The sequence below is a fragment of the Saccoglossus kowalevskii genome, chromosome 17 (assembly GCF_978046115.1).
Source record: "Saccoglossus kowalevskii chromosome 17, keSacKowa6.1, whole genome shotgun sequence".
Taxonomy (NCBI): domain Eukaryota; kingdom Metazoa; phylum Hemichordata; class Enteropneusta; family Harrimaniidae; genus Saccoglossus; species Saccoglossus kowalevskii.
In genome coordinates this window covers 26634996-26693378 of record NC_140657.1, presented here as the reverse complement: position 1 = coordinate 26693378, position 58383 = coordinate 26634996, and the positions used below count along the sequence as shown (strand labels likewise).

At 34.4% G+C, this 58383-nt stretch overlaps 1 protein-coding gene and 3 long non-coding RNA genes across 5 annotated transcripts; 2 read left to right on the top strand and 2 right to left on the bottom strand.

Moving 5' to 3' along the window:
* Positions 1-10448: 10448 nt before the first annotated feature.
* On the bottom strand, positions 10449-13156 carry LOC146732792 (uncharacterized). Of its 2 annotated transcripts, none has more exons than XR_014926825.1 (3): positions 12770-13156; positions 10970-11005; positions 10449-10531 (listed from the first exon to the last, which is right to left on the bottom strand). It is a non-coding gene; the product is annotated as an uncharacterized LOC146732792 (long non-coding RNA). The 2 variants fall into 2 exon arrangements; XR_014926826.1 differs by having other exon boundaries at positions 10449-10526.
* Positions 13157-13204: 48 nt separating this feature from the next.
* Positions 13205-14442, bottom strand: LOC146732791 (uncharacterized). The gene is made up of 2 exons (XR_014926824.1): positions 14386-14442; positions 13205-13516 (listed from the first exon to the last, which is right to left on the bottom strand). It is a non-coding gene; the product is annotated as an uncharacterized LOC146732791 (long non-coding RNA).
* Positions 14443-16616: 2174 nt separating this feature from the next.
* Positions 16617-22614, top strand: LOC144345212 (uncharacterized). The gene is made up of 5 exons (XM_085492130.1): positions 16617-17721; positions 20250-20537; positions 20696-20828; positions 21114-21250; positions 22437-22614. Exons 1-5 carry the CDS (start codon positions 16741-16743, stop codon positions 22500-22502), a joined length of 1605 nt encoding a protein of 534 aa, XP_085348256.1. The 5' UTR covers positions 16617-16740; the 3' UTR covers positions 22503-22614.
* A 15481-nt stretch (positions 22615-38095) lies between these two features.
* LOC146732790 (uncharacterized) lies at positions 38096-57340 on the top strand. Its single transcript, XR_014926871.1, has 4 exons — positions 38096-38235; positions 52854-52907; positions 56042-56101; positions 56571-57340. It is a non-coding gene; the product is annotated as an uncharacterized LOC146732790 (long non-coding RNA).
* Positions 57341-58383: the final 1043 nt, after the last annotated feature.

Sequence of the window (58383 nt, the reverse complement as noted above, 5' to 3'; positions counted from 1 at the left end):
GTTAATAAATATAATTTGACATTTTTAATAAATTCTTACCTCATATTTTTGGCTACTCTAAAAATAATTTTGTTTGTGCCCAATATATTTGAGAATGTTTATAATCATGTCCCAAATGTGTGTAATGTGAATCTAGCAATCTAGTATGTCACCGAGAGTCAATATCCTTTGACATTAAAATTAAAATACATCAAAACCTAACTTTTTTGTAAATTTATAATATATCAGCAATTTAGTGATGTGTAACTGCTGCTCTCTCTCCATTCCATTATTTTAATCTCTAAAATTCTATAGAATTCCGTAGAGTTCCACAGAAATTCAATATAAATTGAGTGTTACATATGTTTTCAATATTTTTTTCATAAGGGTGAATTTTTATCAATTCCATGCAGTTTTTTTTAGTATGTACATCATTACAGAAATATACAGGAATTATTATTTAAAGTGAATGTCACCAGTTGTATAAACTAATGAGGGAAAAAAGTACATAGTCATGTGCTTGATATGATGATTCTACACAATTCTATAACATTCAACATTACACATACAATTCTATAACATTGTACAGATTTTCTATGGAATTTAAATGGAATTGAAAAAAAACTCTATAGAATTTTATAGAAGTTTTTCGTAAAATATAATATATCTTGCGTGTTTCTGCATAGTGTAATAAAGTATTGGATTTCTATAGAAGAATACCATTCTATAGAACTCTATTGAATTCTATAGAATAATATTCTATAGATTTCTATTGAATTCTATAGAATAATATTCTATAGATTTCTATAGAATAATATTCTATAGAATTATATTCTATTGAATTTCTATAGAATGCTATACAGTTCTATACAGTTCTATAGAATTCTATAGAACTTTTTCGTAAGGGTAGGTTGGTTATGTTTACGCAAAAAAGTTGTGCCTGTCTGTAATTCAGGATGAAGTGGGCAATTGTCCCTAAATGTGGAACTTGGTAAACAATATACTCACAATCAACTGTTATTAACATTCCCAACAATGTTCTTTCATTCAATCTTGATATCTTCTCTCTTGCCTTCATGCGTAGCTTAAAAATGCTTGTGGGTCCTGTTAGTCCATTGTAACGACAAGAATTGAACTCTCCATCTGTAACACTTCCTGTAATATCAAATTCTATAATACATAAAAAGTCTACAAAATATAGCATCAAGTTATGTGCAAGAATGATAGCATATAAAGAGCTTTAGAATATGCTTACCAACAGGATAAAGTCCTGCATTCAGAACCTTCAGCTTTACCTCATTAACTAATTCTCTGAATTTATTATCTGTGAGACTATGATACAAAAGATATCTGACAGGTATTGAGTATGGCTTTGCTTTTCTCTCTTCATCAGATATCATGAAAACCAATACATGTGTTGCTGCTGTTGGTTTCTTTTTGAACAGATTTCTGAGGTATTTCATGATGTCAGGGATTATATCAGAAACTGCTTCTGTAACTGGTTGCAGATGAGTATATCCCTCTCCAAGTTGCTGTTTAAACGATGCCAGGAGATCAATGTAGTCTCCAGCAATAGAGAGAAGCATTTGGTATTTATGAACGTCCCAACACAACTGCATCAGTTGATCTTCAGAGGATTTTGGGTCATTCTGTTTTTTGTTAAATTTATTAACTTTAAGATCAGTGCCGTCAGCCTTAATCCACACTCTTTTACATCCTGGATTATGAATGATAATCTGTTTCAATGCTTCAGTCTGAAATGATTTGCAAATATCAGTGAATTTAAGATTTAAAAATGTACATAAAATATCAAAAGTACAAACAAAAAAGATATTTAAATTAAAAAAATTACAAATGATAATATATAAAAAAAAAAAAAAAATAAGAACTGCTGAGCCTCTTCCCGTGGGGGATTCGATCCCCAGCATCACGCTGCTCAGTTAAAAAAGTTTGTAAAATTACAACCAGGAATCAGTTCTTATTTTTCCTACCTGTAGCCATGTGTCTTTATAATTAATACCCCCCCCCCCCCAGATGATTTTGGTATTCATTCTGCGTGCATGTGTGTGTATCTATTATAAAATAAATTGGATATCAATTATAATAACATAATCAAGCGGAATGAAGAGGATATCCAATGAGTGAAACTAAAATGATGTACCGTTTGTGATTTTCATATGTTCCCCATAAAGGCTCAAACAAATTCTGATATCACATGGTCACTCACTGGATATCATTTTTTGTGACTAATTACAAGCTAACCTACAGTACTTTATATTCAGTGCTAACAATAAAAGTAAACATAACACAAATAGTTTTCATTGATTGCCACTGTTAATGTTCACAATTTTGTACAACTTACTTGAATATCAGTTGAACCACTAAATTGGCTATTTCTACTTTCATTCCTCAAGACTTGTGCTCCAATTGCAGGAATGTTTACATGTGCCTATTAGTATTTATTAATGTGATACCATATCAACAAAAAAGTAAGTCATTATGTAAGTGGTATCTAGACCACCCATCAATGCTGTTCAATAGTGACATAAAAATAACACTTCTATTCTTAGCTTACATATTGTAATTAATATGCAATACCATTAATACATTGTATGAATAAACTATGGATTGACAATACAAATCAACTCCACTTCACTCCACTCCACTCCAATATGGCCCTCTAAACAGTTGGATAAATCTTTCACCAAAAATGACATACCGGTACATAGTTTCCAGCCATGTTTTGTATACAATAGGACACTTCAACTGTAATTAAATATAAACATCATGATGATATACATTTCTTATCGTTATTATTATAATTGTAAGACATTTTCTGTAGTTTAATTTGTTGTGTTTACCTCAATAGATGATGATGCATTGTAGAACTGTATAGCATAAGCTAGCATTGGAAATGGCATCCTATTAAGTGGCATCCTTGGTGAATCATCATTTCTTTTCAATGCCAAAGCTTTTACTAGGCTATATACTGAATTGTCCAACTTTGAATTTTGCAAAGTGGACATAGCAATGACAGAAAGCTCGATCTAGTCTTTGGGTGTGTTTAAAATCCTCTTTCTCCCACAAGGCAATACCCAATATGTACCAAGTCTAAGTTAATCAGTTGCAAAGATTAAATCTGCTGTAACGTGATACATATGCTGTGCATAGTAAGTTGTACTTGGGTATAAGGCTGACTACAAATGAATTGAACTTGGGTGTTGGTCACTACAAATAAATTGAACTTGGGTGTTGGTCACTACAAATAAATTGAACTTGGGTGTTGGTCACTACAAATAAATTGAACTTGGGTGTTGGTCACTACAAATAAATTGAACTTGGGTGTTGGTCACTACAAATAAATTCAACTTGGGAGTTGGTCACTACAAATAAATTCAACTTGAGAGTTGGTCACTACAAATAATTTCAACTTGGGAGTTGGTCACTACAAATAAATTCAACTTGGGAGTTGGTCACTACAAATAAATTCAACTTAGGGTTCTGATAACTACAAATAAATTACACTTGGCTGACAGTGACTACAACTAAATTATACATGTACTTGGCTCCACATTATTTCCAGCAATCAGACTATGGAAAGTCTGGTTACCTGGAGTGCAAAGAAGAACTTCAGTTGACAACAAAGCTTATTATAAATCTTTTATCTTCTTTGGACTAATCCTGTGAAATACAGTATATATGTCACTTACATGCATCTATGCATTGAACAGTTATATACTTATACTATACTATACCACTACATAAACCACCAAACCCTGGGGCCCACACTATATAACAACTAGTCTTTATTTTCCACGATTTCCTCTTCCTCTTTGTCCACCTCTTTGTCTTCCTCTTGATCCACCTCTCCCAATTGCAGGGGTTCTTCTGCTTTGTTGTCCTCCTGCATCTCTTCTGTGTTCCCACAGCCACCTTGCTTCTGCTTGATCAGTTGCTTCTGTTTGTGTCATCTTCTGCCCTTTGCCTGCATTACATGTTATTTCATGGTGATATGGAAGGAAGCAATCACGACACAAGGAAATTCCACATTCATTGCATTTGTAGACGCTGTATACATAGTGGCCCTTCTGAGTTTTCCTTCCTATCTTAATGCACATTCTACAACTAGCACCTCTGCCCTCTCCTTTAACCAGGTGGTGATTTTGGTATGTATTGAGAACTGGTTCAGCAGTTGTCACTCTCTGTTTTCTTGAGCAAAAGCCACCGATCATAGCACAACCAACTTCTACTTGGAATGCTTTATGCGTTTTCTTGTCATAAACTACTTCTTTGTAGATAATGTAGCTGTTGCAAATGGCAGTATCTAATAAGTAGAAGAAGACATACTTCCACCATTTGTGGGCCTGACATTGGGAAGTGAAATAAGATCGTATTTGATTAGCACGATCCACTCCACCCATGTATTTATTGTAATCACCTACAATATCAGGAGCTGGAAGGCTGTAGACAGACTTTCGATGGGTTGTGGGTGACTTGATGAATCTGTTGATCCTTCCATCATTGACTCTAAATCCTTCTCGGCATGTAGAAAGCAGATTTAATAATTTTGAATCTTTATAAGGGACAGCAACAAGATCGTCTTTCTGTCTTGCAGCAAACTGCCCTCTGCATAGGTTTATGATTATGTCACTTGCTGGGTTTCTTCTGGGATTTGTGCGAAGGGCATTTGGGAATCCCCTTCTATCTTGGCGCATACTTCCAACAACATAGGTATGGTGATAGTCCAGGAGCCTACTGGCCATCTCAATGCTGGTATAATAACTGTCTGTGTAGAGAACATGATGTAATCCAGTGAATGGCTGGATTAAATTCTTGCATAAGGCAGCAGTTTTGGAAACGTTTCGCATATCCTCTTCATGACTTCCAGTACTAGTCATAAATTTGAGATTAGCCACGTAATTTGAATGACTATCTGCCAAAACATATACTTTGAACCCTTTGGCTCTGGGTTTTCCCTGGATGAACACAGTTGGAATTCCATTATATCTCCCTTTATACCCAATGATGGCTTCGTCTATTGCCACCTCACAATGAAGATTATACATCTGTTGTGATTGATGTATTACAGTTTTCAGTATTGGTGCAACTTTATACATTGGTCTATGTCTTCTCTCTGTAGCTCTCTCAGCAGGATTACTTATATTAGCTGGATCATTTCTTGCATCATTGACATGAAAATATTGCAATATTTTTTGAAACCTATTACGGCTCATTACACCTGAAATTTTTTCATTTCTTAAAGCAGTATTTGTTGACCAATAGTCATTTAGTTCCCCTTTTGGATCAACTCCCATAATTATCATGATGCCTAGAAATGCTGCCATCTCATCATCATCTTTGATTTTAGCCCAGTACTTGTCCGCTCCTTTGTTTCTTTTTATATATTTTGCATAAGCATTAGTCTCTCTTCTGAGTTTTGTCACAAGCGATTTAGGAAATATTTTTTCAAAAGCACTTATTGGTGTAGGTATGTCTGCTTTGTTCACATTGGGACCAGGATGTTCACCTGTGAACTCTTCAACAACATGTCTTCGGAGTGTCGGAGTCCAACCATCACTATCAGCAACATTGTCATCATCTTCATCATTAGAAACACATGTAGGTTCAATATACTCTGAGTCACTTGGCCAGGTTGTTTCTATTTGTGTGTGAGCATGAATGCGATGATGTGTGCTGTTCCTGTCATCATCATCAGAGTCCATCTCTTCATCTGATGTAGTGTCCATGCCACTGTCAAGATTAGGAGGTACTACCCCATTTTCACCATCATCATCACTACTATAAAGGTCACTTTCATCACCACCCTGATTCTCTCTGCCATCATTATTTCCATCATCCTGATCGTCATTGCCATCACCTTGATCATTGCCATCACCATCCTCATTTTCATTACCATCACCATCCTGGTTTTCATTACCATCACCATCCTGGTTTTCATTACCATCACCATCCTGGTTTTCATTGCCATCATCCTGATCTTCATTGCCATCACCCTGATCTTCATTGCCATCACCATCCTGGTTTTCATTGCCATTACCATCCTGGTTTTCATTGCCATCATCCTGATCTTCATTGCCATCACTCTGATCATTGCCATCACCATCCTGATCTTCATTGCCATCACTCTGATCATTGCCATCACCATCCTGGTTTTCATTGCCATCATCCTGATCTTCATTGTCATCACCCTGGTCCTCATTGCCATTACCATCCTGGTTTTCATTGCCATCACCCTGATCCTTATTGCCATCACCCTGGTCCTTATTGTGATCACCAACTAGGTTCTCAATACCATTACCACCCTGGTTCTCCTCAGTCTCAATTGTCTCATTGTTCCTTTCATCAGTCATGTTACTAGTACTCCCATGACCCTGTCTCTTTTTATGATGTCTTGGCCGTTTTCTGCGTTTAGTGGTTTGTGCAGAATGGGGATCACATGTATCACTATCACTGTCTGCATAACTGATCTTATGATGTTTTGAGCGATGTCTGCGCTTACGAGAATGAGAACCTACATGACTGGGGACACTAGTATCACTAGTAGTGTCCATAGGAATAACTTGGTTATCTCCTACCTGATCATTTTGTACCCTCTCCTTCGATTCAGTTGGCAAATGATGCTTCTTCACCCTCACTTTGCCAGATCTATTCTTAGACGATTCTGTAATGAGATCATGTTCTTGTTCAGTTATATTCAATGAAGCTATATCTCGGAGAGTCATGTTTCATGCAAGAGTAACAATCTGTAGGACCATGCACTGCAATGACAGTAACAAATGAAGACTATTAGCCCATAATTCCAAAGTATGATATCAATTCATTTACTCATTGATTTTATCAAATGTAGTATGATAATCTGATTTACAGGAAATGTTGTGGAGGCAAGTCATATACAGTATTCATATGTAAATTATGAATAGCCTAGTACATGTAGTTAGCTTTCATGGTCACTCAAGTTATATAATATGGTTGTTTATTTGCAAAGCAAACAACCAAGCTCAACTGCCTTCTTTCATGAAAACAAAGGTTGCTTCATTTCTATTTGCACAAGCCCAAGTGTAACTTGCTAAGTTTCTTGATTGTCTACGTTCAATTTACTTGTAGTATAGAATCACCCAAGTCTAACTCAATCAGTTTTTTGACCATCCAAGTTGAATTTATTTGTAGTGGAGACAACCCAAGTTCAACTTATTTGTAGTGGAGACAACCCAAGTTCAACTTATTTGTAGTGCAGACAACCCAAGTTCAACTTATTTGTAGTGCAGACAACCCAAGTTCAACTTATTTGTAGTGCAGACAACCCAAGTTCAACTTATTTGTACTGAAGACAACTCAAGTAGTACTTACTATGTTTGCCCATGGTCCAAGTACAATTTACTCAGTCTGCACAGTGCTGGAAAAATCTCTAGTAGGAGCAGCAAAAAGCTGTGTATATCCGTCAGTTGCAATAGGCTAATAATGCTGTACACTGCAAAAGTATGCTAAGTATGTTTACTTTCTGGACTCCCTGGTAAAATTAGCCTAGATATTGAGTCACCCCTTAGGGAGGGGCAGATGACCTTTACATACTAATTTGAACTTGGTAGAAAACACAATAGGTTCTTGGTAAACATAGCAACTTGTACTTGGTGCAGAAAGAGTGTCAGCCTGCAGGCACCCAGAAGCACCATAACAAGTTAGACTTGGGAGGTAGAGGAATATATTATAGTGTAACTGAATTGGGACAATTGACTTTTTTTGTGTGCAAAATTTATTTATAAACAACATTATGAAAAAAAATCAAGTGAAAAGGGTATATAAATTGGGTAAACAGTCAATGATATTCCGAAATCGCGCCACGCCCCCCTCTCCCATCACCTTCGAGTTTTTTCGGCATTACGAGTGTAACCGAAATGGCGCCACCAACGGGAGCATAAAGCATGAGCTAGCTAGCAGACAGGATTGTTTATCATTTTCCATACGCACTCGTTTCGTAAACATATACAACGAGTTACCAAGATCGAGAATTCTTACGAGTTACCATCATATACAACGAGTTACCACGATCGTTTTCATGGGGAAACGCTGTGTTGTTGGCGGGTGTAGTAACACACACGGCGATCACGTAAGTCTTTATGGGTTCCCAAAAGATTCGAATTTATGACATCAGTGGACCAAAGCCGTCAAGAACACCAGGAAACATTGGGATGGACCTTCTCCATATACCGTTATTTGCAGTGTCCATTTTACGCCCGAATCATTTGTTGATCCACCATCTGGATTCGTTATGAATTATTTGGGTTTCGGGAATAACTGTGTAAATAACCAGAAGAATAATATTTTCCATGTAGAATATGAATATTAATTTGCTTGAAAAGTTTAGAATGTATTCATGTTATTATGCCGGAGTCGAAATAACTAGATCGATCGTGGAACAACAACAACAAAACACAAAATGGCGATTGGAAAATGTAAGCACTGGATGCATTCACCGTTCACGTACTTTGTGTCTTTACATGATTTCTTCAGAAGATCAAGAAACTGAAAATTGCACACTGATATGTGTTTAGAATTTGGATGAACAAAAGACAGAAACTGGAAACCAAGCCGGTCACGATGTTCAAACTCTGTGTCACGGTCATTTTGGGAAGGTACACGATCACCAACATCGCGTACTTTTCTTGCAGGTTCAAACCTGTATGGGCCAATTTGTCCCTGGCACTCTAAAACAAAATCGTGACATCTCTCATTGTCATCATACTCTTCGATTTCATAACTCTCGTCAGACGATAACATAGATTCCGTGTCGCTTTCCGAGCACTGCATACGTATAGCGGCCATTGTGAGACGATGACAAGTTCCCCCCCGTGACGTCACAAAGTACCCTTGTATGCTAATTAGGTACTCTAGTTGGAGCCTCGCTCTGAGTCGACCAAGAAACTGAACGTGGGCGTGTCCTTATCCAGAACATTATTATTAATCGTTTACTTAATTTATGTACATTTTTCACTTGATTTTTTTTCATGTTTTTATAAATAAATTTTGCACACAAAAAAAGTCAATTGTCCCAATTCAGTTACACTTTAATATACCTTCTTTACTGGCAATATTTTTGAAAAGATACTCAGAAGGTGTTAGTTGGTTGGTGTCTTAATAATTTCAAGCTGTTCAGTAATATTGGGAGATGAAAATAATTGTAATATGGTATTAAATGAGCTAGGAGGATCTGTTGATATTGATGTGGCTGGATGGTTTTGTGTGGTAAAAGAAGATGCATGTAAATGTGATGGCTGTGAAATATTATGACATTTGGAATTTGGAGGTGTAAGTGTGAAGATTTGCAACTGCTCCTCTGCATTGTTAAGGGTTTTATATTTTGATTTCAAACTATTTTCATGTCCACCAATTGTCTTTTGACGACATGCATTTCCTATGAAAAAACAAAACAAAAACATAATTGTTAATTATGTGTTTATCATTGTTTTAATTTCAATTTTGTACTGGTAAATAAGATCTGCATGACCATGTTGTGCAATGGCAAATGAAACCAATCTGCCATTTCAAATCATAATTTGACATGATGTATAATTTATGGGTCAAGTTTTTTTTATCCAGTTCCAGAATAGACACTATTTGTCTATCTTCAAAGAATTTAAGAATTGGATTGTGAAATAATAATTTTTAATCTGATCTGCAAAAAGAAAGTAATGGGTATACTTTCAATCAGTCTTTGAATGAAATCTGTCCATATACAACCAAGATCTGGATTTGTTTAAAATTATGGAATACTCTAACCAGAAAACAAATTATGACACTATAAATCAATCAAGCATATAATCAATAATCAAAATCAATACTTTTGCTTACCTGTTCTTGACACGCCACTGAATTTAGAAACTTCAACAGAAGCCTGTTGCCAGAAGGGACTATTTCCCTTCATTCCTGGCCATTCAATAAAGTTAAATTTGGCATCCAGTTTAGCTAAACTGATATACTCTACCAGTGACTGCTCCTCATTTTTTGTCTAGGGAATTGGTTTATTTTTGGGGGGCTGCAAGGAACAAACAGAGTGAAATTATCATGCCTACATTTGTATGCCTAATTTACATTTACAAGTCGTACAAACCATTGAGAATGTCAAATTAGAATTGTCTTTATTTACAGGTGGGCTTTATATCAGTTGTGGTTTTGGTTTTTTAAATATGGATAGCCAACTTGTAAACTTGGCCATAGAGATTTAGTTGAGAGCAAGAGAACAACACAACTTCTTTATTTAATTGCATCCACTGCTCCCTGTTTTATATAAGCAGATTTAAACATTTATGGCTGCTAGTCAACCATCTTAGATTGGATGACACATTTCATTTCAGCTAGACAGTGTGAATTAGATAACTGGTTACAAAAACTACCAGAAAAAGTGTGTTAACTGAACAACGCTTGCATAATATAACATGATTCATCAAGAGACATTGTACGGAACATCATTAATTTTATTTGATGTTTGCTGCATATGCCTGTTCCTGTAATCTCAGTTTTCTTTGGTAGAACTGTTCTAAAAAAAAAAAAGACATACATTGGCCTAGGCAGTCAGCATCTTGGATTGTGACACAAATCAACATTCTTTGATGTGATGTGCTACAAGTTTGGACCTAAATGGGCAGTATTGATTCAAGACATTAGAAAAAACATTTTCATCAAAAAACCATCATCAGTCAAACATTTTGGATAGAACTGCAACACAAATCAACTTGCACTGTACCAATATTCAAATTATAATAGAATTTGGCAACAAAGATTGGAGAATACACCTACATATGGATATAGCTATGGATAGATATGGACACCAGTCATTTTAAATCTGAGCAAAGGAAAAACATTGAAAGCATCAATTATTAATTGGTCCATGAACACTCAAAACAAATTTAAATGGACCATGCCCCTCAGACAGTGTCCAGTCAGGAACTATTAAAATTTAAAAACATATACATACATTTGATTTTCCTGCCTCTCTCACTGCCATCATTAGCTATGGAATAAGAAATAAAATACATCAGTATATAAACAAAATGTATTACAAAGAAATATTGTTTGTAGGTATTGTCTGATCTCAATAAGATCTTCATTGCATTTCAACATAATGTCATTTAACACCAATTATATTATAGCATTATCAATACCAGTGGATTTTACAACCTTATTGCAGCAGACTATTTGCGATAATGTATCCCATTATTGCTCATCAAGGCCCTGTGCCATGGATATGAATACAATGTTGTTTTCTAAAATGAATATAGCAGAAAATATTGAAAAAAAGGGCAATTAACAAGCATTTAATACTAAAATCAGCATCAAATAAAACGACCCATTGCCAATAACAGCGAATTTCAATGTCACAATCAGACAAATTCTAGATTCCACGACTGATGCCGCTGTCCTGGTGGCCTCTTGACTTGGTCGCCCTATCGTGTCGATGAAGTGAAGTTAACAGAGAGTGATTTATCCAATAAAATGCGTAAAACGAAGTGAGAGTATGTCTATGAGTACAGAGAAATGCATTTTTTCTGTTTTTGTAGTGAGTAGTACTACACAATTTGCGAAACGAGACTTCTATTTCCTCAGGGGTAAATGTCACAGTCCGAGACACTGTCACAGTTAGCATAAACAAATGAAAGTATCAGTGTTTTTTTATTTATACAGTCAGATAAAATCACTGTTTGTTCTCTTTCTAGGATGGCTAACACCCACTTGCTCATTCACTTGCTACGCCTGTAAGTTTTTTTTGGCTCCAAAGTGTCAAATCACCAGCCTCTCATAGAATCTGAAAATAACTATTACATGTACACATACAGGACATCTACCTTGATGATTTGAAAATACTTGTGGGATGGGGTAATGATACGACTATGTACAATGTACATGTACCCTGGGTATGCACCCCTAGGCACAGTCGATCCAGCCGGTCCATGGTGGTGATATAGCAGACACTGATACGGCTACTAGTCACAGAATGCCTTCGCTAGGGCGATCACTGCAATGCTGCTTCACACCACACTCAAGCCATTCATAATGTAAATCATTTAAATAAATGTACAATAATATTTGATTGATTAAAACTAGTTTCTTTCTCAGTTTGCCATATGAGATTGTGAAAACAATTTCCAGAACGACATTTTAATTATTCAGATTCACGGGTCAGTGACTGTGAAACTATTTCGTTCACTGTGGATTTTTCTACAAATTTTCTGCTTTTAGTAGCAGCAAATCCACTGGTGTTGACAACGCTACAAAATAACAATAATAATGAAAACTTTGATAATATATATTCAGAATGTTGTATTTTTTAATCACACATACATGGGATTAAAGATGACTTTTATTTTTTCAGTAGACCATTACCAAATTTAGCATAAATGTAAACAATTGCAGTCATCACAAAAAAACGCATTTTAATAAATTAAATTTTCAGTTTGTTATTGTGGGGTCCATAGAAGTTTTATTTCTTCTTGTTAATAATTTTATGATAAACAACAATTAAATATAAGTTTTTAGGCAAAACATTGTACACATTACTCTCAGAAACAAATTTAGTTTTGAGAGATTTCAGTCAAATATTAATCACTTGCCAAACGATAAAAAGTCATACAAAGCAATATTCTGCACATTTTCATAAAACATGAAATTAATTAACACCAAACCACTCAAAGGGCGAGACATAACTATAGATTAACTATCAACTCAAAAAAATGGATGAAGACACAATATGATGTGAGTAAACAGTTCTCAAACTTACCGCGTTTATCTACACGTACTTGACAGTTGCGGCAGTCCGTTGGCGCTGCAGGTCGGCGCCCTTTCTACACCGATACAGGTCTGCACGATACGAGGTTTTACCCAGAATTCAACACGTTCTGTACCAACGCACATTGCTATGCGCAGAACTGAAAATTCTGGCATCGTTCTGCGCAAACACAGTTTTTAGCTCGTGAGTTGTTTCCGGGTCCGCCTTTCCATGTGCTTATCGTGCAATTTATTGTACCAATATCACATTTTCTGGACGTATTCCTACACAATCATGCCAAGAGCATCCAAAAGAGTCAAGCAGGCAAGTTTAGCCGCAAAATCACGTGGGAAATCGGCTCAGTCGATGTTGTCGTCGACACACAAGGTCGTCGGGTTCGCTTTCTGATCTTCAAGTTCTTCCGAGATTTTGACTCGAATATTCGGGTTTTGTTGCTCTTTTAATGACAGTGATGACGATAGTTCACAGTTTGAGAAAGTTAAAACGATGTGCTCACTTCGAATGGTTTGTAGGCGATTTTATGCTATCGCGTCGAATGATTTGTTCGTTACTTATGGGAATGAACACACTGAAGTGAATTTGTTGGATTCTGCTGAATCACATTTTGAAATTTTATTTGGCACACACAAGGAATACAAATGCACACTGTGTGCATCACATCTCCATGTTGTATATAAAACCAAGCCAGGTATCACTCGTCGCATGCAAACTGTCCATGGTAAGTTCAGCACAAAAGATCTGGAACAAAAAAAAAGATGCATTACTTATCTCAACATTTAATATAAAAAATCTGTCATAATAATAAATTATTATTTACACTTGGTAAAACTATTCCAAAGTCAGCCTAAATTGTCAAATTTGTAATGACACTATTTTCTATGAAGTCTTTGACTGGAAAAAATGGGGCATGTGGAGGGGCATGGCACATTTTCTTTGAAAATCATTTGTTATTAAACTAATCTCAATATTTAATATCAAAAATCTGTCATAATAATAAATTATTATTTACACTTGGTAAAACTATTCTAAAGTCAGCCTAAATTGTCAAATTTGTAATGACACTATTTTCTAGGAATTAATTCTTCAACTTCAAACACATCAATGTGTGTCACGTTTACTGGAGAAATGGGGCAAGTGGAGGGGGCGTGGCACATTTTTTTTGAAAATCATTTGTTATTAACTATATTCAGTATATTCTCACTTTAATATTACATAATTTATTATGAATAATATGTCAGAAAATAATATTGAGAGAAACGAATGAAATGCATTGGTATCAAAAACAGATACATGGAAAATGTTTATTTTATCCCTATACCTATAGTATCTCAATAGTGTATATATTATCTCAATAGTGAATATATGGTACGCAAATTAATGACAAAATACATTATGACACTTTATTCACTACTCCTATGAGGGACATAACGTGTATATGGTCGATCTACATATCGTTGTAAAGCTCTCGAAATCCCCAACAAAATTACGTTTTTCATTTTCACGACCAGCATTTTTGCAACAAAAAAGGCGCCAACAATTGAAGAAATCGAACGTTATTTTTTAAAAATTGCTTTTTTTCGTGTAAAACGTAATAAAAAAGGACTTACCGAACGTAACATTGTGAGCAGCCATGTTGACAATCTAGAGGAGGCACTTTCGCGGTAATTCTAACATAACAGTGAGAGGAGTAGGCCAAAAACCACCAAAAATGCAGTAATTTTGCATAATCAATTATAGTCTATAACTATTTATTGAAATGGTTAAAACGATCCGGGTAAAAAACTTCAAATACATCAAAAAAATGAGAATTCCAGTATCAAGTTGGGAATGAGGCTGGTGGGTCAATTGAGGTCATAGCATGCTGATAGCGTGCGTGCTAGTTTTTCTTTCAATTTGAAATTGCGCCCTCGTGCGGCGATAAAGTGTATATTGGATGGTACAAAATTGGCTGGTCCCCGCCTTCGCTGGTTCCCGGCGTCCTTTGCGAATGGTAGGTAGGCCATATTGTTCTGGGCCATTCCAGTTTATATCTGCACCCCGCTGTTGATGAGGTCGGATTTCCAGCACTGTATGATGGGGAAAATACCCCGGAATTCCAACTGTATATGGAGAAACAGAATCTGGAAATCTAGACAAGTATGGAAAAAAAAATTCTGGAAATCCAGGCAGTTATGGCTACTAAATAAAATATGGCCTAGTTTATTTCACCACATACCGGTTGATGAGGTTGGATTTCCAACACTGTATGACTAAAAAAACTTGGAATTCTGACTGTATTGGGCCAGTATGAAATAGATAATGATGGTGGGACGAATGAGCTCATCGACACCGTGAATCACATCGTCCGCCTGCACGGTGTTGCTCCGTTCGGACATTCCTCCCTCTACAACACCGTGCGGTAATTCTATTCATAACCGTGTATGTCACGTGGTTGCGCGATAGAAAGTTTACCGACCAATAGAAAGCTTTGTTACAATGACTGCCAGTAAGCGCTTGGAGCTTTGCGTTTCCGATGTCTTTGGCGTCATTTCTGCCAATATATGTTGCAGTGACATCATGAGCTTTGAAATATAACACCTAGTCTTCTATAATACTCAGCAGTGGCATAGCTTTGGTCTGAATATCTGTGAGTTGCATGATGTATGGACGTCGTCGCTGTATTGCCTCGACATCCAAGCCAAAAAAGCTTCCACTGTGCGCAGCGACATTCATTCTCAGGTCAGGCATTTTCACCGCCTGGCAGAAAACGGTATTTTGGGACGGTTGTTGACACCCCCTGAACAGTGTAACAAGATTATCCCTACATATGCAACATATTTAAGTTTGGTTGTTTAGGATTTTTTCAAATTTATGTTTGTGCTGTTTCCTCGATTTTAGCTCTTTTCACCGGCTCGCACAGAGCCCATAGAAATACATGGTAGAGTTATGGAACGCCGTCACTGTCTTATGTGGTTGTCACTAAGTATATGGCGACATTGCTGCATTATATAACGAGTTGCTTTTAATATATGATGAAAATACGTTTATATATGGTGTCGTTTGACCAATATATGGCGACATTGCTTCTATATATGATGGTGTGTTTTTAATATATGATGACAAAACGTTTATATATGGTGACGTTTGACCAATATATGGCGACATTGTTTCAATATATGATGGTGTGTTTTCAATATACGATGACAAAACGTTTATATATGGTGTCGTTTGACCAATATATGGTGACATTGCTTCTATATATGATGGTGTGTGTTCAATATATGATGACAAAACGTTTATATATGGTGTCGTTTGACCAATATATGGTGACATTGCTTCTATATATATGATGGTGTGTTTTCAATATATGATGACAACACGTTTATATATGGTGTCGTTTGACCAATATATGGTGACATTGCTTCTATATATGATGGTGTGTTTTCAATATATGATGACAAAACGTTTATATATGGTGTCGTTTGACCAATATATGGTGACATTGCTTCTATATATGATGGTGTGTTTTCAATATATGATGACAAAACGTTTATATATGGTGTCGTTTGACCAATATATGGTGACATTGCTTCTATATATGATGGTGTGTTTTCAATATATGATGACATTACGTTTATATATGGTGTCGTTTGACCAATATATGGTGACATTGCTTCTATATATGATAGTGTGTTTTCAATATACGATGACAAAACGTTTATATATGGTGTTGTTTGACCAATATATGGTGACATTGCTTCTATATATGATGGTGTGTTTTTAATATATGGTGGCGCTCTTTTCTTATACAGTGACGTTAGTTTTATATACAGTGCGCATGCTTCAACATATGTTCACGAGACGTCAATATACGAAGGTGAAATGTCAATATATGATGGGGTGCTCACTTCAATATATGAAGGATATCCCAGAATGCAGCGCCCCTGCTTCGCGCATGCGTGTGCTATTATTAACAGCGGACCATGATGGAGGGAATACTCGAGAAACTTGGTTTAGGAAATTTATCTCAACGGTTTTCCGACGAAAGAATAGAACCTTCTACTGTATTAGCCATAACGGATGGTGAACTTGTTCGTCTAGGCATAACTACGATTGGGGATAGGATACGTATTCGAGAGATGTGCAAGCCGAATCATGAAAGTGGAAATGACAGTGCCGATACCGGTGAGTCAAGTACGCCGCACACGAGTTTGGCAAGACGTGTTTCACATGAAAGAAACATGTTGTTTAGGCCTGGTACCAGTAGCAGGACATCGAATTCAGGTCGTAGGACATCTCGAAAAAGAAATCATCCAGCTGAAACTACCCGTCCGAGAACATGGACGGCTAACTTGTTTTGCTTAGCGAATAGAAATACAACGACTGTTCCTTCACAAAGTGAACGAGCCGAACTTCATAAAGCAGGTCTTGGCGCCAAGAAAATTCAGTTTTTTGCCGCTGACGACGAAGAAACTGTAATGCAGAGATTGACAGACGACGATAAAGGTTTTCCTCAGTTACGTTGTTGCGGTGGATTTGAGTTATTACATTGTGTGTCTGGTTCTAGATTACTGACACTCATTTCCTGTCCATGGACCGTGAGTGACTTGAAGGCCAGTTTGGGACCCCAATCTAAGATCTACCTGCGTCCAATACAGACAAATCTGGACACTAAATCCGCTGCACCAGTAACAATATCCACTCTTCAAGAAATATGCAAAGGATGCAAAAAAAGTTTCTTGGTTCGAGAATTACGATCACACCTGTGGGAGTGCACTGCTGTTTTTGATGTAAGTGAAGATGACATGCCTTCTGAAAAAAATACACCCAATATTGAAACCACTGAGTCAAGCCACAACATGGATATATCTACAGCCAACATCGCTTTGGAACAAAGAAGTAGCTCTGAAAGTAGTAATGTTTCTTTGGAAGTTTCTGGTGAAATTGAAAATAATCCACCTTTGGTGAGTATTTTTTGAACATAGTTTTTTTTTTAAAAATATTTCTGTGTCAGGTGCAGCATAGAAAATAGAAAATTATCCAAAATTAAATAAGCTAAACAGGTGTGAAAGACCAACGACCAATTATACCAATCGCTATGTTAACAAACATCATTCCACAATAAAACAAACACAACCAATTAACAAAGTAACAAACTACATTGGGGTACTTCTGTGACATATTAGGCTAGGTTCATTCAAAGTCAATCCATTGCTTATAAATTGTACATTCTCTGCTGTTCTTGTATTGTTTTTTACGTTCACTTGTATCATTATGGATAATTTGGAACTGGGATTGGTTCCTGTCTTTTGAGCCAGAATATTCCAACAGTGAAGTCTCACTACCAGCAGCTTCAAACTAATGAAATATTTATGACCAGAGCTGCTTGTATACTAATTAACTCATTAACCTAACAGTACATGGCATATTGCTTGTTCGACACCTAGCATACAAATCAACACTCACTGTTTTTAAACAACTGAAAATTTATTTCATTCTGGGCTAATCGTTGTTGGTTAACACATAGAAGAGTTCAAGTTTTCCTGCAGGGGATTCCCCCTTGTCTCGTTGTCATATACATGTACATTACACACGACACAGCCCAACTGCAAATTTGTTTATGACTTTCAACAACAAAATATGGATATTTATCACAGTAAACAATAACAAATCATAAGATGCATAACAGCTATAATTTTGAAAATCCATCAAAGCTCATTTCTATTTCTGGAATTTACACAATATATATTTTACTATCATGCATTTTGTACAAAGCATCTGATCTTGTGTGAAATTATTTTCACAAACTATGTAATTTTGGCTGTAAGATTTTGGTTTGTAACAATATTAGAAATTCAATTCTTATGCAGACTTTGTTTTTTTTACTTCAGACAAGGTAACATTAAAAAAAAAAACATTCCCAAATTCAGATCACAATTATTTTTGCAACCGTAATAATTACAGACAGTATAATTCCAAAAGTTTCGCATGAATTGTGACTCTGATTACTTTTATATCTGCGCATGTGTGTGTCCGGACCTGTATCTTACACATGGCTAGACCGATTATGTTCAAACTTCACACATACATCATACATAATATTATGCATATGCACATCAATTTGTTTCACGATCTGATTCAAGATGGCCAAATGGCGTCCATTTTTGTGCTGAAAAATCATCAAAATCAAGAATTCAAACTTGGTACATATGTTGATCATTATGGGACCTCGATGTATATCATTTTATTTTTGAATTTGGATTCAAAATGGCTGGCTGAATGCAGTTCTGGAGCTGTATTTCTGACATGATTTGACGAATTACGTTAAAATTTTATATATTTACTATACATCATGTTATAGATATATAGATGTATTCAAAATGGCAGACCAGTGGCTATTTTGTGTTAATTAATGCTGTTTATGTTTATGTTCCAACTATATTACTATAAACAAAACTATATATCTTAAGTTGATAACTGACGGGGACTGTGTCATGGCTTGTTAATTATGACCCCATATTAAAGTTGAGTGTAAATTAACCTAATGTTGTCACAAAGTACCGATGCCCAAAATGCTTTGTTTCTATTCTATGTTTAACCAGTAGTGGCCACTTGAACATAGCCAACATGCGCGTGACCATGAATATTTATTGAAATTATCATAACTATAAATTTTAATTCTTTTTAATTGAATAATAAGAGTACATTAATGTTGCTATGTAACCCGCAATTTAGCCATGTTTACCTACACTCTAACTTACTGGATGTCAGAATTGTTGATCACTAGTTTTTTTTTTTCTGTATTAGTATTTGCTATAGGCCTGAGGCTTTTTTTTGACTCCTGAATGCAAAGAACACAATGGGAGTCTTTTGTGTTTACCCTGTCTGTGTGCATCTTTTCTACCGATGTCTCAAGAACCGCTGGTTTGATTTCAATGAAACTTGCTACATAGCTGCTCTGGGACAATGCACCTGATTAATTTTGGGTAAAAATCATGTGCATATTAATTTCCCTTTTTCCATAATAATTAGTAAATTTTTGACTTTGTCACTCATACATTGTATCTCAAGTACTAATCATCACATTTTAATGAAACTTGGTACATAGATGCTCTGTGACATTACACAGACCTTATTAGTTTCACATTAGAATCTGTGCATAGTAATTGCCTCATTTGCAGTCAATCTATATTGTTTGGGGTTTATATGTATATGTATTCATAATAATTATCTAATTTGCATAATTACTTTCCACATATTTTTTTTAAGAATTAATCATCACATTATAATGAAATTTGGTACATTTGTGCCTCTGAACAATACACAGACCTAATAAGTTTTGGCTTGAAATCTATGCACAATAATTGCTTAATTTGCATAATAATTACCCAATTTTTCTACCTACATCTCAAAATCAATTGTTGTATTTTAATAAGACTTGGTTTTCAATGACTTTACTCATTCATTACTCACTAGTTATGATTATTTTCAGTCTGATGAAGAAAATAAACCTCCATCCAACTCTGTGGATATAGCAGTAAATGTAACCTTTGACTACTGCGAAAAAAACAATATTTCAGACCCAGTAGAAATATTGAAATATTTTCAAAGTCAAATGGTGACTGGAAGGAAATTGGACATTGATGATTCAAGTGAAGTCTTAGAAGGCCAAACCAATTTCATAATGGTTGACAGATTTGAAATTTTAAGTACTGGAATGGATGAAATTGCCTTACTCAACAACCTGAGATTGACATTAGAAGTAGAATTCTATGGTGAGGTAGGTTCTGGTGACAACAGCATCTCATCTCAAGTGTATAAAAAGCCTTTGCTGAGTTGTATATAACTATATATAACTGAACTGGTTTATTGCTTCTTAAAATTCACTATTGTAACCTATAGCTAGAATGTTATCAGTTACTATATCTACAATTACAGGAAGCCCATGATTTTGGTGGTCCAAGGAAAGAATTCTTTACAGAAGTATTGAGGGAAATAAATGATAAATATTTTGAAAATGGTTTAAAGCTTCACCTTGCAAATGACTATGAGGTTGTTGGTATCATAATGGGTAAGTTCATTGGATTTACATTAACTTGTGAATGAAAATACATGGCATGATTCAGTTATACTAGCCATCTCTGAGTAGATGCATATTAAAAATGTACAACTCATTGTCTTACATTTTCCTCAAAAAATAGGTTGATGGTGTCAGAAATAAAATATTAAACTTTTATGGTTCTTTATATTGATACCAATTTTTATACTTATTCAAAAAAACAATTTTAATAAAATAATTACCATATATCATTCTTCGTTTGTGCAATTGACCAATATTTTGCCTTTCTTTTTACAGGACTTAGTACATTGCAAAATGGTAGAATACCACAGTTCATGAAAGAAGAGGTTCGACAAGAACTTTTTGAAAGTACCATGCCATCACTTTGTATTAAAAAGCTCAGAATTGGTTTTGATAAACTTGGCATATGCAAGGTATGTATGGGCATCGTTGTAAGAATGCAGATTTTAAATCTCAAATCACTAAAAACAACGTTTTAGCTTAAACTTTTTCATGGGTTACGCCCAGTTACAGCATTTTACCAGCGAACAACTTCCTTGTTTTTGAGAAGTTACAAGTATTGATTATTATTACTCAGTTATGAAATGCAAGTAAAACTCAACTTAGTTTCATCGTAAGCGAATGTTGTAGATTGAATGCTGAGAACTGATATCCGATCGACCTGAAACTGTCTTTTGACTTCAAAGGCCTAGCCATTTATCAACTAGTGACCTGACGACCAAAATAGGTCCACTGTGTTTGTATGGTGTCTTCAGCAAAACAAGGTATCAGTGCTGTTAATTTAAAGAAGTCAAAAATAGCATTTTTTCACCAAAAATCACAAAGATATTCACTAAAAATAGAGAAGTGATCATATTGTCACAAAATGAACAATTCAAATAGAGGTCAACATACCACTGGTCAAAGCATTTAAGCTGGTAGTTTAAATAAAATAGCCATTTAAAAAAAATAGTTGATGGATACAGAACGACAGAATTAGTTACATGATTTATTTTTCCCACTCAAAGCGTGGTTTAATTCTGCTTTCTAAACATTTCTTTCATGTATTCCTGTATTGATTATTAACGACTGATTATGCAAACATGTGATACGCTTTGTCTCATCAATGTCAATGATGTCGGCCATTAATTTAAAAGTGATGGTGAATTTATTGAATTTTTTCTCAATTTTATTCAAGCAGTCTCTTTTGAACGGTCAATTTTGACTTCAACAATTTCAGAAAAAATCTAGGTTTTGTGCATTGTCATGTTTTTTGCTTTCAACTTTTAAATGCAACACAAACAAAGTTCTCTCAATAAGCTAGCCAGTGTTAGCACGTTTGTTTAGTTTAATGCGTTAACATCAGAAATAATAAATGTCTTTAACAGGTTGACAATAAAAGTCAAGTTTAAATCAGTTGAGATGGAATATCTATATACACCGGTAGTTACAGACAACCTGTCAGTTGTCAGAGTTGTACCTTCTACTCAGAAACGCTTTGTGGAGAACACTGGGTGTTCAGCAAATTGTACATATTTACATATTACATGTTGAATAACTTTTTTTCAGAAATGTCAGTTATTTTATTTTTTAAATATTCCTTCTTTGATTTTATTGTAGCTTTGTAAGATTAGAAGCTGCCACAGTTTATGTATATGTTTGTACCAAATGAAAATAGCATTTTGACCTTTCGGAAACTTAAGTTTCTCTTAAAGCCTGACTTCAGTCCTGACGGATCAAACAGCCGCAAGTATGAAAATGAAGTTTATGCAGTCTTCATTGCATACCTGAGAGAAGTAGCAGGCAAGTAGATTGAATTTTTATAAATCTTTGCATACATGTTCTAGTATGTCAAATGATGATTGCATATTAAAATAGACTGATAGCTTTGATGTTTTAACAAACAAATGCAGTTCCAGGTAACTGACGTGGGCCTGAACTTAATGGATTGGTTTGGCTTTTGCTTGCCAAAAACTGTTTCAATTGTTTTTTGACTCCCGTGTGCGAAGCACAAAAAGGGAGTCTTTGCAGTTAGTGTGTGTGTGTGTGTGTCCATCTGTTCCACTGATATCTCAAGAACCATACATCAGTTTTTGATGAAACTTGATGCATAGATGCTCTGGGCCAATGCGCAGATTTGATTAGGTTTTGGTGAACATCCATGCATATTAATTACCTAATTTGCATGATAATTACTGTAAAATGACTTATTTTCACTGGGTTAAAATTTCGCTGATTTACCATATCAGGCATATTCAGTGGGTTTTAAATTCACGGTTTCGTCATTTAGATAAAGTGTTCTATGCTAAATTTTACATATTCACTGGGTTTTAATTTAGCGCAATTTCCAGTCAGCGAAATAAGCAAAACTAAAACCCAGTGAAAAATTAATCCTTTTACAGTAGCTGATTTTTAGCTGTTCCATGACTGTTCCACTGATATCTAAAGAACCACTCATTGGATTTTGATAAAACTTGGCACACAGATGCTCCAAACTAATGCTCAGATTTTATTAGTTTTGAGTAAAAATCTGTGCAATATTAATTACCTAATTTGCATAATTAATTAATTTTCAGCTTTTGATATATCAAGTAGTAATCATCATATTTCAATGAGACTTGCTACATAGATCTTCTTGGATTATGCAGACACCTGATTAGTTTTAATTGGATATTAATTACCTAATTTGCATCATGTTCCACTGATATATAAAGAACCACAAATTGGATTTTAATGAAACTTTTAAAGAGAACTATGCAGAAACCCAATTAATATTTGGTAAATATTTATGCTTTAATCACCTAATTAACATAATTAATAATAATAATTAATTAACACTGATATCTCAATTACTGATCATCACATTTGAATAAAATTTTCTACATAAATGCTCTAGGACAATAGACAGGCCTGATTAATTTTGATTAATATTAATTCTCTAATTAGCATGATAATTCATAATTTTTTTGTTCTGTTCTGTTCATATTAGTTACCTGATTTACATAATTAGTTTTCAGCTTTTCCATCAATATCTCATGTACAAGTAATTTTGAATTAATTTTTAATGTGTCTTCAATACTCTCAGCACACGGGAGTTCTTTCTAAGTTTTCTTTGATTTAATTTTGTGACAATACTCTAATTTTGATGATATTTTTGTGCTTTTATGTAAAAAATACTATTTCTGACTCAATTGCTGTAGTATTTTATATGTAGGCACCGAAAAGGAGCATTTCTGATTTTATTAGTCTCTGTTCGGACGAAGTCTGAAAAGGGGGACTTATAATTCGGTCTCTGTCCGTCCGTCCGTAGTCATATTTCAGAATCCTTTGGACCGATTCCGTTCATTCTTAGCATGTGTCTAGTACTTTATGTGGGACATGCAGTGGTTTAGCGAATTGATTCGAAATGGCCGACTGGCAGCCATCTTGTTTTTTGAAAATGTTGTATTTTGGACATGCTTTGTCAGTTTTCATTCAAATTTGGTACATAGATTATACATGTTAGGATACACGTCCATGACAATTTCTTTTGCAATTGGATCAAAAATGGCCGACTGGCAGGCATCTTGTTTTGTTTTTTAAATGTGGTATCTTGGACATGCTATGTCAGTTTTCATTCAAATTCGTTTCAAAATCGGATCAAGGATGGCCAATTGACAGCCATCTGACTTTTTGGCCTTACTACTATATTTCCAAGATTTATGTGCCATTTTCATTCGTATTTGGCACATACATCATACACATGTCACTTTATTTCATAATCAGATCAAAGATTTATTTGAATCCATGTTACTGTATCTCTGTCACCCATGTATCATTTTCATTGATATTTAGCATGTCATAAATGGATACGTGTACATGTCAATTCAATTTGCAATTTGATCAAATTTGGTCGACCGGCGGCCATCTTGTTTGATTAAAATGTCACTTTTTCTTTGCTATGTCTTAAACCGGAGGGGTCTTCACGCAACACATGTTCGAATTTGATGTAAATACACAATCTGTTGTAAACGTCAAGTTTCAAGGACAAGCTTGCGAAAACCCCTCCACTTTAATATGACTAGCACAAAGAGAACTTTAAAATTTTCAATTATTTAATTTTGATACTTTCAACAATTTCTCAAAAAAACTGTTGCTGATTGCTTTGATTCGTATATGTACATTCCTTGAATTGACCAGCATCAGATGTGTTCATTTTGTGACAATATCTTTAATTACATACAGGCTGCTTGTTTATTTGCTACTTCGCTGCAGGACCAATAATATTTAGAACTCTACTTCATCAATTCTGTAGTGTAGGGTGGTGTGGTGTGGTGTGGTGTGGTGTGGTGTGGTATGGTGTGGTGTAGGGTGGTCTGGTCTGGTCTGGTGTGGTCTGGTGTGGTGTAGTGTGGTGTAGGGTGGTGTGGTGTGGTGTAGGGTGGTGTGGTGTTCCGGTTGTGTGGTGTAGTGTGGTGTATGGTATGGTGTGGTGTAGTGTGGTGTAGGGTGGTGTGGTGTGCGGTGCAGATACATAATTCTTGACAATGTAAAATTGACCCCAATACATCATTCTATTTCTTAATTTATTGTAGGTGGTAGAAGATCGGGGATTACATTGAACCACATTCTGAAGTTTGTTACATGTGACTACCATGAGCCAATTTTAGGATATAGAGAAGGTCCTTCATTATCGTTCTATGAAAAGCCAAAAGATGCATTATTCTTTCCTACTGCAAACATGCTGAAGCTCCCAAGAGCATGTCTTGATCAACAACTTCCAGAAAAAAAAATACTGTTGGGGCTGTATGATGAAGCCTTTTTAAACCATTTTTTTGGAAATATATAAAATGTTGCTTCTTTTAATTTACTTTTTCCCAGCATGATATACTATGATTACATTAATCACTTTTTAGCTCCGCTGTCGACTTTGTCGAGCGGGGCTTATCATATGAGTAATTTTTCGTCGTCCGCGTCAACTTTTAGCTCCGCTATCGACAAAGTTGACACAGCTGTTCATATTACTGATTGTCCGTCGTCATCAACTTTACAACCTCAACTTCTTCTTCAAAACCGCAAGTTAGAATGTTTTTTAATTTGATATGCTAGTACCTTTGATGGTTCTTTCTCAGATTTGTTCAGTTCATGTCAAAATCTCATTTTTGGTGAATATTTTTGGGAAAAAGTAAACTTTTCGACTTCTTGTAAAAAAACGATTACTTTGATATTACATATATAGGTACTACATGTGTACCTCTCAGATTTGTTCATTTCATGATGATATCTTAAATTCTCTAACTTTGATGAATATTTTTGTCATTTTTGGTGAAAAGTGATATTTTTGAATTCTTGTTGAAAACAGTCCGATTGCTTAGATACTATACATATTGTTCATTTTCTAATGATATCTTCAGTTCTTTAATTGAAATGTTCATTGCTAACAGCGGGGCTATCTCAGCCGTCAGGCTGCTTGCTTTTTTACAAAAAGAAATAATTGTTTTTTTAGTCTAAACTAACCTGACCGCTAAAAAAATCCCGACTGGACGCATCTGCGGGTATTTGACTGATATTAATTATTCATGATGTCAATGATTATTCATGAGTTGGTGTGTGAAAAGAAAACGTGTCCTTTTAAAGGTTGATTCGATTCGATCGCAGAGATGGATGCTCGTCAACATCTTTTAATTAGCATAATCACTGGAGTGATTCCGCTCCGGTTTTCATTCCAACGCAGGGGGTCGCCTGCAGATGCATCCAGTCGGGATTACTTTCGCAGTCGCGTTAGTTTTGGTGATCGTGTTAAAAAGGCTGAATTGACAATTAATTATATTTTTTTTTGTAAAACAAAAAAGTCCAGAGTATAGTTTCTTATTCCCGGTTTCTAGCATTTTCTCAGAAATTATGCAGCAGATATCGATGAAACTTTGCAGGTTGATGAATAAGTCTCTGCCGAATATGCACATAATTTTTTTTGCCAGATCTGAAAATCCTAAATGGGTCTTTTTCATAATTTTATTCAAAATTACCTATTCCAACACCACTGAGCATGCTCAGAAAAATTAATTAGCTTAGATTGTAATGCCAGGATTTTTAGTGATGTCATGACCTGGTCATGACCTTGATCTGAATCAGTGACAGATGGGTCGTACCATTACCAATCTCTGGAAACTGTAGAGGGGTGTAATGGTTACATTTTGAGGTGATTTATAGTGGTGATACAGAAACAAACCAAGGTCCTGGTAATATACAAAGACCTGAATTAACAAAAAAGTCAAGTTATTATTAAAGGTACATCAAGGTTTACTCAGATTTATGAATGCAGTTTTTTGAGCATGTATGAGACATAGTTTGGTTGCACTTTGGTTGTACTCTGAGATTTTGGACATGGGTCAATGGAAGTTGTTTGGAGACATGAGTATTTTATAATTAAATGACGAGAACTGAAATTCATGTTTTGTTTTCTTTTCTTGTGAAACTTTACAGTGGTTTTGACTCCCGTGAAGCACACAATGGAAGTCTTTGCGGTTAGTATGTATGTATGTGTGTGTGTGTCCGTGTCCGTCCATTCCACTGATATCTCAAGAACCGCATGTTGGTTTTCAATGAAACTTGGTACATAGATGCTCTGGGCTAATGCGCAATTCTGAATAGGTTTTGGTTGAACCTGATTTGCCATTCTCAGTCGCAGAGACTATGGGTCTTTTAACGCTAAGCTAGGAAGTCGCCAATGAACGTCCCACTACTCTCTGCCACAAGTTTATTTAAATACTAATGACCGGACCTACTTTTTGCTTTGCCATGAGTGCATTCGCGACTCTCCCTGGGGGTGCCCAAGTGACGTGACAGGGAGTAGATGTATTTGCTGTTGCTATGTGAGCGAAACTCGTATAAAATGTATACATTTATTTTGAAATCACGCCCACTAGCATTTTATGTTTGAGAAAATTATCTAAACACCTTTTTACCCATCGATTTTGTAGTTATCTTTTTCCCAAAGTTGCCCAGTTGTCACGTCACATAGCAGTCGAATGAAAACTGGGCAGGCCCGAGGCGCCCGCGTTACCTCGAGGCAACAACGCGAACGCACCTACGATTTGAACTGACTATTCACATCTACGTCTACTACCGCATGATCTACTTTTCATTTAACATTTTGAAAAAAATTAACCACTGAATGTAAAAATGTTTGATATATTTATTTAAAATAACACACATTTTTTTCAACAGAAGCTTAGGATATAAGAAACAAGTTTTAAAAAAAAACGCGGAATACCAACAATTTTGGTGTAAAATGTCGCCTGTGGCAGAGTCTAGTTGCGGCTCTCTGTGGCTCCCTAGGTCACGAAGACTCTGCAAGCGAGAGTGCTGATTTGCATGGTAATTAGCTAATTTTTAACTGTTCCTTGACTGTTCCACTGATATCTAAAAGGCCATTCTTTGGATTTTGATGAAACTTGGCACATAGATGCTCTGGACTAATGCACAGATTTGATTAGTTTTTGGTAAAAATTCATGCATATAATTTGCATAATGATTAGTAAATTTTCGGCTCTTTCTCTTATGTCTCTGGTACTAATCATCACATTTCAATGGAACTTAGGATAATGCACAGACAGATATGTGAAATATTAATTACCTAATTTTGCATAATTAATCAATTTTTGGCTTTTGATATTTCAAGTACTATTACTTCATTTCTTTTCAATGAAACTTGGTACATAGATGATCTAGAACATCGCAGAGACCTGATTAATTTTGGTAAAACTGCATATTAATCAACTAATTTGCATAATTAGTTAGTTTTCGGCTTTTACACTGATATTGCAAGTACTAATTGTCCCGTTTCAATGAATCTTGGTACATAGATGTTCAAGGACAATGCACAGACCTGATTAGTTTTGGGTTAAAATCAGATCATATTAACCTAATTTGCATAATAATTCATATTTGTTGGTTCTAATCACATTTCAATAAAACTTCGTACATAGATGGTCTAATTAGTTTTAGGTTTATACACATCAATAATAATTACCTAATTTGCATAATAATTTACTTTTCAGCTTTCTGCTAATTCAGTCAGGATTACTCATCACATTATAATTAAATTTTGTACATGTGAGTTCTGAAACTATATACAGACCTGAATCTATATTGATTATCTATTAGCCTATTTCTGATATCTAAAAAACTCAGATTTAAATTGAAATTGTCAAGAGGTGCTCTGGAAACAATTAGACTAAAAACCATGGATGAAAATTTTGATAATGTGAATCACATTGTTTTCATGTCGTGCATCTCAAATAGCAGACAAATCTTAGTTGCCACACTTCTGGTTTGAAAAGCAAATTTTTAATTAATTTTAATGTGTCTCCAATACTCTCAGCACACAGGAGTTCTTTCTAAGCTTCCTTTGATTGTGTTATGGCATGTGTATAATGATTGTTACTATGTTTAAATAGTGGTATTCAATGTTTACTTTGTTGCAGTGAATAAGTAACAATGGTTACTGTATTTAGATAGAGATGTTCTACGACTACTATTTAAAAATTATTGTGATATTTATTACAATGGTTACTGTGTTATGATGAAGATGTAACATTGGTTGCTAATTAGAGATGTTTAACGATTACTATTTAATGATTACTTGTGACATATATTGTGACATTTTTTATATTGGTTACTGTGTTATGATGAATATGTAACAATAGTTACTATGTTTAGATAAAGATGTTTAATTGTGACATATTTTACATTGGTTACTTTGTTATGATGAATATGTAACAATAGTTACTATGTTTGGATAAAGATGTTTAATTGTGACATTTTTTACATTGGTTACTGTTTTATGATGAATATGTAACAATAGTTACTATGTTTAGATAAAGATGTTTAATTGTGACATATTTTACATTGGTTACTTTGTTATGATGAATATGTAAGAATAGTTACTATGTTTAGATAAAGATGTTTAATTGTGACATATTTTACATTGGTTACTGTGTTATGATGAATATGTAACAATAGTTACTATGTTTAGATAAAGATGTTTAATTGTGACATATTTTACATTGGTTACTTTGTTATGATGAATATGTAACAATAGTTACTATGTTTGGATAAAGATGTTTAATTGTGACATTTTTTACATTGGTTACTGTTTTATGATGAATATGTAACAATAGTTACTATGTTTAGATAAAGATGTTTAATTGTGACATATTTTACATTGGTTACTTTGTTATGAATATGTAACAATAGTTACTATGTTTGGATAAAGATGTTTAATTGTGACATATATTACACTGGTTACTGTGTTATGATGAATATGTGACAATGGTTACTATGTTTGGATAAAGATGTTTAATGATTCAGTTACTTTGTTATGTAACTTTAACAAAACAATATTTCTTGAACTTAGTAATTGAGAAGGACTGCAATTACTTGGTTACAGTATCATGAATAAAGAATGCATTGAGAATTCCCACTCTGTATTTAGTATGTCTATCACTAGCAGTGATTCACAATTAATGGGCTGCTTGTGGCTATACCTCTTTGTGAAACAGAGGGACTCGCCCAAATGGATATTTAACACTTTTGCATCAATATTGACTGATTGTCCATATTAAATCATATCTCAAAACAACTTTGGTGTTAATCCATCTCTTGGTGTACTGCTTGAATGAAATGCCCATCTCCAAGAAATAGCTATGGACACATTTGTAGTTTAAGGATTTTGGACAAAATGGCAGTAAATTCGTCAAATTTGTTTGAAATAACAAAACTCACTGTATTATGTGTGAGTATTGTGTGAAAATTTTTCAACTGAATCTGACAATATTTATGCGATAAATCGGAATTGACATGAATAAAATCAAAATGACCACCAGTCATCAGTTTTTGTTCAAATCTGAAAAAAATTGACATGCACCTGTAACCCAATTTGCATAATCAGTTTGAATGAAATTGTTCAATATCTGAGAAACTGCTTTTAAATGTCAGAATTTAGCATATTTTAGGTCCAAAATGGCCGCCAGTTGATCATATATCAAACTGTAATGAAAATTTACGTGCATATGTATGTCCCAATACATTATCAAGTTTGAACGAGATCAGTCGAAGCATGTCAAAGAAATGGCCCCAGACAGATGAAGTCCTAATTAATAGTTCTCGATTTCAGACTTTGTTCAGGGACTAACAATACAAATTATTTTAATCACTATTCCTGTAATTATTTTTAATGCATTTAAGTATATGTCTATATCGTAGTTGACAAAAGACAGTGTACAAGGGAGCCTGTTTGATTTGCATATTTTCCATTTATGTTTTTGAGGAGGCACTGTCAATCACACAAGCTATTTTTGTTTACTGTACTAATAATCATGATTATGAGTAAAAGCATTTCAGGAAGCTCATATCAGAGAAACACTAGTGTATTTATTGACTGTGTGGCACATCAACATGCATATGGTTATTAATTATGTCTCTTGCTTTTACATACAAATCAATACCATAACAATCAGAAGTTGATGTCTGAGGTACATGTGTGGTCAACTCCTGTAAGCAATGCTCACTAAATTCATGTGATAGAGAGTCCACTACTGGTCTTGTATCACCTTCAGAGGCTCCATCAACCATTCCTTCAACACCATACTCCTCTATTAAACTACCAGATAGCTCAATCCCCATCGGGTTGTGTAACTGCCCTCCTATCCAGAGGCGTAGAGGTGAGGATCTTGTGGTCCGCATTCTGTGTTGTGACCAAGCATTTTTCCAGGTATTCAATTTCTCATTGATTCTTGGCTTGAAGATATAGTGAAGAGCAATTATATGAATTTTGCTCAAGGGATCTAAGAGACCTTGATCTTCCATAAAATAGAACAGTTGGTGATACAAACTCAATACGCCATCGAACACATCTCTCCAAAGTCTTTCAATACGCTGATTATGGACACTTTTGCCAGTGATCATGCTTCCACGTTCTGGTCCTCTTTGTGTAATCATATAGTCTGCTATAAGAATATTTTCCATTCCCATGTCACTGCGTACTCTACTAGGAACACCATACATATCGACAGCAGTTTTGAAACATTGTAAAAGTGTAGTTGATGTATTATTATCTGTGCAGTCCAACATGACGGGTAAACGACTGAATCCATCGATTCCACCAACTATGATGAAATTCCATCGAATCAGTTTATGGTTTGTATCTACATGCCATAGATGATTGGGTCCTTTAACATTGTATATTCTCCTTTGTAACCTTCCCCGTTTCCTTCCCTCAACTCCAATCTCATCGATTCTATGGATGCTGTCTCTCAGTCTCATTCTTTGGACTTTAATGCTGTATTTTTTGACAAGCATATGTTTTAGCATATTCTCTCCACAATATGGATACTCTGTTGTTAATTCTTTGACATTGATATCAAGGTGGTCATCGGAGATCTCGGTAAAATCCATTTTCGATAGTTTGAATTGACTCATCCTACGGTAAATAGTACTTTCAGATACACTTAAAAGTGAAGCTATTTCTCGAATAAGGAAACCCTCATCTACGAGATTCTTTAGTACAGTTTTCGGGATGTCAAATTGTGGAGCTCCACAAGTTTGCACTTTACGCGGTGCTTCACTTCCAAAGATACTACATACAGACCGCAGAGACATCATGTCAGTACGATTACTTACACCAAGAAATTCCATTTCATGTACAGAGAGCTTGGGAACTAGATTTGGCGTTATTTTCTCATTTTCAAATCTGCCGATCAAGTTGTTCAAATTCAGCCGGTTTAAAACATCTGCCATCGATTCCATGATGAACCTATCTTCTAAAAATTCAATATGGATGCCAATTAAACGAGCATGCGCAAATTATGGGAAAATTGAACGAAAATTCGTAGTTGTGGTACACATACAAAAAAATATGCATCAGATAAACCATCATATTTAGAAGCAATGTCACCATATATTGGTCAAACGACACCATATATAAACGTAATGTCATCATATATTGTAAACACACCATCATATATAGAAGCAATGTCACCATATATTGGTCAAACGACACCATATATAAACGTAATGTCATCATATATTGAAAACACACCGTCATATATAGAAGCAATGTCGCCATATATTGGTCAAACGACACCATATATAAACGTGTTGTCATCATATATTGAAAACACACCATCTTATATAGAAGCAATGTCACCATATATTGGTCAAACGACACCATATATAAACGTGGTGTCATCATATATTGAATACACACCATCATATATAGAAGCAATGTCACCATATATTGGTCAAACGACACCATATATAAACGTTTTGTCATCATATATTGAAAACACACCATCATATATAGAAGCAATGTCACCATATATTGGTCAAACGACACCATATATAAACGTATTGTCACCATATATTGAAAACACACAATCATATATAGAAGCAATGTCACCATATATTGGTCAAACGACACCATATATATACGTTTTGTCATCATATATTAAAAACACACCATCATATATAGAAGCAATGTCACCATATATTGGTCAAACGACACCATATATAAACGTTTTGTCATCATATATTAAAAGCAAGTCGTTATATAGTGCAGCAATGTCGTCATATACTTAATGACAACCACATAAGACAGTGACGGCGTTCCATATAGAGTGGTGCGCGTCTCGTGACTTTGCCCGCCTTGAAGATTTTGAGAGCTTTCCAAGCGCGTTGTAGAAAGAAGCAATATGATTGGCTGTTGGTAAACTGTGAGGGCATTGTAACATACCCTGATGGAACTATAGGACTCATACCACTAATTGAATTTCCATAGACGACAATGTTAACATATGACGAGATTGCTATATGAAAATGACGAAGAAAGTTGAAAATATGGCTCAAAAATGGGAAATCAACATGCCAGTAATCAACCATATGAAAAAAACTAACATGTTGGCCAGCTCAAACTCTTGCAAATCTCAGGTAAACAAGACACACCTACTGTATTTGGATTGCACCAAGAGAAATCACTGGAAAAACACCAAGATTAGAACATCCATTAACACACAGAATAAACCCACAGGTACACAGCCGCTAAGTAGTAAACAAAAGACCACATGTTGGTCTCACCTCTGACCCAGGTGATTACGCCCTCAAACAGGGAGCACCTGAGAAAAATAATATTTAAAAAATTTCATTGGTTCTTGCTGGGCATTTAAATTGAGGGCTACGAGCAGCCATTGGTTAATTAGTGGCAAGAGACCTTCAGAGAAATAAGAAGGTTTAATAAAGTTCTTGTTGATCTTATATATGATGGAATATCATTAGACGAGTAATTTCCCATGCAAAAAAAATCCCCAAAATTTAAACCCTGGGAGTTATTTATCAAAATCTACCACTTGGTGGCGCCCTATACCCAGACAATTAGTTGTAGAAAGTGGCAACATACACACTCAGCATAACACCAAAATAGATGGTAGGCAATGAATATAAGCCTGATTATTAGATGCAGTACTGTAAAATATAATGTTCTCATTCACCACAAACAAGTACAGACCAACGTTTGGCATGATTAGTAATTTTAATTAATTTCTAGAAATAATACATAGAATAATGACAATTAAAAGTAGTTTATTACTATAATTTAAAAAAAAAAAAAATTCTACTGAATCAAAAGTCTCAATTCATCAGCTCATTATTTCTCCAATTAATTAAAAACAAAAAAACAATTCCACGGTATCTGCATTTAGGCCGGATACCTGTGACGGGCAACCTTGGATATACCAAAACACAACAGTGGTTTGATTTACCATGGCCACACATAGAATTTGCTCAACATAAAATACTTAATCAAATCTTATGTGAAAAAAAGTAGTTCAACGAAACAATTTTATGATTTAAAAAGAAATAAAAATAAAAATATACAAACAAGAAAAGGATCTAAATATAAAATACTTGTATTACACATCCCTGATCAAATTAAATTCAAATCAACAGGATTTCTGATTAATTGGGGGGGGGGGTACATGCACTGTTCAATAATAAACTCAAGATGGGATTAATTAGCTAACTATTCACAAAAATTCTGAGAAAAGAGCAATAATTGTGAAATTGAAAGAGTTGTACTACTTGGCTAATATACTGACAGTATGCAAATCTCTTGTCAGTGACAAGATACACAACACAATTTTGAGAATTTATTTAAATATTTGGGATTTTGACCTCATTAAACTTTGAATACGGTACATTAGAAATGACCGCACTACAAATTGTTAAGTTTGTCTGCCATAATGTGAAAATAAGACAAAAAACCCATAAAATGGGGTTAAGCATTTTTCTCAGAATTCCTAGAGCCATTGAAATTAGTGGTGACATGAATAATTCATTGATGAATGAATAAAATTTTTGGACCAGTTTAATAAAAACATTTATATTTACGGACCACAGCCCAACCACAGCCAATTAATAAGATTAGGGCAAAAAATATACCGAATTACAAATTTTCAAAATCTTCAACCAAGATATAAGAGATTGACAGAAATGGGTGAAACGCATAGCAAAATATAACATTTCTGGATAAAAAATTACTCCATTGTGTCTAAATAGTTGAATACAAAGCAAGAAAAGTGATAAAATAAAAATAAAAAAGATTCCCAGTTACTTTGCACTATACCTGCCAAATCAATGGAGCTGATCTCATGAAATGTGTGCTTGAACACACAACCTCATAATTATCAGATCTATGCAAGGTCAGGAGAGGTCAAAAATTATAATAATTAGGTCAAAGTAAACTTTGGTTATGTAAGATGAGATCTGCCAAAAATGACTAAATTCCAGTGAATAGAGCCATAATTATGATTAAAACAACAACCTCAGGTGGTCCTAGGCAAACTATTACTTCAGAGAAATAAGAAGGTTTAATAAAGTTCTTGTTGATCTTATATATGATGGAATATCATTAGACGAGTAATTTCCCATGCAAAAAAAATCCCCAAAATTTAAACCCTGGGAGTTATTTATCAAAATCTACCACTTGGTGGCGCCCTATACCCAGACAATTAGTTGTAGAAAGTGGCAACATACACACTCAGCATAACACCAAAATAGATGGTAGGCAATGAATATAAGCCTGATTATTAGATGCAGTACTGTAAAATATAATGTTCTCATTCACCACAAACAAGTACAGACCAACGTTTGGCATGATTAGTAATTTTAATTAATTTCTAGAAATAATACATAGAATAATGACAATTAAAAGTAGTTTATTACTATAATTTAAAAAAAAAAAAAAATTCTACTGAATCAAAAGTCTCAATTCATCAGCTCATTATTTCTCCAATTAATTAAAAACAAAAAAACAATTCCACGGTATCTGCATTTAGGCCGGAGACCTGTGACGGGCAACCATGGATATACCAAAACTCAACAGTGGTTTGATTTACCATGGCCACACATAGAATTTGCTCAACATAAAATACTTAATCAAATCTTATGTGAAAAAAAGTAGTTCAACGAAACAATTTTATGATTTAAAAAGAAATAAAAATAAAAATATACAAACAAGAAAAGGATCTAAATATAAAATACTTGTATTACACATCCCTGATCAAATTAAATTCAAATCAACAGGATTTCTGATTAATTGGGGGGGGGGGTACATGCACTGTTCAATAATAAACTCAAGATGGGATTAATTAGCTAACTATTCACAAAAATTCTGAGAAAAGAGCAATAATTGTGAAATTGAAAGAGTTGTACTACTTGGCTAATATACTGACAGTATGCAAATCTCTTGTCAGTGACAAGATACACAACACAATTTTGAGAATTTATTTAAATATTTGGGATTTTGACCTCATTAAACTTTGAATACGGTACATTAGAAATGACCGCACTACAAATTGTTAAGTTTGTCTGCCATAATGTGAAAATAAGACAAAAAACCCATAAAATGGGGTTAAGCATTTTTCTCAGAATTCCTAGAGCCATTGAAATTAGTGGTGACATGAATAATTCATTGATGAATGAATAAAATGTTTGGACCAGTTTAATAAAAACATTTATATTTACAGACCACAGCCCAACCACAGCCAATTAATAAGATTAGGGCAAAAAATATACCGAATTACAAATTTTCAAAATCTTCAACCAAGATATAAGAGATTGACAGAAATGGGTGAAACGCATAGCAAAATATAACATTTCTGGATAAAAAATTACTCCATTGTGTCTAAATAGTTGAATACAAAGCAAGAAAAGTGATAAAATAAAAATAAAAAAGATTCCCAGTTACTTTGCACTATACCTGCCAAATCAATGGAGCTGATCTCATGAAATGTGTGCTTGAACACACAACCTCATAATTATCAGATCTATGCAAGGTTAGGAGAGGTCAAAAATTATAATAATTAGGTCAAAGTAAACTTTGGTTATGTAAGATGAGATCTGCCAAAAATGACTAAATTCCAGTGAATAGAGCCATAATTATGATTAAAACAACAACCTCAGGTGGTCCTAGGCAAACTATTACTTCAGGGCTCATACCACTAATTGAATTTCCATAGACGACAATGTTAACATATGACGAGATTGCTAATTTTTATATGAAAATGACGAAGAAAGTTGAAAATATGGCTCAAAAATGGGAAATCAACATGCCAGTAATCAACCATATGAAAAAAACTAACATGTTGGCCAGCTCAAACTCTTGCAAATCTCAGGTAAACAAGACACACCTACTGTATTTGGATTGCACCAAGAGAAATCACTGGAAAAACACCAAGATTAGAACATCCATTAACACACAGAATAAACCCACAGGTACACAGCCGCTAAGTAGTAAACAAAAGACCACATGTTGGTCTCACCTCTGACCCAGGTGATTACGCCCTCAAACAGGGAGCACCTGAGAAAAATAATATTTAAAAAATTTCATTGGTTCTTGCTGGGCATTTAAATTGGGGCTACGAGCAGCCATTGATTAATTAGTGGCATGAGACCTATAGCTATTTGCGTCATCACAGGCTGAATTCTACCATAGTTAGCCATAGGCTTCCTATTCTGGGATAACATTTGCTGTGTGACGTGACGTGACATGACTTGGATACATGCAGAAGGATTAAGGGGGGGGGGCGCAGGGACCAGGGAAGTATGGGCGGTGATATTATACATAAGGCATGGCAGTATGGGCGACTGAGTAGTAGTCCTCCGGGTGGAAGAAGGTGTCGTTTTTAGCCACAAAGTGACCAAATATCTTGTAATTCGTGGTAAAGAAGATCGATTCGATCGCGAAAACAATGCCAAAAGAGGGACACATACCTGTCGACCCCGTTGACGACATTTAAACTCCCATCAAGTGTGATGTGACGCGTTTCATTTACATATCTGTACGGCGCAGTACACATTGCGTAGCGGCAATTCAAGGGGAATTCAAGTAAGTTTACAGAGTTATAATAATTATTATATAATTATGTCTGACATTTTCGTGGTATTCTATAATGCATTTATAATAATACTAGTAATAACTTTATTGCCTCCATGTAAAAAGATTTACATAGGATAAGTACAGCAAAAAAAAGTTTTATAATAATAACAAGATATATGTATTGATTGATATTGATATTGAATTTATTGCATCCTTAGAAATAATTTCCATTGGTTGACAGCAATAAAATGTTAGTAATAAAGTACAATACATATAAAACTAAAGTAAAAGTAAAATGTCAGTTATTGATATTTCTGATTTCAAATATTTTGTATAAGTATTCACCAACTTGTCTTATTAGTACTTCTTCTCTTGAACTCATAATATATTTAAATATCTGGTTATCACTTTTCAATTCTTCTGGAATACTGATATTATTAAATAGCTTTTGTCTTTCTGTTTGGTACCTAAGACATTCCATGAAGAAATGTTCTTCATTTTCAATTTTGATCTGGGAACATTGCTTACAGATTCTGTCTTCTAAAGGTATTTTGGGTTGGGTATGTCTACCCTTCTCAATTTCTAATACATGACTGCTTATTCTGAAACGAGTCAATAAGATTTTATGTTTCAGATTACATAAAAGCAAATATGGTTCAAAAGTGTACGAGTATGTAAGAATTGTACAAAAAACAATACAATAGGGCTTAACTAGTTTTAAATGTTAAATAAATCTTTTTGTTGTGTAAATATAATTGGCAAGTTATATAATTATGTCAGAATCTTTGCTTGAGAGTATATATTATATATATATATCAGGCTAAGTATATATGTGAACTGTATATTTTTATTGTTGGATGAAAGTAGTGTCATAATTTTTCGGATGAAATTTTCCCTATGTGTGTTATATTTTGGGCAATTCAATAGAGAATCTTCAATTGAATTTGTGTCACAGTTATATATGTGCAAGAAGGTTTGATTCTTAATAAGTTTGTTTTGATATCTTTCGAGTCCTATTTCTGCTGCTCGTTTTCAACAACAAAAATGTAGTTTTTGTATATACCCCGGTAGTATTTCGTTGAAAATGAAATTGCTATATATTGCCAAAAGCAACAGCTTATTTTATTGGTAACTTTCTATTTAGTTTTGTAATAGTTAGGAGGTAGTTTATAGCTAAAAGTAAAATATGTTGATTTTTGGTTTTTCCGCTGATATTTCAAGCTCCAGTCATTACATTTCAATGAAATTTGGTACATTGATGCTGTAGGACTCTGCACAAACCTATTTAGTTTTAAGTTAAAAACTGTGCATATTGCATAATGATTACTATAAAAGGATTAATTATTCACTGTGTTTTAATTTTGCTTATTTTGCTGACTGGAAAATGCGCTAAATTAAAACCTAGTGAATATGTAAAATTTAGCATAGAACACATTATCTAAATGATAAAACCGTGAATTTAAAACCCACTGAATATGCCTGATAAATCAGCGAAATTTAAACTCAGTGAAAATTAGTAATTTTACAGTAGTCAATTTTTTTTTTCCACACTGATATTTCAACTCAATACTTGGTAACCATCAGTTGCCGAAAGAGAGCGTTTTTACGAAATGTCAACCACTGTAAATCCAATACTGACGACACATGGTTTTTTGGTGATATATGTATTAGTAGCTTTGGAATCATTAGGTTATCCAGTTTTGCCATTTTCTTTGGATCCTACTTATACTGACAGAAGCATATGGCTTCTATCAGTTCACGAGACGAAACAAGACGGTCATCGAGCTGCCGAAAATGCCTCCAACTCAGGTTAGTTTCATGATTTATTACCAAACGCTTCAGCGTGATATTAAGAGTTTGTTTTCAGGGGTGGGTGATACCCAGAGTTAGCAAGACCAGCGCAATATAAAAGTGGCCTTGATAATGGGATTGTGTTTTCCAGAGTGTTCAAATAATAGAAGCTGACATTTTTTGACTATAACGTTATGTAATTGAAACACAAGACAAAAATATTAATTAAATGGATTACAAAGAAGGTCATAATTAATATTGGCAAATGATTTGCTGGAGCCATTGGTAAATTTATGGAATTGATTTTGCTGTGACAATGTATACATGTATGAACAATTATGTGAATATGGTGTTGTGTGTTATAGGAAGTAGGTGATGTCTTAAGTCTTTTGGTTGTGTCATTTGAATCAAGAGGGGGAGGGTTAAAATACGTTTTTAATTTTTATCTTAAACAACAAGTTTAAAAAAACACACATTTGAGTAAGAATAAAATAACAGGTTATGCGCATTTACATTACAATGAGGAAAATTAGTGTTGTAAACAGAGTGTTATGATTAAATCTGGTATGATGCGCACAAGGGGTGCAAAAGCACGCAAGTGGTGATGGAAGACCCAAATGATAGGTATCACCAATTTGGTAGTACCGGTAGTCATATTGTCGAAAATACTATATCTTGTTGTTTTCAACAAGTATATATGTACAGCAACAATAAACTGTACAAAACCAGGAGTTAACTGTTTACAACATTGTACAAGACAGTATTTATAGACCCGTGTCATGCAAAGTTACAGGGTGTCGTACAAATATACCCCCTTACTTTAGGCTATTGTATGTTCATCCAACTGTCCATTCAGAATGAATAGGAAATAAAGTAAGTGCAAAAAGCGTCTATATAAAAATGTAATTTTACTTCATAGGAATATCATTGATGATATCAATCCCATCAGACTGATTGAACCCGTAAAAGTCATGAATTTTACGCATGACAATGGCAATGTGCAATATCTGACATATAACCGGAGTGAATTGACCATGTGCAAAGACAGCATTGTTGGTTTGCATAAGACATCCCACACACATGCTATAAGGAGTAAAATCCTGCTATATGTGTATCACCAATGACAGGGCTGTAAATGAGTCAACATCAAACCAGAAACATCGAATGTAAATGCTTGGACCTGTTTGTACAGAATACCAGTTCATCCCTCATTATTTATGTGGATCATGTTAAAAAGATCTCAAACCATTATGAGGCCAATGAAAACAAATTCTCTGTTTCCAGTATTAGTGTAACAAATATTGGGTAGTTAGGCAGGGATTTTATTATTATTTTAGATTTTTTTGTTCAGTCTACATCAAATACAATCATTTTAAACAATTGTTTTATGACATAATAATCTCGGTTGGATGTTTCGAAGTCAGTTTGTTCATTTTAGAAAAAGATAATTCATTTCTATAAACATAAAATTTGGCTTTAAAAACAAATGGCAACACATGGCATTGTTTCAGGTTGAGGTGAGTGACAAAAACTGTTGATAGGTGGCACCATTTCAAGAATAGCAGTTGGCGACAGCAAAACTTTCACTGATGTACATGTGTATGTAGACATCAGCACAAGGAATTTGGCTCATACCAGTTTCTGCCTAATAAATGCTGTGGCCATTTACCTACAATAGCAACATCACAAGCATGATAAGAGCATTTTTGATGTACACATTGCAATTTCATTATTGCTGGTTGCATATACCAGATTATTAATGTACAAGTATTTACACATATGGTTTTAGTTTTATTTATTTATTTACTTATTGACTCTTACACAATCCCCGGAGGGAAAGAAAATGGTCACAAAGTACAAGGAGAAATATATATATAAAAAAACAAAACACAATATACTAAATAACAAATACAATCACTAAATTTCTAAATAATACAAAATCTCTAAAATACAATCTAATTTAAAATTACTAAGTTGACAGCAGGCATTAAGATGTCAAGTAAGACCCTGCTTCCTGACTTCGAAGCTTTTACTTATGAACTGTGCTACTGGTATAATAATGTTTTCATTCTGTAACAATTCCATGAATTTTTTCTCTGCAGGTTTATTTTCAAATGCTGGGATCATATCCTTAGCTTTATTGAACAGTTTGGCACGCAACTCGTTATATTTGTTGCATTCCAGCAGAAAATGCATTTCATCTTCAATTAGACCTTTGTTACACATGTCATAAACCCTGTTGTTTAATGGGAATTTTTTATGACGACCCATTTAAATTTTGAGACTATGGTCACTAAGACGAAATTTGGTAAGCACACTACGCAGTTTTTTAGCTTGACTAAATATGGCTCAAGTTTTAAATCTGATTTGATTAGCCGATATGTCCTTAGTTTGTTTTTCTCATTTGCTTTGGTGCGGTTATCATTATGGACCTCACCTTTCCATCTTGTTAGAAATAAATCCTTGATGCCCAAATCAATTTGTTTCATTTGTGCTGAGGTTAATTTATCACAGTTGTTAACTGAATGATATTGTTGGATATTGTTTAATAATGATGTCACTTCTAGATACCATTTGCTTTTAATGTTTTGGTTCACCACAAAAGCTCCCTTGAGTAACGCATTATTAGAATTCATGGCCCGACTGTAGTCGTATTGTGCATGTGCACATCATACAAATCATATCGTATTTATTTGGGTAAGCGCCCAGGGTCATGAACATGGAAAATTGCCAAAAAATAGGGGTGGGCGTTTGGCAGGATATCCCTAGCAAAAAAACACACAAAATTATAAAAATTCGTATCTGTTTGAAAAAAATTCTCAGATCTTTATTTGTACGTTCATTGCCATCTTCGTCAAACTCAAAACACTCAAAGTCCAAGTCAGCATCACTGTATCCGTCGAATAAAATCACAACAACTTTTTCCTGAAGTTCATTGATATCGTCCCACACAATTTAGACTTAGCACTTTTAATCCACGGGTTTCGCAGTCTGTCAGCTTGGCACTTTTCATTCATGTCTAGTCACAATAAAGAGACAAGAAAAATGGGGTTGATGGGCTCAGCTGCGATGGCACGCGATGCTTTTGTTTACAGTCCGGGGGTGTGCCCGGATATGACCCCAACTTCTTTATTATTGTGTCAAAAGTGGGGGCTGGGCGTTTGCCCAGGCATGGGCTCTTACCCGGATAAGTACGATAGAGTACAGGCCATATGCCTAGTAAATCGCTGTCATCATTTATGTATTATGCAATGTTTGCCGATGACATACTGCCGTGGCCGCAATGAGACATCACGTTTATTTTTGGCCATTAGATTCATTAGATTCGGCTTTGTTAAGCGATGAAGTTGTTTAGTTCAAAGCACTGAATAATCATAGCATGATGTGCAGAGTTTTAGAGGTAAAACAATTGTTAAGAATATATTAAAATTTGTGGAAAAGTGCACAAGCTCTTGCCTATAGTATAATGTCTGTATGCCGTCCTTGGCTGGCTGGCAAAATAATCTACGTCATCGAAAGGTGCGTGTTCGTGTTTCCATGACGCTGCCTTTTATGCGTGGAATCGACGTCACGATTATTGAGTGTCAATTTATCTCTGCTTTTTTCAACAAATAATTCATTTTTTTCTCCCAGAAAAACGTCAATCTTTTTTTATTAACCTGAACTTTGCCTTGATAGTGCAAATTACACCTAAATAAGCGTCTTTGGTTGATTTCTGGCACCCAAAATTGATTCAGTCGCCTAGGCGGGTCCCAGGATCGTTGCGTCAAGGTGAAAAATGGTTGTACATATGGGGGTAATTCCTGCAATTGCAATAGAGAGGGTTCAGGCTGAAGACAATACTAGTATGTGGTGTTTTCATGTTTCGTCTGATATTTCTGTGGTATTCTGCTGCTGTAACTAATGCGAGATTTGTTCTGAAATTCAGTGTATTGTATGCACTCAAGGGTTATTCGTTTTTTGCTCAAAACACCCCTACTTTCTAATGTAGAAACCAGTTTCACTCCCACTGGGAAATCTACATTGTTGCTTGAATGAGAGCTAATTAAATACATTTTCCAGGCCATCGGAAGAGTATGTAACAGCCAATTTTAACAGCCTATCACATGATTTTACTCAGAATGTCAACATGGAAAGAGGCTATTCCATTTTACGCAGGAATAATTGGGAGTAGAATATGTGAAGGATTGTATGAACAGAGATGTGTATACTGCAAAGTAATATCTATCCTTTTTTTTGCATTGCTGAGCATTTCTGTTTTAGTATAGTGGTTTGAAAATGTTGAATTTGCATGATTTGTGATATTTTTTTTTACCAAAACGCCCCTAATGGTTGAATCCCGGGTTTTAAGGAGGATGTAACAGCGCACCACATGATTCGTTTGAATACAATAGTGAAGGATAGATCACTTTCCAGGAAGTAGCGAGACTGGGATGCAAAAGTACTCCTTCTTTGTCATGGCGGAAAATACATACATTTTAGTTTGTTGATAGACGATATAAGGGAATTTTATTTTTGTGTTGATTTTTTTTTTTTATTAGATGCATAAAATCCTTAGGAAAGGATAAAAAGGGTCTTAAAGAAAGAAATAAAAAAAAAACAACTACAATCTAAAAAATAAAACAAAAAATAAAAACTTTTCTAAAAAAAATAAAATAAAACAAGCCAAAAACAAAAAAATACAATTTGCAGCCAATGGTGAATACAGAATATAGAATGAACACAAAATGTGGCCTAATACACTGATAGTTGTTGCTGTTTTGTTCCATAGTTGTTTTTTAAGAAGACAGCTAAGGCTGGTGCTAGAGTATGGTTTGCCATAATCAAAATGAATTTATTCTGACTATTTTCTTTATCAAAATTTGGAATTTTATTTTGTGCAGTCAGAAATAATTTGTCCCTATGGTGACTGTAAGCTGGACATTTCATTACAAAATGTTGCTCATCCTCAACTATATTTTGGCTGCACATATCACATGTTCTTTTATCCAGCGGCACATTATTATGTCTGCCTTTCTCAATTTTAAGGTCATGGTTGCTTGTCCTGAATTTTGCAATTAACCTTCTAAGACCATGGTTCTGCATATTAATTAGGTAATTTTCAATTTTTAAATCTTGTTTGAAAAGTCTGTATGTTCTTAGTTTGTTTTTAGCCAAGGTTTGTTTTCTATTATCATTATGCATGTCTAAGATCCATTGGTTCTCAAATGATTTGTTTATTTTTTTATGAATAAAGTCTAAATTTTTCTTAATTATTATTTCACTTGAGTTTACAATGGTGACAACATCTAAATCTTGCATGAGGGTTTCTACACTTGTAAACCATTTACTTTTTACATTCTTGTTTACTAAGTAGGCTTCTCTTAGTAATGTGTTATCAGAGTTTGTTACCCGGTTGAAATATTTAAGTTGTTGTTTCTTGATAAAACAGTCAATGGGGTACCTTCCTAGCTCACCATAAACAGCCATTTTTGGTGTGAATTTTGAGAGACCAAGAATGAACTGACAAAATGAAAGATGGACATCCTCAATTGCACCAAGGTTGGTGCACCAAGAAACACAATATCACGTCTACAAGTTTACGTTACACCCCAAAACAGCATGTGCGCGCATACAAAATGCTGTGTCTTTAACTTCCGGAAAAGTCGTCTATTGGCACACCAATCACTTCTTTTCCTTTGTTTGAGTTTTCACCACTGCCATACTGTAATTTGCATAAAAAATGTGGTGATTCACCACATATTTTATGTGGTTTTTTGGTGATTCACCACATTTTTATATGCGTATAACCTTTATAACTTCATGCAACAGAAAGTGTCTTTAGGTGTATAAATGTCACTTTTGTACGAGACCTATTTTTCAAAGTGGAAGTACATTCATGTTTATATGACTGCTTTCAAAGTCTGTTTTATTTTATCAAAACTACTCAAACTAGTCTTGCGAAATCGCAAGATTTAAATGAAAGGGAAAATGCATGTGATAGCGAATATTAAAAGTTCATACACAAGAGCGGAATAAAAATATTTAAAAATTACTGGGCGACCCGAAGAGAATTCAAACGTCTTTGATTACGTTCTATAGTACATATGCAAACTACCCCGGTACAGTGTGGCAGTTGTGAATACATGAACGAAAGGAACGGAAGTGAGGGCGCCATCCAATTTTGGTGGAACGTTTCGAAGTCAGTCGTTCGTAGGCCATTATCGAAGCAACAACGTCCCCTTTACTATTTGAATAATGAAATGCTCTCTTAATTTAAATAAACTCTCCAACGTTTATTTTATTGACTCCCGTGTGCGAAGTACACAATGGAAGTCTTTGCAGTTAGTGTGTCTGTATGTGCGTGTGTGTGTGTATGTGTGTCAGTCTGTTCCACTGATATCTCAAGAACCATACATTGATTTTTGATGAAACTGTGTGCATAGATGCTCTTGGGCCAATGCACAGATTTGATTAGGTTTTGGTAAAAATCCATGCATATTAATTACCCAATTTGCATGATAATTAGCTGATTTTTAGCTGTTCCACTGATATCTAAAGAACCACTCATTGGATTTTGTAGAAACTTGGCACATAGATGCTCAAAACTAATGCGTAAATTTGATTAGTTTTGGGTAAAAATCTGTGCAATATTAATTACCTAATTTGCATGAAGTTTAATAAATTTTCGGGTTTTCCACTCATATCTCAAGTACTGATCATCACACTTCAATGAAACTTGGTACATGAATGTCATAGGACACTGCACAGACCTGATATTTCAAGTTGTAATCGTCACATTTTAATGAAACTTGGTACATACATGTAGTTACTTAAGGACCGTGCAGACCCCTGATTAGTCTTTGGGTAAATATTTGTGCATATAATTACCTTATTAGCATAATTAGTTAATATTCAGCTTTTTGCCTGATATCTCAAGTACTAATCATATTTCAATGAGATTTGCTACATGTACATAGATCTTCTAGGACTATTAGTTTTAGAGTAAATTAGTTTTAATTAGTTTGTTATTTTTAGTTTAGGGTAAATAATTGTGGATAATTACCTAATTTGCATAATTAGTTAATTTTTTCCATGAATGCTCCACTGATATATAAAGAACCACGAATTGGAGTACTCATCGTCACATTTCAATGAATCTAGAAATATGGAGAGACCCAATTAGTTTTTGGTAAATATTTATGCTTATTAATCACCTAATTAACATAATTAATTTGTTCATAATAATTCTCTAATTAGCATAATAATTGTTTTGTTCTGTTCTGTTCATATTAGTTACCTGATTTACATAATTGAGTAATTTTTAATTAATTTTTAATGTGTCTTCAATACTCTCAGTACACGGGAGTTCTTTCTAAGCTTTCTTTGATTTTTAAAATGGTGCTTCTGCTGGGAAGTTGAAAATGTTATTTTCCACAAAAATATATATCGGGTTGTCCTAGTTTTACCATTGCTAAGATCGTCTGTATTTTAGATTTTACAAGGATTCTGTCCACAGATTTTTTGAAATTTTCTGTTATGTTATATACTGTAACTATCTAAATATTGTATTTTGACTATACAAACACTTTTGTCAAATTACTTAAGCACATGCACTGCTAATAGAGGACATACAATTTCAAAATATTATCATATCTTTTAACATTGCTATATATGACAATCCTTTTCATTTTTTTACTACATGTATTTATTTTTCATTCAGAATTAGTATTACATATCCTCTGGTCTTATCACTCTCTCATTACCTTGTCCATTTTGCTGCAATACCTTGAAAAGTTTAACCTCATAGACTTTGTTAATCCTTTTAAGTGGTATTGTCTTCCAATTTTTTTCAAAAAATTATCATTTCCTCTTTCAAAAAATATATTACAGGGACTTATAATTCGGTCTCCGTCCGTGCGTCCGTCCGGAGTCATATCTCAGAATCCCTTGGACCGATTCCGTTCATTCTTTGCATGTGCCTAGTACTTTATCTGGGACATATGCACATGCAGTGGTTTAGTGATTCGATTCAAAATGGCCGACTGGCAGCCATCCTGTTTTTTGAAAATGTTGTATTTTGGACATGCTTTGTCAGTTTTCATTCAAATTTAGTACATCGATCATACATCTTAGGATACATGTCCCCGACCATCCGTGAGTTCCTGAGTCTGTCTGTTCGTTCGTGCGTCAGTCTGTCAATAGTAATTTTGCAGAAATCTGTGGACCGATTCTGTTCATTCTTTGCATGTGCCTAGTACCTTATGTGGGACATACATTGTATGCATATGCAGGCATCTTGTTGTTGTTTTTTTATGCGGTATCTTGGACGTGCCCTGTCAGTTTTCATTCAAATTTGGCACATACATGTACTTTATAAATGTTAGGATGCATGTCCATAACAATTTGTTTCAAAATCTGGTCTAGGATGGCCGATTGACAGCAATCTGACTTTTTGGCCTTACTGCTATATTTCCACAATTTATGTAACATTTTCATTCGTATTTGGCACATACGTCATACATATCAGTGTGTTTCATAATCAGATAAAAGATGGCCAAATAACGGCTGTTTTTATTTTTGGCCATATTACTACTACACGGAACGCATGTTTTGATGTAAATAAACAATCTGTTGTATACGCCACTTGTTTTTTGTAATTTGATTCAATATGACTGCCCAATGTCCAATTCTTGTATAAAAGCACTAAATCATATTTTTTTACAAATCCATCTCCTATTAATGGTTTCAATCTAATCTCAATGACTTCATCAGCATCAAATTGATATGTCAGATCACAAAATTTGGGACGGGGGCTGTGTCATTAACAATGACTTGTATACTATACTGTGTGCAGTATCTAACTTGAATTTACATAAGAAGATTCACTCAATCTTACTTTTAGTTTGAAGTCATATTTTAAATATTTATTCAATATTTTGTCAGTTACAAACACTTTGCAAACTGTCTGTGTTAATCATTACTTATAAAATATTTGTATTTGTCCACTCACAAATAAAATATAACATTTAAAACTCTTAGTTTCTTCATTAATTGTACTTGTATATGTGACTACTAATGTAAACTAATAATTGTCATTTTGATACACAAATATATTTTTTAGTCCCCGTTCGGACCTCTGTGTGCTCGTGCGTGTGTCTGTGCGTGCGTCCGGACATGTATCTTAGAAATGCCTGGACCAATCACAATCAAACTTCACACATACATCATACATGATATTATACATATGCACGTCAATTTGTTTCACGATCTGATTCAAGATGGCCGAATAGCGGCCATTTTTGTGCTAAAAATCATCAAAATCAAGCATTTTTCGGCTGTTTACAGATGGATTTTATTCAAAATTGGTATATACGTTAGACATTATAGGATCTTGATGCACATTATTTTGTTTTACAATCTAATTCAAGATGGCCGAATGGCGGCCATTTTTGTACTAAAAAAAATCAAATATCAAGCATTTCTGGCATTTATAGATTAGGTTCCTGATGCACGTCATTTTATTTTTCAGATTGGATTCAAAATAGCTGACTGGCGGCCATTTTGTTTTAATGATTGGGCTTCGAGAGCCATATCTCTTAAATGCTTTGACTGATTATATTAAAGTTTTATATATTCGTTATACATCATGTTATATATATACATGTATTCAAAATGGCTGATTTTGAATGTTGTTCCAGAGCAATATCTCAATATGGACAAGTACTTGTTTGACGATCAGATACAAATGTCAATCATTTTAATGTTAAAAAATCATATTCCTGACATGGTTATATTCCAGCTATATTACTATAAACAAAACTATACATCTTAAATTCGATAACTAATGGGGACTGTGCCATGCATGGCTTGTTTACCCTGAAACGCCCCCTAAGTACGGTAGTAACTGTAGAATACTTCATTTATTATATGACAACGAACGTAATTATAATTTTAGCCTCTAGTTCAGCACTGTTTAAATAAACTACCTCGTCTTTACGCCAAGTTATCCATTGCCTACATCATTTGCAGCAAATGCAACAAAAATCAATATATTACAATATAAATATTACCCACACAGCATTCTACAGGTTACTTGTTTGTGTTCATATATTCATTTAGTCATAGAAAATGATTTTCATCATAGTTTACCAGATTGTAATCCTGAATAGGTCGGAATGTAAACACAAGGTTTCCAGCTTTGCGTTCAACGTAACAGTGTTTTCATTCCACGTTGATAAAGAGTATCATTGCGTTTGCAGTGTGTGTTGTCATCTACTAGAAATGCCTATTCGTAATATTGGTAGGGAAATAAAAGACGGTAAAATGTTAAAATAGCGAAAGTGCAAACGCCAGTGAATTTAGGGTCTCAGTTGTAACACTGGAGTCACCGCAGTCATACACATAGAACTTGGATGTCATTGTGATTTATAAAAAAAAAATATAAAATATGTCATTTGAAAATCGATGTTTATTTATTTTTATTTTTTCAAAATATAGAACTGATCGCTGTTGAAAAAAACTATGTAATACCTATTATTTACAACTACATGTAATGTTCACAGCTTTACAACTAACTTGTATCATCAGTTTTAAATTTTGAAATTGGTTTTTATTTTTCTATACATTATAAACTGATAAATTCATCAAGAGTATAACCAACTTGTTTGGAATCATTGTTTTGATAGACAAAATTAAGATTGTGTTATTTTACACCGCACACTGGTAATATACATTCAGAAATTGTGTTTGTTTGTTACATGACATTTTGGGTATGTTGAAAAAAGATCGGATCATAGAAGACGTTCAGCACTGTTTAATTTTAGGCACAATTTCTTGTCACAGTTTTTGCTGTTAGGCAGATGCATGAAAATGTACATGTATATAGGAAGATTGCCTGACCACAAGTGCTTATAATTTTTTTTTCTTTCAGGAAATGGAATTTCTATGTACCGATAAAGGAGTGCTGTCATTGGGTAGGAGTTACAGGCGGTCCATGTATGGTGTTACAATGGTATTAGGAAAGAGGAATGAGATTTATGACCAAGGGACAAGTATCCAAATCCACATTATACATGTACTTGGTTTTATTCAAGTAGATTGTTATGATGACGTCAATGTCCTGAGATTGAATAATTGCAATAGTCAATGTATAATTACAGTTTTATTATTCAAAAACACATTTTCAATAAATAATATTTTTACAACAGTATGCTGTCTATTTTCTCCGCAAATGAATAGGGCAATAAACTTGCAATACAAACAAAAATGGTGCTGGTTGGAAGGATAGCAGCAATCATCTAACCCCTGCAGGCCCTTATGTTCAAAGAGTCTGCAACTAGTTTGGTACCCCTATACCCATCCCTGAGCAAGTAGAACAAATGCAATACAAACAAATTAAGGCTAAACTTCTTGTAACTTTTTTTCTTAAATGGAAAAAAAAATAATAATATATAAATCACACTCCCTCTGTCCTTGTCTGGAAATAGCTAATTGTAATTTTTTCAGGATATTACTAGTATACAGCATCTGTGGTATTGGATTCCAAGAATATTTTTGTGTTTGTATAGGTTTTGAATGTAGCCAAAGATAGCGAAAATGTGTTTTTTTACGTACGGCGACAATATTGATTACTCAACACTGTGATTACATTAAAGACGCGTTGAAAAGGAAGTGCCATTGTAAAATTTCGAAGAGTAGAGAACTTTTTATACTGGAGACGTTCAAGTACGGAGTTGTTCGATTGGCATATCAAAAACCTTTATTTGAATAGAACATGTTCTATATATTCACTAAAATAATAACGTTGCCATGTTTCTAGGCATACAACGAACTAAAACTTGAAATTATGCAATCCAAACGACCTGTGTCCTTGAAAATCAAGTTTAATGGCCATTGTTTTTCTGAGCGAAAATACCAACAATATTAATGCTGTAATTCATTTATATAGTCATCTGACCTCGATAGTATGCATAACTGTTATATTTTAGGGATTGTTGCAGATAGAGACATGCAACTGTTGCTATAATTTTGTTGTCTGGCAAGATATATGACTAAAATATTAAGTCATCATATATAATCATGATTTCATTAAATATTTATACCGTGGTAATATAATTTATAATCTTAAACTAAAGCTACTTGGAACCACCCTGATCATTGCTTGTAGTTGCATTTTGTATGGTGTATTTGTATTTCATGCCTTCACTTCAGCACACGGGATCTTTCTAAACTTTTTTTGATTCTTATTTATGTTGGAAGGTTTTCTCTATTTTGCGCCTAAGACGAAATTAACATTGTTTTTCGTAACGGTGTAATAAAGATTATTATTAGATCTATGAATCTAACAATCATCGAGCTAGGAGCTAAAAAACATCTTCTTAGCTCCATGGAAATATCAAAGCAATCAGAATTGGAGAAAAAAAGCAGTATTTTCTTTAAACACCAAACAAGTTGGCATGTATTGAGAAATATTATTCTTTTAAAAGCAGCACCATAATTCGTCCAAGTTCCTAATTCATATCCAATGGTTGTGTGTATTAGAATGTGGTATTTCATTTTACCCCATTTCAAATTTTTACAAACCATTATGCAAAATTATAGATGTTTGAAAATATGTTTTCCAAGGGGTTTTTCCACGTTGGTAAAGTTCAACAAAAAAGGAAACTGATTACTTTATGTAGGACCATGCACTCCTCAACCCATACATACAAGAACTGAAAAAATTAAGAATCAATTTTTGCCATCTATGTGAAATAGCCTCTTGACCCACTTCCTTTCAAACATTCATTTTTTGACACTGAAATCACCGATAACACAAATTTAATAATGATTGCTCATTATGATTTCTTTTGCAGGTCTGAGAAATGGATCAAATCCTTCGACCGTTCCGTATGTGGGCAAATAGTATGGTAAGTCGATCAACAGATATACTGGAAAAGTATTAATTTTGGTATTCTAGGAATACTCGCTTGGTTTCAGATTCATGGATTCTCATGTTCATTTAATTAGTCCCCGTTCGGACGAAGTCCTAAAACGGGGACTTATAATTCCGTCTCCGTCCATCCGTCCAGCGTCATATCTCAGAATCCCTTACACCAATTCCATTCATTCTTTGCATGTGCCTAGTACTTTATGTGGGACATACATGTATGCACATGCAGTGGTTTAGCGATTTGATTCAAAATGCCCGACTGGCAGCCATCTTGTTTTTTGAAAATGTTGTATTTTGGACATGCTTTGTCAGTTTTCATTCAAACTTGGTACATAGATCATACATGTTAGGATACATGTCCATGACGATTTATTTCACAATTGGATCAAAGATAGTCGACTGGTAGGCATCTTGTTTTGTTTTTTAATGCGGTATCTTGGACGTGCTCTGTCAGTTTTCATTCAAATTTGGCACATACATGTACTTTATACATGTTAGGATGTATGTCCATGACAATTTGTTTCAAAATTTGGTCAAGGATGGCCGATTGACAGCCATCTGACTTTTTGGCCTTACTACTTCCACAATTTATGTAACATTTTCATTCGTATTTGGCACATACATCATACATATCAGTGTGTTTCATAATCAGATCAAAGATGGCCGAATAACGGCTGTTTTTATTTTTGGCCATATTACTACTACACGGAACACGTGTTTTGATGTAAATAAACAATCTGTTGTATACGCCACTTGGAACCCAAGTTTCAAGGACACGCTCGCGACAACCCCTCCGCTTTAATATGACGAGCTCAAAGAGAACTTTTAACAGGGACTGTGCCATTTTCAATGACTTGTTTTAGTTTACTGGATTTCACATATCAGTGAAAATAGCAAAATTTAGACCCAGTGAATTTCTGCATTGTACATCTGATCAAAGTGTTCTTCTTTCACATTTTTTTATTTGCTATTTCAATCCATTATAGCCTGAATAAAGTCACAAGAATGTATTGCCATCAGCATTCTAATTTAGCTACCAGGTGAAATGAAAAACATTCAATTTCGTTCTAAAATGCGTATCACAAACACGCGTTTTAGGACCTCACAGGTCAAGCTGATTGTTAACCAACAAGAATGCTTCGGTTAGTGCTGCCAGCGTATTCAATAATATTCAGTGTACGCAACACAACACAGAAGTGATTTATTTACAAGTGTTGCATTGTGATCTTTTGATATTGATTTCAATGACAGCACAATTTTTTTAAAAAAAACATAAAATTGGGATTTTAGGTGGTTAAACTGATCATTAGAGAAGTATTGAACCAGCAATAACAATCATCTCATTGTTAAATAGAATTGATCTATTCTCAGAGTGAACATACAGTACTTTCACTGCCTGGCAACCACAACTGGCGAAAACTCTCAAAAAACTGTACTTTGGGCTAGTTGTTGATACTTTCTTGAACAGTGTTGGGGGACAATTTGATACTGAATAAGTATCTGGGACTCGGTCGTTAAAGGGGAACCGATACTATATCAACTTGAATTAGTTCCGCGTCATATTTTTCCGACGATGTATAAATTACCGAGCGCGCGATGTTTCAAATCATGGCACATGAAGACTGCTCTGTATTTGTTTGAAATTCAATTGCTATGTTATATTTAAACAAGCAAATTGTAATCCGTTCTTAGGATGTTTATATCAGTTGTTGTTTTGTGGGATTAGCTGTACAGGGGGAAAGATAAGCATTCATTTACTCAGTTGACAGAGGCGGAGTTAATTACCCATGAGTACTTGGTGTAATCCAAGGGATTGAGCGGTTCCCCTTTAAACTTGGTTCCCACGCTAGGTTCAAAATATTTAACTGGGGTTTCACCTGGAGTACTGCCGCAGTGGACACTTTACAGGTTGACAGAAGCACGATCACAGCGATAACACTAAACTCAAACACTTTATTATTGCAGAATCCTTGAAGGAACCAAACACTAACTGATACAATGTGTCCAGTAGCACATACAAAATTATGTAGGGTTACAATGCAAAGTTCCACGACAAATCTTACAGCAGACAGCTCACTGGGAAAACAGCAACACAACTGGAGAATTCTACTTTTTTAGCTCCGCGGTCGACTTTGTCGAGCGGAGCTTATCATATAATTGTCCGTTGTCCTGCATCCATGTCAACTTTTTACTTTTCGACTTTTTCTTGAAAACTATAAGCCTGAATGCTTTGATACTTGGTGTATATGTACCTTGGGTAGACCTCTCTCAGATTTGTTCATTTCATGTTGATATCTTCAATTCTATAATTTTGATGAATATTTTTGTCATTTTGGGGGGAAAATTATGTTTCGACTTCTTTTAAAAAACTGCAAGTCTGATTGCTTTGATATTACATATATAGATACTACATGTAGACCTTTCTCAGATTTGTTCATTTCGTGATGATATCTTCAATTCTCTAATTTTGGTGAATATTTTTGTAATTTTTGCTAAAATGTGATATTTTTGACTTCTTGTTGAAAACAGGAAGTCTAATTGCTTTGATATTATACATATTGTTAATTTTCCAATGATATCGTCAGTTCTTTAATTGAAATGTGCATTGCTAACAGCAGAGCTATCTCAGCTTGTTTTGAGTAGGGAGGTCCCCTATTGAGAGTAAAAGCCCGCAGAGTCCTGATTGGTCAAACGGCTATCACTCTCACATCATGAATAATGGAACAGTAAAACAAAATACTCAATGTACTATGTAAAGATACAATAAATGATAATGATAGAAATAATATGTCATTGATTGCAAATATTCTCGATGTATTATCGATAGTCCTAACGACAGTGTAACAAATTTTCCAACAGTTATAAATTTCTGAAATTTTGATCTGCACTAGATATTTTCTGTGACTTTTTGCAACAAAAAGATCAACTACCTGCAGAAACATGATGGGCAGGGATTACAGTGTTTTTTTAATAAATATGGTAATGATCCAGCATACAATAAGTGCAATTTATGGTTTTCATGCTTTTATTAATGATACATGTACCTTCTAATACTGTGTTTGATATTTGATCAACATTATTGACCAGTATAATTAAAACTTGTTCTTATAGATGCAGGAATTACTTAGATTTATTCGCAGAAGAAGGTACTACACCACTGTTGCAGTACAGGTATGTTATTTTTCATGTTAATTATAATCAAGTATACAATATGTATACCATACTATCAATATGGATAATTATATAGAATCTAAAAACAGTGACAATCACATTCACCCACCGCACATGCGTAACAATCTGCAACTGAAGATTTCACACTCAAAAACTGAACATGAGAAATGCCTCTTCCCTCTCTTCCTCCCTCCCTCTCTTTCAATCTTAACTTCTCACTTGGTACAGAGCTACATAATGTTCCTACTATAAATAAATAATGAAGAAAATGTTGGCACTCAGTCTTGCAATGACTTATTTCAGATAAATTTGGTATGTACAATCGACTTCAATCGACACATTTAAATAGTAAATTGCTTTCTACTGAAATTGCATGAAATTGTTTTCTTTCACGCATAGTACATTATACATGACAAATAAATCAAATGAGTGTAATTACAATATTATAAGTTTCTCATTTGTTTTGTAGGAGAGTGGTCCACCTAGTATTGAAATATTTAATGCAGACCAGTTTGAGTTGGCTAGACAGAGGAGATAGCAACAGTAGATGCCTTACCAACATCTATACTTATCACATTTCACTTTTGTTACGCATGCTGTGATCGGTCACATGACATTGAATAAAAATGGATATTACATGGTATATTGCCCGCCAAGTGGATATTACATGGGTATATCACATATATGACGTCACTGAAACTACTGCGCAACAATACTGCGCATAACAAATTGTCATTCGCTGCACTAGTGCTGCCCCGGCCGCTGTTGTTTTCGGGGTTGCTTTCAAGGTTTTGAAGGAACTTTAGCAATTCGAAATAGACAGTGAACGTGCCAGAATGAATATTAAGTAAGATACTCTGTTTTGATGGTTATGGTATTTTTTATATGAAGCAAAAATGTACGGCAAAGCCACCACTGAAACGTCGCAGCCGGGGTCGCTGCAGCGCGTTCTACGCTGTGAGCATTTCTACGCGTTCCACACCGATGCTAACCGAAAACACTCTAAAGCTGTGTTGGCTTGTGAATAGGTTTGGTACATTCGTGAGAAAGTAATTTCAGTCACTTCCACGGCACTCTGACATTTTTATCTGTAGAGTGATCAAATAACTTGCGTAATAGTATCCGTGGCTGAAAATAACATTTACTGAGTGTATTTTTTAGCAAATAATGTATGTATGTTATTGAGTAAAAATGTGAAACTTGTTATAATATAATATAAGTGTTGTTATTTTGTGGGGGAGCGGGTGAGAGTGATCTATGGTAGCTGTGATTGTCGTGGTGGATGTCTGTTTGATGTGATAAAATAAATAATACATGGTTATTCGGGCAATATCACGATTTGTTGTCTGCCCTCGGGCTGTTGGTCATGACCATCCCTTGGGCAGGCAACAAATCATGATATTACCCTCACAAGCATGTGTTGTTATTTAATTATTGTACACAGAACATATAAAACTTCTGATAGAATAAGTAATAAGTAATAACTTTATTACACTACTAAAAAACCTTCAGAGGGTTTTTGTATGGTAAGGAACATAAATACATACAATACATAAGAGATAAAAATAAAATGTTAGTAAAATAAAATAAAAAAATAAATTAATTACTTTCTGTGGTTTTAAAAATTGTGCTCTTTAAGTATTTTGCTAAAGCTATATTATTCTCCATAATCTTTTTAAATATGGAATTCACATCCATTGTGTAAATATTTATTGAACACTCATCAAACAGTTTTTTTCTTTGTTCTATATAGCCAGTACAAAATAGCAGGAAATGTTTTTCATCTCCTAATGCTTTAGTGTTACATTTATTACAGTGTCTATTTTCTAATTCTATTTTGGGCTTTGTTCTTCTACCTAATTCTATTTCTAAGTTGTGGTCACTCAGACGGAATTTTGAAAGCATTTTCCTGAGGCTGAAATTTGAAATGTTTTGCAAATAATTTTCCATATTATAGCTTACTTTGAATAGTTTGTATGTTCTCAGTTTTGTTCCCCTATTTTCATTGGTTTCACTGAAATTTAGTTTTTCTCTCCATCTTTGAATATAAAACTCAGATAGTCTGAGTTTTACTTTTTTTAGTATTTGATTCCAATTTTCCATATTGTGATCATTTTTTATTTTAATTAGATCATGTCCCAGTGTAGCATTAATAGTCCTTACCCAGTTTGAATTAATTTTTATCATTTCATCCAGGGCTAATTTTAAAATGTGATTATCTGGCAGACTATATAGTCTATGGCAGTATTTAATTTGAGCCAAATTAATTTTTAATTTTACTG

Bases quoted from the DNA above. Each gene is read 5' to 3' on its own strand.
- LOC144345212 (XM_085492130.1), top strand. From the start codon at position 16,741: ATGATGGAGGGAATACTCGAGAAACTTGGTTTAGGAAATTTATCTCAA. The intron at 17,722-20,249 runs GTGAGTATTTTT...GATTATTTTCAG, and splicing joins TTGAAAATAATCCACCTTTG to TCTGATGAAGAAAATAAACC. The intron at 21,251-22,436 runs GTATGTATGGGC...ATTTTATTGTAG, and splicing joins ATAAACTTGGCATATGCAAG to CTTTGTAAGATTAGAAGCTG.